General features: G+C 45.5%; 1 protein-coding gene across 8 annotated transcripts; it reads right to left on the reverse strand.

Moving 5' to 3' along the window:
* Positions 1–5,783: 5,783 nt before the first annotated feature.
* Positions 5,784–34,228, reverse strand: IRX5 (iroquois homeobox 5). 8 transcript variants are annotated; one of them, XM_033156849.1, is made up of 4 exons: positions 33,465–34,224; positions 31,216–31,621; positions 30,118–30,891; positions 5,784–6,330 (listed from the first exon to the last, which is right to left on the reverse strand). In XM_033156849.1, exons 1-4 carry the CDS (start codon positions 33,711–33,713, stop codon positions 6,296–6,298), a joined length of 1,464 nt encoding a protein of 487 aa, XP_033012740.1. In that variant the 5' UTR covers positions 33,714–34,224; the 3' UTR covers positions 5,784–6,295. The 8 variants fall into 8 exon arrangements, with proteins under 8 accessions (XP_033012740.1, XP_033012743.1, XP_033012741.1 ...); XM_033156852.1 differs by lacking the exon at positions 5,784–6,330 and adding an exon at positions 13,506–13,814; XM_033156850.1 differs by lacking the exons at positions 5,784–6,330; positions 33,465–34,224 and adding exons at positions 20,593–21,160; positions 32,805–32,921 and having other exon boundaries at positions 31,216–31,655.
* Between the last annotated feature and the right edge of the window lie 37,449 nt (positions 34,229–71,677).

Genomic DNA, 71,677 nt, shown 5'->3' on the forward strand with positions numbered 1-71,677 from the left:
CTGATTGCTAACACCAGTGGGGAGGGGAAGAGGAGAGAGAAAGATGAAAGGGAAGCCTAATCGGAGACTTTCTTTAAGCTCTGTTGATTACTGAGAAGCTTTTGACATGGCTCTGTTGCAGGCAAACAGGAGTGGCGACCCTCTCTGATATTCTCCAGCTCACCCGGGCGACTCCACTGACACGAACAGCTCAGCCCTGAAGAAATAGTGGTGAGTTAGTGCATGTTCCAAGGGAGATAATGGCAAAGTTATTTTGCCTTTGGGCTCAAAGTCTGTATGTGGGGAGTGAGCAGGGGGAGAAAGAGAGTGGGGGAATCCCTTGCAAAATATTGTAGAAGGGTTTTCTTTTAAGTCCCTTTTAGCCCTCAGGAGCAGGCAATGTTCAGCCAGGTCTTGTTTCACCAATATAATATCTCTTTATGAATAGCTGGAGGGTTGCTAGCAAGTGTATTCATTTAGCTGTGGAAGGGATGTTTAATAGCCATCAAAACGGTGAACAACTTGACAACTGTTTGATCAACTGAGATGTCACCCGCAGAGATGAGATGACATATCTTCAGGTGATATGTGTCGGTCATTATTGAATTGACTGTTAGCAGGAGAAGCAAGCTTTTTTTAAAAAGCAGTTGTGTCGGACCAGAGCTTGACATTATGGGGGTCTCATGGCTACTGCTGGAAGCAGAAGACCCACATCTCTTTCTCCCCCTCACTTCCCCAGAGTCACGATGTTGTCACATCCCAAGTTTCCCTTCCTCAGTCAACTTCATTGGCTGCCCTTTGCACGGGCAAAGAGTGTTGCCAAGCAGTGATGTCACTTCATGAATAGCACACATTGCAGGGAACAGGAGAGGAGGAGACAGCGTGGGGCTGCCATTTTGGGTGGCAGAGCTGTGTATCCTTCACAACATCAAGTGTTGCTGCAGCAGCAAGAGCGGCAACAACAAACACGAAATAGGCATGTGTGAAAACCCAAGACTTGTTATACGCATGAGTCTCCTTCAGATGTGTGAGCAGTGATCACCCCCCACATACACATAGGCCTCATCTGCACTATACATTTAAAGAAGTATCATACTACTTTAAGCACTCATGGCTTCCCCCAAAGAATCCCAAGAGCTGTAGTTTGTTCAGAGTGCTAAGAGTTGTTAGGAGACTTCCATTCCCCTTGCAGAGCTACAATTCTCATAATGGTTTAGCAATCACTTCCCATGGAACTCTGAGAATTGTAGCTCTATGAATGGGAATGCGGGTCTCCAAACAGCTCTCACCTCTCTCAACCAACTTCATTTCCCAGGAATCTTTGGGGAAGCTCTGACAGTTTCAAGGGGTGTGATGCTGTCTTAAATGTATAGTGCAGTTGGTGCCAAGTGCAAGTGTAGTTCAATGTTGGTTTTAAAAGGACTGCATCATTCTCAGGGCATGGTCTGAAGGTACAGAATGTGGCAACCTTGCTAGGCAGATAGGGGTCTCATCAGTGCTGGAATGGAGGCTGGGTTATTGGCAGAAAGAAAGAGTCAAGCTGAATTAAATTAAATTCAGTTCTCTACATCACAATATCGATTTGGGGTGGCTATTACAAAGTCTTCATGAAAATTCATCAGCATTCTAGGGCAGAATTCTCACAATATGCACATTTTTGCCAAGCTGTTTTCCCTAAAGTTATGCATTTTGTATGTCATGTATACTCATTTTTATGCACACTTTACCCTACCACAGGCATTTTTGTACACTTTACATTGCTGTAAAACTGCACTCCAAAATTCAGAGTTATCCAAACTTCAAAGAATGCCTGTGTTTCAATTGGTGCAATTAGCCAGGTTTCCCTTTGCATGCAAAATGAATTTCTCCCCAATCCCACTTAACTTGCAGAAGTATGGTGCAGAGGGTTGGACTAGATGATCCTTGGGGTCCCTTCCGATTCTATGATTCTAGGAAGTTACATCATTGACACAGGATTTGACTCCTCCCACTGCAAGCCTGGTTGACGAACAGGGAAGCATCGAAGACTTGAAGGGCATGCAAAAAAGAGTCTTGAACCTATGCCAAGCAATTTGTTCTGGCTTTAATCAAGATGTCGTCTTTTAACTCCAAATGTCATTCTTATTATTATTTTTAATCCCGTATCAAAACTTTGAGCAGCATACTACAGCATGAATAAATGCTACCCGTCATTTAAACTTTCAGCAGTGTTTCAAAGCCTTGCAAATGAGTGATAGCCATTTATATATGTATTCATGCATGTGTATATTCATCAAAGTGATGCAGTTAATAAGCTGGTAAAAGACAAAGTGAATAGCAACAAAGAAACTGGTGGATTATAAGTTTTTAACTTTGTAAAAGCTAATGCAGAACAACTTGATTGTTTATTTTGTAGTCTCTTTTTGCCCAAAGAGAACACTCTTTTCTCTCCATCTCTCTCTTTACTCACTGTCATCAGCATCCTGCCATTTTGGAATCTTAAATTATCCCCCCTCTAAGAAAAGTGTCATAAGTGATGACAAAGAGTATACTCAAATACTCTGTTGAATTGCTCAAGCGTTAAATATTAGAGGATAAGAAATCCATGATGTCACCTAATTTCATATTTCCTGTTTTGGAAATGCAAATCTCAGCAGCTGGTAATTATTAGAGATGGATGGACAACTCTAATCCTGGTCTGTGTCCATTTCTTATTTTGGATGCAAAGGGATCCATTCTGTCCCATTTCAACAGTTAATGTACTGGTGGTTTCTCCAACAAGCCACAGATATACTGTATATTCTGGCGTATAAGACTACTTTTTAATCCAGGAAAAATCTTCTCAAAAGTCGGGGGTCATCTTATACGCCGGGTGGAGAATCTGCCATCGAGTATATCTCAAACTCTGTATTTCAACTGGGAAAGTTGGGGGTCATCTTATACGACCAGTCATCTTATATGCCGGCAAATACGGTAATGAAAAATCGGCACTTAAGAGGTGGCCTGAGGATTTAAAACCTTTCTTCCCTTTTCCTTAACAGGGACTAGCCTCTTGGAGCAGCTTAGAAGCATGGTTGTCCTGCAAACAGAACTGCAAATGTCCCTGGAAATGTCAGGATGTAATGAGATCCTGTCTCTTTCAAGGACATTGTATGAAAAATTGGTTTTTCTTATGGAACCATGGCAGCAGCCATCTTTTCTTAACTTCCATGGGTTTTTCCCCCTGATGATATCATCAGGAGCACTGAAGGGGAGACTTGACTCCGAGCTGAGTTCAGTATAAACCAAGCTATTTTCCAAGATGGTTTGGGGGGGGGCATGGGTGGGAGGTAAATAGCTCAGTTTTCCAAGCCCAGTCATGAGATTGGCTGTGGGAAACTTTATTAATAAGGCAGCCTTCTGCAAGATAGTGTTCTCTAGATGGTTTGGACTATGAACCCCAGCAGCCTGAGCCATCACAGCTGTGCTGACAAGGGCTGATGGGACAAGCTGTGGGGAGGTTGCTGCACAGGGGATAGGTGTTGACAGCAACAAATTTCCATGAAGTGTTGCCCTTCCGATGTGTTCATCAGATGTAGAACTGAGCATAAATGAGATGAGCAAACCTCTTTTTATTGAATGCAAAGAAGAAAAATGAGGCATGCAAGTTCAAATGGAGTGTTGCTGCATCAAATGGCCAGCCACCAACATCGAAAAGGTTAATGGACTGGCAGCAGAACCACCACACATAAGCTGTGTGCGCATTACCAATCGCTCCGACTCCAGACTGCTCCCACCACTGCTGTTTGAAGCCAGCTACACATGAAGTTAGCCATAATTGACATGTATCCTGTAGTTTCTTGAGAAATGCTGCTGCTTGATGTGTTTCCCCTCAAACCAGCTTCCATCCGATTTGAAAATGTAAGCTGTGGTTAAGCTAAGGTGTGTACATTTGAGACGGCCATTGCACATGCGCAGTAGACAGCACGTTTGCAGATTGCGGCTTCATTGAACAAGTTTTTTTTGCTGGGGATTTCAGGCACAGGAGGACAAATGAAGTGAAGACACCCTGTCGTTATGTGTACACAACAAGTGCAAATGCAACTTAAAATATGATGGGGCAAGGAATGACCTCGCTGTGTTTTAAGCCACTAATGTCTCCACACCCATAGATCTACTTTCAGGCAAAAAGCAAAAAAGTTTCTCACACGCATACATGCTGTTCTCTCTGTCCTGGTCCTATGAGCCATTACCCCTCACCTCTGAACGGAGAAAGACTTTACACAGCGTCATAATTTAGCAAATTACTTCCTCAGAGGAAGGTCAAACATTTTACCATTCGATCAATAGGAAGCGACTTACAAATCATGTGTATCGATCATTGCAATCATTCAGAGGAATGTAGGGCAGACAGTAAAATCGCATGCACTTAGTCTTAATTGCCCACATTAAAGCAATTATACCCCAAAACTGTCATTGTCTAATGCTGCGCACACCACACACTTTAATACATCTTGCTAACTTCTTAGCAATGCAGATAGAATCGTAAGTCAGCCCACCAAGGTTGTAGCACTAAATGCCTAAAATATTGCTGGGACTATGCAAATTGGACCGTGACTTCTTTCACAGTCTTTTTTAAAACACTGATCACGGGAAGGGGGGAGGCATGAAAGATCGGGTAGGGACACAGATACATTGGGGACATAGATATACCCTGAAACAAATACCTCATTTGGTAGTTCAGATCAGGGCTAAAATATTGCCACTCCCAACATATTCAGAATAACCATGTAGTCTCGGCTTTTCTTCATTAGCGGAAGCTAATTTTGGTTGGGGAGAGAGGTAAGTAGCTTGTAGTCTAAGTTCTTTTATTTCATCCGTTGCTTCAGTTAGTCTGCAGATCTTATTCAGATTGTATGTAATGTTTGTGGCTGGAAATGGATGTTTGATGCATGTACACATTACAGATGAATATACAGCCTATAAACAATATTTGCCTGTTTGTTCTGAGTATAATACATGTAGACGTGATATGGAACGATGATCTGGTGAAATGGAGGAAATCACCTGGAACCAAATAAAGGGTGGTCTGAAACAGATGTGAAGGACCTTTGGCCCTCCAGATGTTGCTGCACTACAACACCCATCAGCCTCAACAAGCATCACTAATAACCACAGATGATGGGAGTTGTAGTTCAGCAACATCTAGAGGGCCAAAAGTTTTGCCACACTTGATCTAAAACATTCTCTGGTTTTCTATGTGGATAATATTGTTGCAGTCTGGAGTGGTAGGCCCCATGGATTGACAACCTCATAAAAAACAGGGCAAATTCTTAAGGAATATATGTAACTAACTCAAGGATTTGGCCGCTGAATATGGGCTGAAGGAAATGTGTTGGTTAAGGCAGCTCAAAACAAGAGTGATTTATGATTACCACAAATTGATAAGGACTCATATCAATGTGTCTATAAAACACATTACGTTGTTTTAGCCCCAGGATGGGGAGTCTGTGGTCCTCCAGATCTTGCTGGACTATCATCCATCATCCATGAACACTGGCCATGCTGGCTGAGGCTGATGGGAGCTGGAGTCTAACAACATCTGAAGGACCACAGGTTCCTCATCATTGTTTCAGCCAGTACAGGTACTGCAAATTCAAAAAAAGTCCCTTTCAGGTACTGTGGTGTTTATCTTCCTGACTCACCCTTTCTCCTTTAACCACACAAATTTAGCACAACCTCCTTCCATCATTGGCACACCCCTTGTTTACTGATGCAGGAAATTTAATTTTAATAGTACCTGTATGTAATATTCCAAAACCAAAAAGAAAGCACAGACCAACTCAAAAGGTTATATATTTTATTATACTTTTAAAGCATATGGTTTATGGTGAGCGTCTCTGTTCGGCTATATTCTCCTGAATTCACCACCGATTCTTGCCAGAGGTTTCTGGAGGTTTTCTGGTCTTCAGCATAAGGTGGGCAGCTGATTCATCTAGTCAGAGGAGGAGGATGGTGTGTGTGTGTGTGTGTGTGTGTGTGTGTTTTTTCTTGTTTTTGTTTTGCAAGCATCACCTTGGAGTTTATTGTCAGCATTTTTTGCTGTACTGGAATGAAGACCTTTCAAAACTTTCAGACATGCCAACTTGACAGACCAAGCTCTTGCTCCAAGTTTTGCAATGGTTCAATGCCAGGATTAAAATACTTACGACCACAGAAGGGCTGACTTCTTCTTACCCAGATCAGTGTGTGAGAGGAGTGTATGAGAAGAGAGGAGACTGACTCTGTCTCCGATTGGTCACACTACCTTTAAAAAGATGACTTGGGGGTCAGGGATTCCGGCCAACCACTTGCTGGTTCAGTGCTCAGTGCCTTGTGCAGCTGGGTGTCCACCTAAAAAAGGGACATTCTTTGACAAATTAATGAAGCAAAGTTTCCTGGAGATAATGGAAAGGGCATCCCATGACAGTATCACCTGAGGCATTATTACAATGGACCTCAGAAAGATTGGATCTACCAATCATCTCCAGCCATTCTCCCATGTCCTTAGAGACTTCCTCTCCCTGGGGAGTAGGGTTCCAAACCCATTGTTCTCCTTTATGCCAGGGTCAACATCAGGGGTCAATGTTGCCAGGTAGCTGCCAAACCCTAAAGGAGCACCGTGCCCAACCTCACCACCACCACCACCACCCCCGAGTTGCAACTCTTCTTCCTTGCTGTCATTCCTGATTCCTGATTCCTTGACAAGAGAATAAACGATTTCAGGAAAAAGAAGAATGGAGCAGGGATTTCTGCTCACCGTCCCAGGGAAGGCTGGTTCACTAGGGGGAATGGGACAATGGTCCATAGTAATCTCGGTCTGCCCTCATCCAGCCCTCGCCTCTCTTCTTATATACAACCAGTCCACAGGGTGGCACTAGTTGTCAGCTTCCTCCTCCTCAGTCTCTGTGTTGTCCTTGCAGAACTCCACAGAGAGGAGAGCGGGGACAAAATTAGAATTAGTTGGCTCTGCTGGTCTTGACTCTGGCTCCACCTACTGTTGGCCTCCTGCCTTATCCCCTATTAGTTACAACAGACACCAGGCACTACTGCACTGCTCCCTCTACTTCCAGGCAATGGTGTGAATTGGGTAAGTGACTGGGTGCGGTGCGGCATGGCTAAGTGAATAGGTAGCAGATGAAAAGCAAGAGTTGGGGCTGCAACCTAGTGTGGCCTTGTTGGCTGATATGAAATACTCATTGGGAAAGCAGGACTTTAGTCACATACTCCTATCCCTTGGTGCTTTGTTACATCTGCCTTCAGGCCTGTGTCAAAGAGTAAAGGAGGAAGAGGGAGGGAGGGAGGGGCACTGATCCATGCCAGGGGGGTGAACCCAGAGGGGAGGCATGCAGCCAGGGCCTCATCCAAGGGCGCCTTCCCGTCTAGGGCCCAGCCTTCATCAACCCAATATTTAGGGCAGAGGTGCCCAAGATTTTGTGACATCTAAGAAGACCGCTTTGTGAGAATGTCGGTCTTGCCAAAAGAATTCCATTTCTACCTTTGCCTCTTTCATTATAGCAACAATCGAGCGCTTTGGCCAGTTCCTTTATGAAAGTTTAAAATTGGTTTGTCCATTCCTCTCTCTCTCTTTCTCCACCCACCCCCCTTCCCCTCTTGCTTCTCACACCTTATCTGGTTTCTGCATTCTTCGCTTCTTCAGTAGTCAAAGTGATTGAAAACTGAGCAGACCACCCTTCCCCGCAGCCACTTGTCTTCACATTTCTCATTTACCACCCAATCAAACGGGCCTTTTGTGGATTGCCATTCCCTGTCGTTGCCTCTGTTACATGCAAGGTATTCTTCAGGTCAGGCAGGTTAAAAGGGGGGAGAGAGAGACTCCAGGAAAGGAGATCCACTTCGGCCTAGCTCTCTGCAGCCACATCGCTGCTGGAACCAACCGCCCAATAGAGGAAAGATATACTACCCCTATTTGATGAGCAACGGGCCAATAAATTCATTAATCATCATTTTATGCCTCATCAAACACTTCCCAAGTTCCTCCATGGGAGTTATACAAATTAGCGGGTGAAAAGGCAGTAATTTTAGTTTTGCTAGGTAAGTGCTTTCTGATTGCCTTCCTCAACAATGCTCCCCTTGACAAGCTAATAAATCAGGCCTTTTGGAACCTTCCTGCAAACAATGACTTCACATAGTTTTTGCCGCTGGTTTTTGGCTGGAAAGAGCCAAAGAGGATGATCTGAAGACCAGAGACGTTGGGCTTTATTGCCAAGCAAAAGCTTTATTTGTGAAGAAAGGGGGTAAAAATGAAAAGGGAGGCTGAGGGTCAAGGAGAGATGAGAGAATTCATTTTTTTATTGAGTGTCACTGATGGAAGAGAGAGAGATTTCAAGTGGTAATGATGACACTGGACCATATATAATAAGGACCAGTTCCAGGAACAGAAACACTACCTTATTCCAGGTCAGGCTACCATTGGTCCATCCAGCTTAGTAAAGAACAGTAGCTCTCCAGAGTCTCACATCTTTTTCTGAGTCTAGGCAAGCACCATACATTTAAAGCACGTTCCCCCCCCCCCAAAAAAAAAAAATCATGGGAACTGAAGTTTACCCCTCAGAGAGCTACAATTATCAGCACACTTAACAAACTACAGTTCCCATGATTCTTTAGTGGGTGATATGCTTTAAACGTGTTTCAAATGTGTTGTGTGTACACAAACTGAGACAGAGATCTTTCTTACTGCCTCCTATCTGATTCTCCTAACTGGAGACTGCAGGTTATAAAAGGCTTGGACCTGCTACATGTAAACCCTGTGTGGATGTATCTTAGCATGTAGTCTGTGACCAGGTTCATTTGCAGTGTGCACGGCACACTTCAGTTTTATCCTATGTGCTTGCAGGGCAACTCCAGTGCACTCCTGCTGCTGATATCTGAAGCTGCCAACACTAACCACAATCCATAGGTACCCTGCAGTTTATTGGGAAAGCTTACTTTTGGGTGTGCATCCCCTCAATGCAGTTACCATTCAGTTTGAAAATGCAAGTTGAGGTGTGCATGTCCGAGACATCCATTGAGCATGTGCACATGAGAGCTGCATTGAAGAGGAGTTTGGAGGGAATGTTGCAGGGGTGGGAGAACAGCCATGTAAAAATGTGACTTGAAAACAGGGTGCGGGGGGGGGGGGGGGGGAGAGAGAGAGAAAGAGAGAGAGAGAGAGAGAGAGAGAGAGAGAGAGAGAGAGAGAGAGAGACCTCACAACATTTCAAGCTGCCAAAGTGTACGTAAGCACAGTTTGTTTCTAGGTTGCATAAGGTTGATCTGTATTAGCCTAGTATTAAATTGCCCCAAAGCAGTGTCTTTTAAGAACGTTCATTGCAATTAATTTTACATGCCGCATAATGACTGTTGGGAGGGATGGGTCACATGTAAGCAGAAATACAGGAGGACGAGCTTTTCCTATGTCCTCTTTAAAAAGATGCTCTGTCTGTGAAAAAAAGCATCTTGTCTCCACCAGCTGGTCAATGCCAGGAATCCATAGGCCAGTGCTCTGTCCCAGGATGGCGCTGTTGCTGTTCTGCCCTTCCACTCTGGCTCTTTGCTAGGCCTACGCACTTAGGCTTATGCCACTTCCCTGCCTCCCCACCCCCCACCCCCACTTGAAATCACTAGAAACTACTCATCAGTGATCTGTGCTTTCTGAATTGCAGCCTTCATCTCATTTCAGGGGCTCAGCAGCAAAGGAGGAAGGGATGGCAATGCAACCAATCTCTCCTTGCCGCAGCACTTTGAAATATACACACTGTTAGCCGGGTGGACAGGTGAGGGGCAGTTACATAAATCTAGAGGCTGCTATTGTCAGAAGTAACGGATTGCCAGGGAAAGTCGTAATAGAGACTGTATTTAATCTGTGACCAATTGATTGCTCCAGTGTTTCAGGTATTTGTAGTGTAGGTTTAGATTTGTTGGGTGGTTTTACAGAAAGCCTCTGGGGTGTGCTGTCTTATCTTTTTTTCCCTAAATTGCTGCCTTTGACAGTATCATCCCTTTTTGGGGGGTGGGGGGGAATAGAAGAAACTTGGCCGTAAATCACTGTACTAATCAGCTGTCACCAGCCAACATGCATACATTGGCATTCAGCCGGCAAAATTTGTTTTGGAGAGGCCTTTAGCAACAGAAACCATGTTTGTATCAATAACCATCTGTTAGCTTTTCCTGCATAAGTATGTACAACACAGAAAGGAACAAGGCAAAAAGACGGAAAGGGAGAGAACTGGGAAGGGGGGGAGAAGAGAGAGAGTATTAATTACCTTTTTAGCGGGGTGGAAACCTCTAAAAAGGTATACATTATTAAGTGCCCAGAGCTTGAATTCTCTACGAAATAAAGCTGCAGTGTACTCATTTCCTAGACAGTCCCACCGGCTGATGTCAAAGGGGATTTATGAGAAAATGTATTTTGGTAGGGAGCTAGCCAATGCATGCTTCAAGAGCTTCTGCGATTTCTCTCCCCCACCCCACTCTCAAAGAAGATTAACCCAAGAATTTGGATAGGAACACGGAAGCGTCGGATGGAACGCTCGGCGGAACGTCCAAGTGGAACGTTCGGGGAGAGAAAGTAAAATCGCTCCACGTGCAGGTTTACTGGGAAGAAAGGACCGCTGTGCTCAACCAGACGGACTCCCTTACTCTGTTTAGGATGGCAGCCTTAGAAATGGGGTTCCCCGGTTCTCTATCTCTGAAATCCGCTTGTTCTAATAAACAAGGACGAGAGAGAGAGAGAGATTAAAATAGGCTAGGGGACTGCTTTCTCTGCAGCAGTCTAGACCCTCGCGAGGTGTAACTTAAGTACGCTGCGCCTCCTCTTCTCTCAGTTAATTTTCCTTCCTCGCATGACTGCGTGCTTCTGGAAATAACTTGGCAAACGGGGAGCCGTTTATCTCTTTTATCACGGGACCTGATCCAATTAAATAAGTGCACATTTAAATTTGTATCCATCAAGACAAGAGCGAGGAGGGGGAGAGGCGGCGGCGGCGCTAGGGTCTTTGTGCAAACAAATGTCCCTTGCCAAGAAAAGAGAAGAAAATAGCCCCATAATTTCTAATAACCCTGCTTGGTTCTGCTTCTCTCTTACTCGGTGGATCCACCAAGGAAGTCAGGGCGGTTGGGGGACAAAAGAGCTACCCAAAAAAGTTTTTGGTTTGCAAAAAAATATATACAAAGGGGTGTGTTTTCTTTTGCGGGGAGTGGGGGAGAGATGTTATGGGGCACGAAATATCAAAACTCTTTGCAGGCGAATAAATCAACAGCCAAGAATGCCTTCCTTAGCAGCCCACGTCTGAGTCCCGGATCCCAGCTTCTGAATACAAGTTGGAACACGAAACTAATTATAACAGTTGAGTAAATGGGTGGCTGGAATGGGGAGGCGTTTCTGTTACAAGTACCACTTTTATTAGAGGAGGGCTGCACTTTAGCATCGGGGTTAGTCACAGTTCAAGAACAGCTTTGCAAACAGCAGCAGAAAAAATATATGCATCGTTCTTTTGGGGTGTTTGTGGAGAGCACTGCTCGGCTCCCCCTTCCTTAACTTGAGTTTAATAATTCTTCACATCCCTTGCTCAGAAGCATTGCGGTCCCATAGACTGTAAAAAGAGGTTTCGACCATAGTCCCAGAACCAGAAAGTCACCACATTCCATAATGTGGGTGAGCACACAGGAACAACAACTGTGGGCCTTTATTCAACCCACATTGAGTAAAGTTAGGGTTTGAGTATATTGAGTGGCATGTGGGGGGGGGAGGTTGGGGGGGAGGCGTTAGAACCATGCGTGAAACGATCTACAGGGTGTATTTCTCCCGTGGATTCAGGCTGGATCTCAGCAGTAAAGAAGAAGAGCGCAGCAGCGCGATCCTATTCTTAAATACTGTAATAGTTGGCGTGATAAACCCGCAAAGCTAGGGCGGCCAGGCACTTCAGACTCGGCTTCAAGTTCCATGGAGTTGCATGCGTGCGCGCGCGCACACGCACACATGTACATGCACCACGCACCAAGGTACTGAGCATTATATCCAACAAAATTATATTCAGCGCATACCCATTGAAAATAACGGTCACGACCAACTTAGGTCCATTCATTTCAGTGAGCATAGCTTATGTACAATTCACCCTGCTTAATACTAGCGAGGGGTGGGGTGGGGATCCTACGTTTTATTGGCAATGATAATGAAGCAATACTAATTTAAATAAGGCCTGCAGAAAATCATACAGGGCTTTCGACGTTTCCTTGGGAGTTAATAAAAAAGATATTTTTAATGAAACAACAATAATAAATTAAATAATTAACTATCTGCCTGCCCTTTCATGACACTCAATATCAGCTGCCGAAGGCAGATGCCTCACTCTGCCTAATATTAGAGCTGGAACTGAAATATTGTAGTTTTAATATAAATAAATAAAAGTGTTTTTTTTAATTATTATTATTATAAGAAAAAGGAAAAGCTGAAATAAGCAACAGGTGTACAATCAGGAAGCCACCATATTCTTCCACCCATTTCCGCTTCCTCAGTATTTATGGAGGGCTGCCAGGAGCGCCGAGACTGATACTTAACCTCCTCAAAATGCACTTGCTTTGAAGCGAGGTCGACTGATGTCGTCGGAGCTGGTGCCTGGGTGTATGTAAGAAGCCTGCGGTTTCTAGTTTGGGTGGGGCTTGTCTTCACAGAAACCGAGAGGGCAAATATATTATGAAATCCTCACTTTTGTGATTTTATTTTAGGGATGCGTATGGTACGACGCCCTTCACTATGAAACAAGTTCCTGGGGTGGCTTACGATAGAGTGTTTTAATCATATGGAATACTGCATGTTTTCTGTTGATATGGCGTGCTTGAGTGGCACCCGGGAGCCTGTCCTATTGAGCTAGGTGAGACCTACTTCCGAATAAACATGCGTTGGGAGGTGTGATGTCACTGTGAGGGGGGTGCTTTCACAATCCGTCCTATATAAACCAGGGGAAATGGCAGTACTTGGATTTTTAACAGGGGCTTTTAAATCAGGGCAAATCAGACAGAGGCGTCTGGTTGTCTAAACAATTTATGCTGGGGGAGAGGACTTTTCACCAATCCTCAATTCCTGGGCGTGGCCAGGATTTATGTTGTGGGGGGCAGGCTTCATGTTAGGGGGAAAGGCTTTCTGTTAGGGGGGCAGATCCTCAGTTGGTTAAGCATTTTTATTGATTTACCTGGTATTGGGGTGGGGACAGCGGCCCCCTGCCCCCCTCCCTTGGCTACGCGCATGCGTCCATGATAATTGTGTTGCAGTGATGCAATGTTGGACATGTTAGACATAGAATGAGTTAATTCGTCGAATTAAATTGTTTTTAAAAGCCACAATAATAGAGGATCTTTAAAGTATTTAATCAAAGTGTACAGCCCTCCTTATTGCCATAATGTAGACTTTGCATTGAAAGTAAACCTCTCAGAAATTGAAGTAAATTGGGGGTCCTCTGCTTAGGTATAGCTCTTGACTACTTAGACACACACACACACAAAAAAAAATTTAAACCCCCCGCCACACATTGTTTGTCTGATCTTGAATTAGTTAGCTCGTCTAATTTGCCAGTTCTGTGCCTAGGCAAGGGAATGCATTCAGGGAAAAGAAATAAATAGCAAAAAAAAAAAAAGACCATTGAGAAAGTGGGCTCTCCGCCGTTTCACTTCATGATGTCTTGTTCTGCGCTCTCCTCTTTTCAATCAGCTTTAGCAGGCGGAGTGGGTGTGCATTTCTGTGGTATCTCTGCAGGGCCTGGGGTCGGGGTGTTCAGTGTCCCTGGTTGCAGAGAAGCATGGGGGGAGGATCTGCCTTCAAGGCGCGCGTTCCTGTTGCTTCTCTACATGAACAACAAAGAGACAATCTTGGGGCGCTCGAAAGCACAAGGATGAATCAAATGCTGCTTGTTATTTTAAACGAGTCTTAAAGGAAACCTTGTTAATTGTAAATACTTTTAAATCACGGAGTTGGGGTGGAGGGAGAACCTTGTCGCCTCTTTCAGAACCCTGTGTTAGACTGTTAAATGCAAAACTTATTAATAGACGGTGTTTGGCTGGAAGTGAAGATGTGTGTCTCCCCCCCCCCCGCCCCTCAAACCTATCTGCGCCCCCCCCCCCAGTTGCCCAACAGCTGCAGGAATCATATGCCGATTCTTCCGTCCCAAGAGTTTGCCCTGAGGGGCATGTGGGTTTATTGGTTTATTTAAAAGCTTAGCTACTGGAGTTATTTAAGGAAAGGCTATAATTGACCACCTATTTTACTCCGCTCGCTATCTGTAGGTTGTCAAAGGAGAGGAGGGGGCATTTTTTATGACGTGCCCTTGGACACGTGGGTAAGTTTGTCTTAGGAGTGCAACCCTATGATCTGAACTAGTGGGGGGGGGACCCTAGCCTTATTTACTCAGACGTACGCCCCAGTGTGTTTAACGGGACTAAATTCCAGGAAAGTTTGCACAGGATCTCAGCCTTAGGTTTGTTCTCCACTCTAAGGCTGCAATCAAGAGGGTCTTATCTAATAGGGAAACGTGGCCTCTGGTTTCCAGAGGAATGACTTCGGCTCACTTCCCAATGAACCAAACTTGCATTTCTCAAACTGCCCTCGCTGCACTTTTCACGACAGCTGCTTATAGACTGTAAGCTCCGTGCGGACAGAGACCTGCTGCTTATTTGTCGCGAAGCATCCCGTGCACTGATATGTTACCAGGGAGAGGAGTTGCTCAACAGAAGGAGAAGGAGCCCTAATTTGGCATCCTCGTGGCTATCGCCTTTCTAGGGATCCTTTCTTCTCTTTTAGCTATCAGTATATTGCCAGAGAGACATAAGGCTTATAATGGAAAACAGAAGTGCCATCTAGGCAAGTTTATAATTTTCTCGGTCTCGCCTCTCCTTTACAGTGATTGGCCTTCCTTGCAGGGTTGTCGCAAGGGCTGCGGAGAACACCTATGCTGAATGTTTTGAAGCACCCCATAGCTACAATCCTATGTATACATAACACACATCTACTTGGGAGGGAGGCCCATAGAATACAGCGGCATTTACTCCCGAGACATATACAGGATTCACTTGCAAGTCGCTATAAATAGAGAGAGAGAGCTAAAGGAAAGTTCTCCCAAGTCTTGTCCTACGCTGATTGCAGAAGGAAGGCATTTAAATCAGCATACGCTGAATTAATCAATGGGATTTAAGAACTGCTTTACAAACTTTGGCTGGATCGTGTCCTAATTATTATTTTTCTCATCAAAATAAACGCTTAGGCTCAGTAAATCGCTACAACTGCTTTGTGGATACAGCTCTCTTTCAGCTATGTCCACCAACCCACAGCGCCTGCTAGAGCAAGCATATAAAACTCAAAGATATCGTATAGATCCGTAGCAAAAGAAATCTCCCAAATCCACGGTTGGCCAAAACCTTATTAAGACCAACAAAAGTGTCACAAAATTGTGGCAAGCTTCCGCGTTCTCCAAATATCTTCGCTAGGCAAGATGTTACACAAAATGTCTCAAAAGAGTAGGCCTAACCTCCTGCAGATGGCGGAAACTTGCGACTTCTTTTGTGTCCATTCCTTAGCTTAGGTCTAAAGAAAGTTGTTCCACAACTCAAGGTTTTGAACTCTTTTGATGTAGGTTCCCGCAAAGGAGTGCGTTTAAGATTGCAGCCTTAAGAGCTCAGTGGCAATTCTTGGTAATCTACGACCCCTATAGATGGTTGTTTTACAAATGACAACCCAGCTCATTCCCGGCCAGCTCCCTTTCTTTCTCTCTGAGTAAGGCCGCGGCTGTCTCTTAAGAGCAACTACGCACTAAAAGTCCGTTTCTTTCCCATCAGAAAGACTGGCCTCCTTGTCAGGGACCCGATCCAGTTCAATCTCATTCATTTTCCGGAGGGGCGTGGGGAGAGGCTTAAGTACACACACACACAGGGAGAGGGAGAGAGACAGACAGACAGACAGACGCGGGGGGACATGTTAAAATAAATCACATTAACTCGATATAATTTTCCATATATATGTCTCTGTGTGAAAATGTATGTGTGGTTAACATACGAAGTCTCCCTACATTGCTACAAGCTCTTTCTTTCTTTCTTTCTTTCTTTCTTTCTTTCTTTCTTTCTTTCTTTCTTTCTTTCTTTCTTTCCAACCCAATCGTTCTTTGGTTTTCATCACCAATCTCCCCCTCCCCGCATCTTGTAGAGCAGGCATAGGCAACCTTCGGCTCTCCAGATGTTTTGGCCTACAACTCCCATGATCCCTAGCTAACAGGACCAGTGGTCAGGGATGATGGGAATTGTAGTCCAAAACATCTGGAGAGCCGAAGGTTGCTGACCCCTGTTGTAGAGGTAAGGAGGCTGCAGGAATGCGAGTCTACAATCAGCCATCTGTCAGTTACAAGTGGCCTTTTTCTCTCTTTTTTTGGTCGTGGGGAAAGGGCCGAACGCTAGGATACGCTTTCGTGGCGCTGGGGGGGGGCGGTGGGGAGGGGAGAGAGAGAGAATGGATGAGGGGAAAGCAGCAGCCTGCCCGCAGACTTTCTCTTTTTCCTGCGGGTCTGTCTCCGAACAACTCCACTCCAAAGGAAACAGCTGGGCTGCATTGCTCGCACCCAAAATTAATTAAGAGCTCCGTTCGTGGGGATTTGATGATTCAATAAAAACCCAGACTCTCATATTCTCCTCTGTGGCTGCAATGATCCACTTCTCTCTCTTTCTCTCTCTCTCTCTCTCTCTCTCTTTTTTTTTTACTGGGGGGAGATATATGTCCCTAGATAGGACGGACCGGCCTCTTCCCCTCCCCACGAGCGAAGAGGGGAGGGTGTTTCCAGATTGTCGCTAATGCTCACACTAATTCAAAATTGCCACTTGTTTGCAAGGTTCGGGGAGGGAGGGACGCTCCCTCTCCCTTTTCAAAATGATCGTGATGAGGAGCTAGAAAGTGGCGGTGGGGGGATTGCCAGTGCTGTCAAGAATTAACGTATTGGTCGTTTGGAAAAGCAGCTGGTTTGGGGGGGAGGTTGGGGGGGCGGAGGGGTCTGTGTGTGAGACGGTCTAGCGCCTTGCCAAGTCCAGATGGCCTAATACTCTAAGCAGGTCACTTTAAAGAAAGGAGCGGGGAGGAGGGGGAGAGAAGTGGTTGGTTAGGGGAGGTCATGGCTATCGCTTTACACGTCGTGAGCCGAATTCGATTCGGCTCTAGGGACCCCAGGTTTTGACGGGCGAGAGTGAGGCTGCGCGGGGGGGATGGGGGAGTTTCTCTCGCGGTTAGTTAATTCGAAGCAAAAGAATGTCTGGCTGCAGCCTGTGCAACAAAAACCACAATTAACAACAACGCCCACTTGTTTTGTTAATTTCTTTAAAAGCAAACAAAACTTTGCTCCCTCCCCAGCGATTTCAGTTTGCAGCCCCCGTCTCAAGCGAGAAGAGGACTTTCCCGAGTTTTTGAAGCGTCTCACAGCCTAGAAGGCTCCGGGTGGAATAGAAACTCTACCTCGTTAACGCAAGGGGAACTTATTTGGGGGGCAGGGGACTCACTTCAGTTGCCCAGTGTCTTCCGAGGATGGAAAGCTGCGCCCCAGATTAATTTCTCCTCTCCCCACCCCCAGGAGCGTTTGACTTCAGTGCAAATAAAGACAGTGTCAGAACCCCTTTCAGTGAATCTGAACCTACCTCAGCTCAGACTAGAAGCAAGAGTATTTAACGCGCCTTCACGCTACAGATGTCTTAACGCGGGTTAAACTCGCTGATTGCAAGGGTAATCCAAATTAGTTAACCACGAAATGAGCCTAAATGGTTCCCGCACTAATAAGGACCAGGGCATTTTATTCCGGATATGTTCACCTGGAATGACCACCACTAACAAGAGAGGCATTAGGACAGTCCTTCAACCCAGAGTCATGCAATGTGGAAATGGATCCTTTTGCCAAACACGTGGATTTGAAGAAGGAAAACGCCTTTTAAAATAGGTGCGGTTCATTTGTCCAGCTGAAATCGCCTGAGCCATATTTCATATGCATGGACTCAAGTCTTTGGGTTGCCTGTTAAAGGGGGGGCGTTTCTGGGTGGCTGTCTTCATGGGTGTAGCCAAGAGGGGCAGCAGGGAGAGACAGCTGCCCCCCAAATCAATAAAAATACATAGCAAACTGAGGTTCTGCCCCCCCCCAAAAAATCCTGGCTACGCCCATGGCTGTCTTACCACAAGTTCTTAAAATCATCTCCCTCTTTTGACGCAACTGGATATTTAATATCTCTTTCAATCATCTAGATTCTAGAAGACGTTTTGTATTAGTATGTCACATCCACACCATACACTCAAAGAATAATTACATAGCCTACAACTTTAAGAGACGTGCTGCCCCCACAAAGAAATCTTGGGAACTGTGGTCTGTTAAGAGTCGCCTATCTACTCTCTAAGAAACTACAATGTTCCCGGGATTCTCTGGGAAGTGGTGAGTGGGGGGATCTGGTTTGAGTCCAAATACCTGGGTTTTGGATTAGCCGAGTTGTCTGTGGATCGGGTTCAAAGCGGACGCTTTTAACTTCAGCACCTTCCAGTCAATGAGCCCAGGCCGGTTCAGCGGTTGAAACAGATTTCGGCGTCCTCTCAATTCCAAGCAGCTAATGCTCTCCTTAATTCTCTCTGCCTCAGGCCTATCTGCCTGCCTGCCTGCCTGCCTGCCTGCCTATCTATCTATCTATCTATCTATCTATCTATCTATCTATCTATCTATCTATCTATCTATCTATCGGTTCCTCCTTTAGGATCTCTCAGACCAAGTAATGGATCTGAAAACTGATCGAACTGGAGTCGAGGTTGGACTGGCACCCTTCCTTGGGAGCAAGCCCATTGAACTCAGACGGATTTGCTTCTGAATAAACCTGCATGAGATTACCTGGCACATTCCCCACCTCTCCGCTTCTCTCAGATTTTTGCTGGCTCCCACTGAAAGGGTTGTTCAAGCCTATACCCACTTACCTGGTAGCAGTAGTGAACTCCAAAGTGTTAGTTTACAATCCTTAGGTTAGTTCTGAGTAAACACACATCGGATCGGGGCTACAAAAAGGGTTCCAGGCTGGCTGGATCGTGCTCTTTTATATTGTTGATTCCTGGGCGGGGTGTGTGTGACTTTATTCGAGTTCGCTGATTTCTTGTGATTAAGATTATTTATTTATTTATTTATTTATTTATTTATTTATTTATTTATTTATTTATTTATTTATTTAAAAAGAACAAAAACCGTCCTCCTTTTTGAAGGCTGGAAGAGTGAAGTTTTCCCCGTAAACTTGATTAGTTTAATTTATTATATGAGTATTATATAGCCTAGTATATGCGGTATTCCACCTCCCCGCTCCTTCCTTTTCCCCCAGGAGAGGACCGGGTCGGAGGAGTGTTTGAGCATAAGATGTGCCAAAGAGGGCAAGAGTTAATTGGTGGCAATTAGCTACCAAAAAAAGCTACCAGCAGCACAGGACCAGAACTAGCAGGACGGACGTCTGTCTGCGACTGCGCGAGAAGCGAGTGCGCATTGGTTTCTTTAAATTGGGAGAAATCAATAAACGCCATTAGAACCAGACAGTTGAAATAATTTCCCTGCCCAATGGGCATCCTGGCTTTCTATAAAATCCATGCAGTGCTGCGTTGCGTTTTATTCCTGCCTTCCTGCTCCCCGCGCCGCAAACCAGCGTTTCTAGTCCTCATGACCGCAAGAGACCAAAGTTTTCTACTTTGCTAAATGTAGACCACCGTTGCAGGATGAAGAAGATACACGAATCTATATTTGTGGGAGCCCTTCTCCACTCCTGCATACACTACCCAATCCTTGACGCGGTTTCTACTACCTAGTTACACCGCTGCTCAGTTGGGGCCTATAGGCCTACTTTATTTGCTAGGCATCTGCCACTCTCAAAAGATGTTCACCTCGCAAAGAACTTTGCTGTCTTTATTGTGCTTGTCCTCACAACAGCCCTGTGAGGTAGGCCACTCATGAAGATTATGAATATAAGAGCACAACACATTGGCCAAGGCCACAGGATGTCGCTCCCAGAGAGCTAAGTCCACATACTGTCACTCCTCTTGCCTGTTTTGGAAGAAACAGGCAAGACCAAGGTCACTACAGCCCAATTTAGGTGTAAAGATTCCCCTTTGCTTTTGCGCTTAAGCCTTGCAGTTTATTAGCGAGAAATCTCTTGGGGTTTTTTGCTTTGGAGATGCCCAGTTTCCCCCCCCTACCGCATGGGTTTCACGAGTTCAACAGCCGTCTTCCTCCGAAACCAGGCAGTTCGGATTAGTCTACCGGTAATCGAACTTCAGGGGAGCTAAACCGAAGTAAATATCCACTAACTCCTGTATGGTGCCTGGCTACTTGCTGGATTAAAATCTGTGTCAGTCCGTGGGAGGGAATCAGAAAGTCTCCTAAACTTCACTCAGAAGAAATCCCATTGCAATCCGTGTGATTTAACTGCAAATGAAACCGATTTGAGTTTAGTAACCCAAGCCCCCTAGAATATCTCCCTCCATCCTCCCCCCTCCCCCAACTCAGTGTTTGTGGATATCTTTGGCATTGGGGAAACAGCTGTTTTGGGAGCTGATTGCACAAAAGCTAATATATACTTTCTTTCTTTTTTTGGAGCAGGGATTTCTCTCCTCTTTCCCCCTTTCTTGCAAGAGCATGACAAACTCTTCTTGTTTTCCCCTCAACCCTGAAAGCAGCGTGTGAATAAAACAATTTGGAGTCTACGGAACCATCTTTTATTCATACTGCCTTTAAACAAGAGTAGAAAATATATTCCCACCGGCCCTCAGGCCACTGGAGCCAGAGAGCGGATGATCTTCGAAGCCAGCAGCATCCTTTCTCCTTATTGGGAAAGTGTGCCTAGAAACTGGCGTGAAATCTGTTTCAATCCGAATCCGAATGACCCTTCGTTTTCACCATAGCGTTTCAAGGACTGCACGCAAAGGAAAACTAGATCCCAGATTCGTCACCACACACACTCCACAGTAAAGCGAAGTAGAATTCGAATCAATGTACAGTAGTCACAATAAAACATCGGGGGAAGCCTCCGGAATGACAGTAATACGCCATCACTAAAAGCGGGGAACGCTCTCTGGTGATGATTTTAAATTCGGGTTCAGCTCTGGAACCGGGTGTGCGTGGGAACTCGGATGTTAACCTTTCGGAACTCAAGCCGGAGTCAGCATCTGAGTGGAGAAGATTTAAGGGGTAAAGGGGGACCCTTCTCCCCTGACACGTGTGTGCATGTGTGTATGCCCAAGCTCTCTTTCCCCTTCCCCAAATCTCTTTTATAATACCACTTAAGTCAGAACATCCAATTCCCCATATTCGCAGACCATTCGAAGCAAATCAATGGGTTTAGGCAAGGTTTGAAAGCGTAAGGGTTTGGAGGAGAGAGCTCTCACTCTGTCACCGCAGATCTGTGGAGATGGTTCCTGTGGGTGTTTACTCGTAAAAAAAAGTATTACTGAGAGCAATTGGACTTGTGCCTAACCAGGGTGTGGCGAAGTGGACAAAGAAAGTTTGGGATGTGGAAGGGGACTTAGGTACGGGTCAATTCTCGGCTCATACCTGTGAAGCTCACTTGACCCTACTTCGAGTCTCCTTCTCTAACCTACCTTGCAGGGCTGTAGTGAAGATAAAATGAGGAGTGGGAGGGAGAAGGACTTTGCGGGATTTTTTTAATTAATTATTATTATTAAATAATAAATACTGCCTAGAATTGCATCTTTACGCAATTCTATCCTGTCCAGGTTTTCCTACCGCTTTAATGGAGGTTTCTTCCTGAATAAGTGTACACAGGATCGCAGCCTTTAAAAATTAGTAACAATCGCTTTACTTATTATATATATACATATATATATTATAATAATAAGTATTTGAGGGCCCTAAAAAATCGGTTTGTACTGCCCAATCCTATCTACATTTTACTTGGAAATATATCCCACTGAGTCCAATGGGGTTTACTCCAAGGTAAAGTACACAAAGGACTGAAGGTCTGGACTGCAATCCCGGCCACACTTCGCTAGGCATGGGTCCATTTGAACTTGGTGGGACATACTTCTGAGCAGACACGCATAGGATTGCATTGTTAAGGGCGTTTTGCAAAGCGCAAACTGAATCTGACATCAAGAGGAGTTTAAAAATCCCTTTGGATTAGTTTTCCTTGTTACGGATCTGTTCGTTGCAGGTAGTTTAAATGATCATAAACTCCGAGGAAATGTCAGACAATAGAGCCCTATTCTTGGTGGGGAAGTTTCTTCCTCCCTTTAAAATATGGGGCGCGGCGGGTGGGGGGAGAGGACCCTTTCCTATTCTTACCTTTTCATCACCAATTAAGCCTTCACTCCCTTTGAAACCGGAGGGTTAGGTTAGTCTTTAGAGAGTAAATTTGTTCTTCTTGGGCAGCACCTCTTTAAATGAGCCCCTCAGGAGTCCCAGCGAGGGTCACCTAAACCAGAGCAGTTTCGTTTACACGGTAGTTTGCTCCTCTGCCTTCTGCGCGTTTCCTTGAAACAGTTGTTTTCTTTTTTTTCTTTTTAACAGTTTGGAAACCGCTTCCGAATATGTTCTTAGGGCCAACCCGCCTCCCGCTTCCCCCATTCAGGAAGGAAGCACTCGTTAATCTGCGGTTCACGTCCATGCAAACATACACGGGGTCAGACACACGTAGAAATATGTCGGTTAAACTGGTTTGCTGGGGGTATGACCCTCTAGATATTGTTAGACTACAGTTCCGGTCATCCCTGACTTTTGGACCTGTTGGCTGAGGCTGATGGGAATTGGAGGGGGGGATATGAGGAAGGGGCACAAGGGTCCACCACCCCTTGTTCCAAGCTCATATTTGTGAAAGTTTATGCAGACATTGAAATCAGGTCCTGGTGGGAACTTTCCTTTCAGTACTGACTCGGTCCTGGGAGGCATGATGTTTCTGAGCATGTGCAAAAGGTTCTTTCCTTCTGCAGCGGGGGAAAGCCCTCATCTGGGATGGAGGGTGGGTTTGGAAAAAGGCTTTCGATGGTGAGTTTCATCCCTCTCTCTTTGGAAATGATCAACCCCTGTTTTGAAGGCCTAGGTCAAATAGCAGCCAGGAGCCTTTTTACCGGAATCCCAAACGAGTAGAGGTGAATAGGAAATTGTTTTTTGCAACACTGGTGATCTCTCTCTTTCTCTCTCTGGGACTTTCCTCCACACGCACACTTTGCCTATTAAGTTTACAGCTCGGGGTTCGCTACAATCCTAAACACGCAGATTAAGGAATAAGCCCTATGGAAGAGAATGTGATTTACTCCCGTGTAAACATTTAGAGGATTGCACTCCCAAACCCACGTTTCTCCCCCGCAACTATTACTTGAAGCTGCCACCCTCCCAACAGAAGTGTGAGACTCATTGAACAAAACTTATATCCAAGTAAACATGCATAGGCTCCAGCTGAACGCACTAGTGGATCTTTGTTACTCCAAAGGAAGTGATTTCAGTATTTCAGCCGCCCTAAGAGATGTTCACATTTCGAAACGATTGTTTCCCCACGTTGTTTTTTCCAGTTGAGACTGAGATCCTTTGGGCGCTTACTCGGGAGAAAACCCCACTTAACGCGGTGGGGCGACGCCGACCTGCTAGAGAATCCACCTGCGCCTGTTTAGCTCTTTTCAGTGACTGACCTTCTCGGACCTTCGCGCTAGACAAAACGCCTGCACTCAGTTTACAGGTCCCTGGAAGCCCTGCGCTCCAAGCAGGAAACCCGACTTGTAAACGGAGTGCCTTTGACTTCGATTTATTGTATATGCAACCCACTTGCTAGGAAGCGCTTTCAAACTCAGGCAAAAGTGGAGTGTGAACTTTCTGGGACTTGTACCTCAAGACGACTTCCCGGCTCCCATCACTTTGATATGCAGGTAAAGCTGCGCCCCTGAAAGGGAAAGGAGGGGTGAATAATCGGCTTTTAATCGGCATGCGTCTGAAACCCAAACGAGCCGATCATTAGTTAATTACCACCGAGTTTGTAACAGCCTCTGATGACTGCTCTCTGAAGTGCTGTTTACTCCAACCGTAACCTAAGAGGGCTTTTCTTTTTCTGTTTTTAGGAGGTTAAGGCCGCGGGAGCTGGGTTGCCTTGCCTTCTCCCCACCCACTGAAAGTGAGATCTAAAAGTTATGCGTGTGCAGCGTTGAGGAATGAAGCAATATTTGGAGAGGGATTAGAGACAGAAGGATTCTGGGTTTGAAATTACTGCTTCATTTATGTTTTCATTTAAAAAAAAATAATCAGAGAAACGACTTTTCCCCAGACCATTCCGGGGCGCTGGTTTGCAGGCGTTTGTGTGTGTGGACAGAGGGGAAGGTTAACCTCACCTCGTTGCGGTTTGATGTGCGCGTCGCGGTTTTCGATTTGCAGAACAGAGATCTGGCTGCTGCACGAGGCCAATCAGTCCTCGCAGCCCCTATCTAAACCTCGATCTCCAAACGAGCGTCAACTCGGAGCCTTTCAAACGCCATCCAGAGCATGTGTGTTTGCAGAGGAAGAATCCTCGCACTCTTAAGCGGACATCAGGATTGTGATCCTACGCGAAGGGACTCCGAAAGCAATGAGGGCTCCCCCCCCGGAACTCGTTTGCATGCTTACTTAATCCGAAGTAGGTTCACTTGAAAGCCCCATGGTCCTCAGCAGGATTCCCTTCGGATGGGGAATGTAGCTTAACGCCACACCGAGGGCTTCAGAAACGGGAAGTCAGTCTACTTTGTGGCATTGACGCATTTGGGCGCCACCAGCCTGTTGCCCTATCTAAATTCGCGGATTTCGACGCCATTTGTCTCCCTGGCCATTCCCCTCCACACACACTTCCAATACCACCCCGCTTTCAAAATACTGGATCCCGAGTCCTAGCCATTAATTCGGATTTTCCCCCTCCCCATTTGTTTTCAAGTCCAGCTGTTTTCTCCCTTTGTGTGAATGAGGATGATAGCTGCCCGGCTGCCCCCCCCCCTCCAAAAAAGAAACACACAACCCAGGATGGATTCACACTCGCTGCAGGTTTAATAAATTAGTCAGAGATCCACACGTTACACCTTTACACGAGTTTTCTCTCTCTCCCCCACCGAACGTTCGAAACGTCTCAGAAAGCTGGAACCCTGGACTGAAACTGACAAGCCTTGTTCTCCCACCACCCCACATCCATAAACTTCACGGGGGTTAAGTTGGCTAGCGCACACCTACCCATTATGAACCGCCTTATGTTTTGTTTCTAACGCCATGCAGAGACCACTTGTTATATTTACACGACGAAAAGCGGTTCCTTTCACTAACGCGAGTGGATCGAAACTGGTTTGACTCCAGCTACTTTGCATGTTGCGATTCCGAAGTAAATTTAACTGAAATCAATGGGAATGATTTTCCTTTCGATATCTAATACGCCTGATTACTCCTAAAACGAAGAAAATTCCACTGGAACGCATAGGTCTTCTTTTCAAGTATTGGTGTGTGTTGGGGGGGTCTATTTAGCACCACGGCATATCAGCCTCCTACCAGATTCACGTGGTGTCCCATTTTGGATGCTCAGAAAATCCCCCCCCCCCAAAAAAAATAAACAGCATACATAAACACTACTTGGTATGAAATGGCTGTTTTGTATGTAACTTCCTCCGGAAAATCCAGTTGGTGGGAAATATCTTCAACGGTTGCACCCAGCCAAGTTTTACTTAGAGGAGACACGTTCACATTAATGGAATTAAGTTTCTGGTGTCCATGAATTTCAGTGCGTCTACTCTGAGTAGAACAAACATTGGACACAGCTCTAAGCTCCAATTTTATTTTATTTTTAGATCTTTAGCTATAAAAACAAAAACCACCGCGTCTAAAATAAAAATGTAGATTTGTTTCGGATGTCATTGTAAACTGTAATTAACATAATATTATTTTTGCTGCTATTAAAACAACAACAACCCGAAGACACGTTTTGCTAAGGGTATAGGAGACAAATGGATGTTAGTTACACCTGTATTTAAAATTTCACCTGGAGAGGAGAGTACACTTAATTTTTATTGGATTTATTATTTATTCATAATCCTAGTTCAGCCTTAACTAGAATCAAGAAGGACAGCAGGCCGGTTAGTTGTATCTTAAAGCAAATTGATTAATTCCCTTAGGAATTTTATACATCAAAAGAAAACCTTACGGAGACTGCTGACGCGCCTATTCAATATGACCATTATTATATAGAAGGAACCAAGGTTGGCAATATTTATGTTTAAGTTACTAACCTTAGATACTAAGTTTGTGTGGTGTTTCTCTCCCCCCCCCCCAACTCAAAGACTGAAAGAATCGTGGTTATTAACATTATAAATAACATCAGCAACAGTCTCGTGACTGTCATATACCTGCGTGCTGAAAATGGTCGTAATTTTTTTATTTTAAAAACCATGCCAAGTATAACACGACCTTTATTTTCTTTTAAAATGTCGGGAAGCTAAACATTATATTTATATTTAAAAGGCGCCTTTCAGAATTGAAAGATCGGATGGCCATTTCTAACGGGCCAACAGTTTTCCTAGAACTCAACTGAGGTCAACGAATCATTCGCAACTTTTCTTTTCCCTTAAATGATGGAAGTAAGTTCAACAGGTTGATTTGTGGAGAGTTCCCGCCTCCCAGCCACCACTCCCCCCCCCATCACAGTTCAGATGAACGATTTGACCTGGGTATTGAATCAGTGCTTTTTTTGAAATCATTATTTACAGTATTCTTATGGCCCTAATATGTGATTGTTTACACGTTTAAACAGCTTTGACTTCTTCATTTAGATTTATCGGCCAGACTAGAAGAGTATTTCTTGGGGGAAATCAAATCACACCTCGGTCGCTGTGAGGGTGTACGGAAAAAAGATTACCCCCACCCGCAAATCGTTTAACTGTATGTAGCTAAACAAATTAGCAGCTTATTAATTATGCGGGTCCAGTCAAAGTTCCGAAAAGCTCGCAAAAGATTTATACCAATATAGGGAGACAATTTTTCCTATTTTCCGAGGCAGTGACGAAAGTCACAGATAAGTGGCTAGGAACTGACATCCGTCGAAAATCCAAAGTAATTGGGGGGGGGGATATTTTCTCTCTCTCTTTTTGCAGGGAGGTATTTAATAATTTTTAAATGCTGGAAGTGGACTCCGAGTTGAAAGATTAAGCAAACGAATACAAGTTGTCGCCTTTCTAAAATCCACGAAAATCCATTGCCATCCCGTTCAAATCAATGACGCTTATTCCCGAGAAAATCTTTTTAAGCTCTCTCCCTGTGTCAAGCCGGCAAGAACCAACTTAATTTCCTTTCGATAACGTGGGTTCAAGGCTGGGATGCCAATCAATTTCCAAGCGGGGATGAAAAATAGAAAAAGAAAGCTATCTTATTTTACTTCTGAGTTGTGGGTTTTGTTTTTAATTCTTTTTATATTTTAAGGGGAGAGTTTTCCTAAATATTCAATGCCCCTTTCCCATTAATGGAAGAGATCTTGTGGGGGGGGGAGCAAATACTTTTAATTTTCCTTTCTCCTCTATTTAAAAGCCCATGACCCTGAGAACCTGGAAGTAAATCTGAGTCCCCCAAAGAACCGACAGTATGTGTAGGAGTGACACCCTCACATCAAATCACGACCCTAGGGGGTTAAGTTTCCTGAGCTCAAAATGATTTAGCAAATCGGAAATCCATCTTTCTTTGGAACCTTCCTTTCACCCCCACTCAAGTTTCCCGTGGATGTGCTAGATATTTTTTTAAGAGCTTCTTGTCGCTCCCTCTTTAAACTCGCCCAAGTTTCAAAAGATGAGCGCTATGTTTGAAATTCGGTACAAGTGTGACACCTACCTGTGAATTTGGGAAGCAATCCAAAGGCGACCCTCCTCAACCTTCCATTTGTATGTGCTAATCTCCGTACAGGCAGCACGCACACCCCGCCAAACTATCAAGTGCTTTTGCAGAATGGAGCCGCCAATAGGGGGAATAATATTAATGATAAACTTGAGGCTAGCAATGCAGGGAGATATTTCGTCTCTCTCTCTCTCTCTCTCTCTCTCTCTCTCTGTGTGTGTGTGTATTATACATACACAACTGAAATGTCTGTCCCCCCCCACAGAGAGAGAGAGATGCACACAGTATATGCAGCATACAAACAGAGCTATTTATCCATCTGTTTCCCCTGTGTATTCTCTTTTAATATGTATTCCCCCTATCCCTCTCCGTAAAAACTCTGCAGACCTTTGAAATAGTAATAAGGGATAAATCTGGCATAAAATCGAACTCATTAGCAAAGTTCACGAGCTGACTGCTTTGCATAAAGCCCGACACTGATTAAAAGTAATTAGGTTAAGAGACGGTCCGCTGTTGCCATCCTGCGCTTTTGAGTGCACTTCCACAGGAAATCTCCATCCTCTCCTCCTGTATCCATCCATCCATCCACCCCGCTCGACAAGCAGCAAGCTACAAGCGATAGACGTTCAGAGTCGCCCGTTAGCATTCACGGGACTGGGTCCGGGGGGGGGGCGGAGGGGAAGGGGAAACCGGGGGGAGCCTTAAGACAGCAAGCTGACATATTCGGCTGCATTTTTTAAGGGGGTGGGGGTTGCTGTTTTTGCTGAATCAGTTCAAGGGTCCCAAGCTAGCTCAGGGAGAGTCCAAGGTCTCTCTTGCAGAGATCTTTCCCAGCTTTTCTGCCCGAAACCCTTAAAAAAAGGGGGGGGGGGAGATGCAAAGAGACCGAACCCTGGGACCTTCTTCGCGCTTAACGAGGCAGAATTAGAAGGCCACTCATCCTACGCGGGGATCAAACCCACAGATTTTCAGACTGAATTAATTCCCCTGACAGGCCCTCATTAGATCCGGAACGTCACCGGCGCCTCCTTTCACAAGTCAATCACCTGTACATATTTCACTGCATCCTCCCTCCCCCGCTCACCCCTGTATAGGCTACTTTCGCCTTTCTTCCCGGTCCCACCTGTCACCAAATCCATCAGTTGGAACTTATGCCAAATGTAGAGGCTTTCCCCAAATCGCCTGCGTTCAGGAAACATCCGTCCCTCACTTGGAAAAGTTACTTTCAGTTAAATTCTTAGAGTGCAGATTTCCGCTCCTCCCCCCCCCTTCCCCCTTTTAAGAGTGGTGGTGGAAGGAATGTACTCTAGATATGTCTTTTGTTAGGGGTCTCCGCACCAACCCACATTTCCTTCTGTCGGCTTCACTTTCCCAGCAAAATGAATAAATAAAATGATTTGTATTTTTAAAAAACAACTCTGTGCTTTGATTAAATACCGACATTTGACAAAGGGGCACCTGCATTTTTATACTTAATCCCGTGGGTTGACTGGCTTATCCCGCTTCCCCTAATTAAAAAAAAAAAGTTCTTCGCATCGAGTAATAATATAATACTACTAATCGTAATTCAATAGGCATAAAAATTTAATTTAAACTTGTATATATATATATAGATAGATTTTAAAACTATGAAACAATTTGGGAAAAGACACAGAAATGTATATATATATATTTATATATATATATATTTATATTTTATATTACCAAAAAAACCAACATTGATGGCTGTACAGGCGGTTGGATTTCATAATTTACTTCAAAGATAGTGTTACCGATTTAAATACAAAAAAGCTACATTAAATATACAGAATAACATTTCATACAAATTGTTTCTGCCTTCCCCCGCCCTCCCCATGTGGGTATTTCCCCCCTCTCCCCTCACTTCCTGCACTTTTTACCTTAAGACATTATTATTATTATTATTATTATTATTATTATTATTATTATTATTTCTCCTCTCAAGAGCTGCTTACTTTCTGCTTTCTCAAATAAATTATACCACTGATTTTGGAAACTGGAGTGGTCTGGGTTTCTCTCTCCCCTTCGTTTTCTTGCTTTCCTCCTTCCTCACTTAGTTCTCTATTTTCTTTTCTTTTTTTAAAAAAAACCTCTGTCAAAATCAAGTCTGAATTGGTTGTTAATAAATTAAAACCAACAACAATAAAGAAGCAGAAAGAAATAGATAACAAAAAATTTAAAAAGTAAAAGAAAAATCAAGGGAGAGGGGATAGTCCGGCTGTGGATGGCGAAGAGGGTTTAATCTGGGTAGAAACTCAAGATTAAATATGCGACATACCTTTCTTCAGTTCGTAAGCCGAGTCTTTACTAAGATCAAACTGGGACTGGCTTCTGAGGATTTTAGTTTCTTTAGCCAAGGCTTCCGCTCTGTTCAAAATAGTCTGGTTTAATCCGTTAAAATGGGGGCTGGGGTTCCCCGCCGTCGCCGCGTTGCCGGAGAGGTGTCCGAAAGAGCTGTAGTTCGTGTAACCCGGGTAAAAGGGGCTGGTGGTGTAATAGAGGGGCCGCGAGAGGACCGAGGCCCCATTGGGGAAAGGGCAATGCGTGGAGGAAGGCGACCGCGCCGTCGGGGATTGCGCCGAGCCGGCTCCGGCTAAACTCGGAGCCTGCGGGGCCGCGTCGCCGCTGCCCTCCTTCGATTTGTCCGCTGAGGTGGCGATCTCCGCCAAAGACCACAGTTTAGGCTTGGAAAGGGCCCCGGCTCCGGCTGCCGCTGCCTGCGGAGCCGCCTGGGGCGAGTGGATCACCGACGTCCCGTTGCTGGAAGGCAGGAGGGGGTGCAGGTCCGTCGATGGGGGTCTGTACTGGGCGGGCAGCGGGTGGGCCGGCTGCGGGTCCTCTCCTCCGGCCGGGTGCAGCTGCTGGTGCGCTTGGAGAAGGAGGCGGCCCGCTGCAGCAGCCGCCGCCGCCGCCGGCAGACAATGGGCCAAAGGCGGCGAGGCCCCGGGGCCTCCTTTAGACAACGCCTCGTCAGGGGCTTCTTTACAATCCGAGTCGCTCAACGCGCCGTCGGCTTCTTTGCCTGCCGCTGCTCCTTTCGGGTCTCCAGCACCTGAGGACAAGGGCAGAGGGAGGGCGACACACAGTCCTTGAGGCCTCTCTGGAGCCCGATCCTCGGCCTTCCCACCCACCCCGTCGAGTCCCAGGAAGGGGGGGGGGGACATTCTCAAAGTGCGCCTTATAAACTACTCTGGAACCAAGATTTTCTGGGGACGAATCCAGACAGTGCCTATTTTCCCCTCATGGCCGTTTCAGCCCCATTAAGTCTAGCCATCCCCCGCTCCTCCCTCGCCCCTGACAGACCCCCTTGCCAAAAAGCGTACAACCCAGTTCACCTCCCCAAATCCGTCTCCTCTCATCTCCATCGGCCGCTTACCTATCTCGATCGCCTCCAGATCGCTCTTCTCCTCGAGCTTCTGTGGCTCCTCCTCGTCGTTCTTCTCCAAGTCGATGTTCTCCTCTTCCTCCTCGTCTTCGCTCCGGTTCCGGGGAGTCCAGGTCATTTTATTCTCCTTTTTGAGGCGCCGCCGGGCGTTGGCGAACCAGGTAGAGACCTGCGTGAGGGTCATCTTGGTGATGATGGCCAGCATGATCTTCTCGCCTTTGGTGGGGTAAGGGTTTTTCCGGTGCTCGTTCAGCCAGGCCTTGAGGGTGGCCGTGGCGTCCCGGGTGGCGTTTTTCCGGTAGGCCGGGTCGCCGTAGGGGTAGGACCCCAAGGGAGCCGCGTAAGGGTGGTACCCCAAAGAGCCGGCCATGCCGGGAGTGTGGTCGTAGGGCGAGCCCTGGAGGAAGGAGAAGGAGAGGCAGAAGCGTCGCCTGAGGTGAGAAGGAGACCTCCTAAAAATCATCCTCGAAATCCATATCTCTGAGAAATCAAACCATCTCTCTCCCGTTTGAAAGGGTCCTCTCCACAATACGTGGTTGTACCCCCATCTCCATAACAGACTCGGCCTAAAAGCTGGAGTGTCACCATACCTGGGGGTGGGGGTCAAAGAAAAGTATTTCCTAAGCTAAACACGAGTTGCCCACCAGCGTCTGAACGCGACCAGAAAGTGTATCTCACCCACCCACTTCCATCTCTGCCAAATTACCAAGCTATAAACAGTAACAAATTACACCTCAGCCTCCTCCCCTTCTAATTGAACGCAACCTTTTACACAAACCCACACACACACACACACCCCTTTCACTTGGAAGCATGACAGTGTCTAGACAGATAGCAAGCTCTGCCTCCATGACCCACCCCCCACTCCCGTGGGGGAATTTTCCCAACAATAAGCCTTAAACCGAAATATTGGGATTCAACTCTATTCCAGTCCCAGTGTTTCCAAGAGGCCTAACTCGCATTCTTTTTTTAAGAAACTGAGTTACTTAGATTTGAAATGTAACTAGAAGAAGAGGAAGCCCTTTAGTTTTGGCTTTGTTTAGTTTCAGGAGGGAATAACCACTTTATTCTCTTTCTCTTTGTAGATTACTGAGCTACTGAAAGCGTTTCTTTTACAGAACTTCTGGACAGATGTTTCCAGCTGTATTCCATACTGCCTGAGATTATTGTGGAAGGGGTAGGTACATTAAAAAAAAAGATACTGAAACTTCAAAAAAAATATTTTTGTACCTACTCTAATCATCATCTTCATCATCATCAGACTGTCAGTCGGCTTCCTGAGATGGAATTATAGCTCTGCAATATTTGGGGAGCCCGATTAAGACGGCAGGGAAATGGCAAGAGGCAGAAGGGCCCCCCCCTTATTCAGCTTTTCTATCGGGCATCTAAACTGCCGGATTTGACTTGAATTAAAACATCTGAAAATCTTATTGGAGAGTGTATATGTATGTAGGCTATACCTTCACTGAGAATCTAACTCTCATACGCTTTTGTAAATTAAAATGAAAAGGCACAAACTGAAAGCCTCACTCTTCTTAGTCCCTTCAAGATCAAAGCTGCGTCCCTAACCACACACTGACCCGGAGTCACTTTGCGGGGTTGACTTCCGAGCAAACACGCTTAGGATCGCCTTGCTCTGCTGCTGCATGGCGATCTGGCGTGCTTTTACGCGCGCGTAAAACAGCCGCCGAGGATCGTGGCGCTGCCCGGCAAAAGTGGAGCTTACTACGGAGTAAAACCAGATCGCGCTGCAGCTCCCGTTGAACTCTGTATGCGTGGGGGGGGGGCAGAGGCTGTTGATAGTCCAGAGTTAAACCAGCGAGGAGAAAGACGCTGGCCGGCTGCACGCTTTCTTGCAAGAGAAATGTCCCATTGATCTCCGCGCAGGAATCCTTCGTCCTGCAACCGATTTCTTTTTAAGAAAATGCGGTAGGCTAACCATCCGCTGAGGAGCTGCGGCCATGGAAGGTGCCAAAATCTACGGGCAGCTTTTATTTCCTGCACCCCTCCCTCTGCACTTCATCCTTCCCCACTTTATCTGCCGCTTTCGTCTATGGTTACAGCCTCCAAACCCTCCAAGCTCCAGCCCCCTGGGTTATCTCCACAACTCCCCAATAACACCCGCCCAGCCAAGTGTTCGTCCCCGAGCTCTGGTTCCATCCCTCTCTCGGTCTCCTCCTTTCCCCAGAAGCGGCCGGCATGTAGGGGGAGGAAGAGGGCGACCCGAGCGCTTCCCTTACCACGTAAGAGGAGAAAGCGGCCGCGGCAGCGGCCGCCGGATCAGCGCCGTACTGGAGGTGTGAGTTGTAACCCGGCGAGGGCGCGCTGAAGGCAGTGGAGCCAGCGTAAGGAGAGAAAGCAGAGCCGGACGACGATCTGCCCAGCTCATCCGTCCTGGGGCCGGAGATCACGCTGGTGCTGTACGCCGGGCAGGAGTAGAGCGCCAAGGAAGCCGACGGCTGGTACAAATAACCCTGAGGATACGACATGGCCAGAGGCAGGCATATACCCGCCAGGCAGCGAGCGCACAGCCACCACCGCCGTCGCCAGGAACTGCGTCCGTCCTCCCTCCCTGCCTCCCTCTCTCTCGGGTGCCCTGTGCGTTTCTCTCTACGGCAAGCGTCGTCGAGGTCTGCCTCCGAGGGTGCTTCTGCAAGCCGGAGCTAGCGGGCTCTTCGCGCGCGCCCTCCTTCGCCGCCTCTCCAGTGCAGCCGAGCTGAGCTTGGACGCACTCCGGCGAATGGCTCCCTTCTTCTTTTCTCCCCTCCTCTTCCTCCTCCCCCTCTTCTCCTACTCCTTCGCCTTATCTCTCTGCCTCCCTCCTTTGGACGGAGAAGGGCGCTTTCTCTCTCTCTCTCTCTCTCTTTCACCCACCCCACTTTCCTTTGCGCGCTCCGCCAAAAGGTCCGGCCAAGACGCGAAGTTGGAAATCGAGGATTCTGACGCCTGCGACGCAGCGCAGCCGAAGCTCCACCTTCCGCGGGTGTTGGCAGAGCAAAAAGGGGGGGAAAGTGGGGGGGGGAGAGAGAAAAGAAAAGGGGGAGGGAAACGAGAGAGCGAGCGCGAGGCGGAGGAGGAGGAGGTTGGCTCCTGCTGGGCTTGCCACAACCAAAGCCAACCAGCCAGAAAACCTCTCTTTTTCCCAGCCCTTCTCCCTCTCCCTCTCAAGCTCAACTGCGCCGGCCTCTGGTTGGCAATCAACAGCCAAGCTGTTTAGCGAAGATCACCTCCAACTTTCTTCATTTGCTAAATACACCATCAGCGCAATTTCTCTTTTGATTTATAGCTAGGAGCTTTTGCGCTCTCTCTCTCTTCTCTCTCCCTCTCTCTCTCTCTCTCTCTCTCTCCCTCGGCTGGAATGCAAAAGGCACTCAGTTGATGAAATAGATTTCATAACAAGATTTAGTAGCCATTAAAACACACACACACGAGGGAAATAAAATCAAGAATCGATGCTTCCCGAGTAAACATTTGAAAAAAGAGCAGTTAATGTGAGGGTTTTGTTTTTGTTTCTTAAACTATCTGCAGAGAAGAGATGCAAAAAGATAACTTCTGTTCCACACAGTTGCTTCGCGATCGTGCTTCTCTTGTTGTTGTTGTTGTTGTTGTTGTTGTTGTTGTTGTTGTTGTTGTTGTTGTTGTAGCACATATTACTACTGGATGTTGGTGAGCCACACGGCCCTTTACTCACGAGGAATCCAGCTGTGAATTTCCTCTCCTCCCACCGCTCACTCAGCACCACCCCCCTCCCCTTTCGACAGCAGCAACTGCGGGTTAAACGGATTGGGCCAGCCGCTTGACACTTAGCGAGGGGGCTTAGCGAGTCCTCCGCAGCCTGCTTAAAGCAGTGCGCTGGGGCTTGAAACGCTTTGGGGATGGCTGGGGGTTGGGAAGCCTGCGTGGGTGCCGCGCGGATCGCACCGTTCGGCCTGCTTGGCTCAGGGCGGCGCCAAACGCCTGGAGGCGCGCGTACTGGCAGGCCAGCTCACGCGCTTTGGGGATCGCGGCGACGTACACAAGCGAGCCATATTTTGCCAATTAGTTTTGCATTTTGGCAGCCCGAAGTCGAATTTGGGAGCAGGCTTTTGGATTGAACTGGGGACGGGAGGTGGGATGAAAACTCAACTAAATACTTATTTTCGAGTGGGGTGGCGGAAGGACATGTCCTAGTATTTTCTCCCAACCTACCTCGCCCGGTTGCTGTGAGGAATACCGCACTCTCTCTGTGTGTCCCAACTGGTTTACTGTGGATAAGTATCACGGATTCATTCCGCTCGACATTAATAAGAGAAGTATAGGCAGCGAACGCACAGCCGCGAGCTCGTGCGTAAAGGTCGGTGAAGGCCAATGGAACAACGCAAAGGGGCCCAAACCAAGGGGATCGACGTCGCAACGCTCCATCCCCTCCCAGGTCATCTTAGCGGGCTGTTATTTGGTGGAATTGTAGCATACCTGTTGTTACATGTGGAACCAAATGACACAGGGCAAACGCCCCCTCAGATGCTGGGGAGATGTTTGTAAATGTGTATGTTTATTTAATACGCACAAAGAATCCAAGGTGGGCGTTTTAAAACTGTTGTGATAATAGGAGCAATTTCTTACCTCCCGCCATCAGCCTCCTTGGGATGGAGAAAAATGCGGGGGGCGGGCGGGTTGATAAGGAGAAAAGTGGGGTGGGGTGTGATGGGAGAGACCTGCCTGCTGAAAGAGGTTAGTGCAGAATATCTAAAAGAATAAGCCAGGTATCTTTACTGCACGCCCCATTTAGAACTCATAAAAGGATAGAAGAGAAAGCAGATTAAAACCATATGGGCCAGGGGGAAATCCACAGCGATCGTAGGATGTAATCGCCTTTGATTCCAGCAGATATATAGCCTAGCAGGAAGATACCTTCGCTTGTAGAAAAATACCCTCTCTCCACCTCTTTTTTGGCGGGTGGGGAGGCGGAGATGGAGCTTCGCTTGTGTGAGGTGCCTCCGCATCACCTTGTGGATGTTTTCTGTCTTCCAAATGCACTCTGTATCCATCTCGACGCCGGCTGATGAGCTTTGGAAGTTTCCTCTCGGGATCCACAGTCACACACACACACACACACACACAGCGCCAGCCACAATACAAACACATTAGCATGCCTGCATCTATCCATACAGCACAGAATCTCAGCCCCCCTCTTGGTGAAATTCCTGCCCGGCTTGCTGATTTTTTTTTTTAAGGGTGCACAGGGGGTGTAGGTCTGGAAAGGGCTTTCTTTCCTACAGCTCTGGTCTGGTGCCCATTGCGTGTGTCCTCCTTTCCGCGGAGATCGTTCTTGCCAGATTGCGGCCGCTCTTTCCGCCACTTACCTAGATGAAATACACAAGCAGAGTGTCAGTTTCAAAGCCCCGGCAGCAGCCGCCTCCAGAGGAGCGATGATCGCCCTCCGTTTTTTGGTCTTGAAAACTCCGAAGCGGGGAGAACTTTGGTAAAAGCGGCGGAGAAGCGTAAGGCTGAATTCGACGCCTGTTGTAGTTTGCTTGCTTCTTTTACACACTGGAGACGCGGAAAATGGCAAAACCCAGAGAGGGGATAGATTGGAGCTGATCGGGGAGGCGGCTTAGCTGAGAAAAGCAAATTTCTCCAGAATGGCTCTTAACAGTGGGTACCCATCTGTCAACTAATCGGGTCTTTCCTTCTGAAACTGAAGGATCTCGGAATGTTCTAAATTTCTGGCCCCCAGATTCACTTACTCGCGCGAGCAAGTTCCATTGAAGTCTTTTCCATTGTGCCTTTTCGGGAGGGTTTTTAGAAAAGAAAGAAAGAAAGAAAGAAAGAAAGAAAGAAAGAAAGAAAGAAAGAAAGAAAGAAAGAAAGAAGTGTAAGTTAATAAACTTTCTGATTATGTAAACTCACACGGGGAAAGAGTTGCTCTGCAGTCCACAGACCAGTGAATTTTTATTTTATTTTAACTGCAATGTAATTATGGAGAGGAAAGAGGGGGGGGGCGACTCCCAGGCTGCAAGCCCATGCGCTTGGGACCTAAGACCCACGGAGCAAAATGGGGCTTGCCTTCAGGCAAACGTGCGTATGTTTGAGGTGCTGCTCCCCAGGAATAATCTCCGGCTGCGCGCGCACGTTGCAAGCAAGGCCCTAAGCGTGTCTTACTCAGGAGTAAGTCCTATTGAATTCAATAGGGTCTCTCCAGGATTACCACGCTGCGCTTTTCTTTTATCTCTTCGTCTACTCCCCCCTCTCCTCGCCTCATTTCCACCCCCACCCCTCCACTGCCTGCATAATGGTCAAATTATGCCCATGAGGGGACAACCTGCAACCCAGTTGAACCGAATGTCTTCCAACCATTGACTTCTGGCACCGAGTTATCTGCACATGTTGTTTTGCCGTGGAAGACAAAGCAACGCCAAAACTTCAGGGGGCGGGAAGATTCCCCCACCCCCTATCCATTCTGTTGAAATCTCTCAGAAAGAGGTGGTGGACTTCTTTCTCTCAGTGCCTTGGCTTGTAGTTGTTAACTCTTCGGGACAAAGGGAGGGGGACGAGGGAGGAGGCGGGGAGCGGGGGAAGATCCTGTCATGCAAATCCGGATTCAGAGCAAGCAAATCTCCTGGGTCTCTCTCCCCCCCCCCCCTGCATATTTATCGATTTCTCTCTCTGATCGCTGCTGCTAATTCTTTTTATGCGTTTGAAGGGTGAATTCTTGACTGGAGGAAACGCCTGCTTTAAATAACAATAAGAGCAATCATATAATAAAAGAGCGCCGCGTCTTTTGGTGTGTGTTTATATGTTGTATGATTAATTAGACGGTCTTCAATATAAATTCGTGCTAAAAAATTCTTTCCTTTATTTTCTTATAATTGGAAATAGGATTCTACGGGACACACGAAAATCCTCCAGAGAAGGTTGGGACTCGTTCATTTTATATTTATAGCCACGATATAGCACAGCTAGTTTACTCGGGAGCAAGCTACGTTAAATTCAATGGAAACCGTGTAAGCTCATATAGGGCGGCAATTCAAGCCTACGGAAGTAAATTTCCTGCTGCTAAGCTCGCTCACACGTCCCATGGGAACAAATCCTATTGGACACGGTGGGACATACACCTGAGTAAACAGGTGTATAGGTTATGTTTTGCATTTTTACTTTATTCCTCGCGTGACTCACCTGAAGCCCTTCCAGGAAATGGAAGATGGGGGTCTAGATTCTGTGCTTCAGCCACCGAATCGCACAGGGTTCTTGTGTACCTTTAAAAACTGCACTATGCTGGTGGCGTTTTGTATGTGTGTTTTTTTTAAAAAGTACCCCCCCCATACACACACAGACTATAAAGCATTTCATTGGAGCAGGGGCAGTATGCTTTATTTGCAATAGGTCCCAGGTTCGGTTCCCGACATCTCTAAGCAGGGCTGGGAGAAAATCTTTGCTTGGAATTCTCAAGAGTCGCTGCCAGTCAGTGTCGACAGTTCTAGGTTGGATGGACCAATATTCCTGGTATAAGGCAGCTTTTCGTGGGTTTTGTATGTTTTCAGTTTTCCTCTCAGAATACATAACTGTCAATTCGGAGTTTTATTTATTTTTCAGCAAAACCACCTACAAACTTTCGATCATTCCCACGGCTTGAGATATTAGCTGATAAAGTGGGGTTGGGAGGCTCTACCCAAAAGAATTGTGTTAAGCAATTGGCCGAAAGAAGGAAGATTTCTACTGCCCTCATATCTCTCTCTCTCTATTTTTGCTGCCTCCTACTCCAATGAGAATTGGGTGCAACCTTCAATTCGGTTTTATGCACAGTGTAAATCTCAGACACGTAGTCTACACAAATACAAGCCCCATTGAGCTCAACGGGGCACCTCTGACCCTCCAGATGTAGCTGGACTCCAACACCCATCAGCCCCACTCCAGTATGGCCAATGATCAGGGAAGATGGGAGTTGTAGTCTAGCAGTACCTGGGTGGGCAAATCATTCCGTCCCTGGATTGTATAGCCTTAGTGCTGTCCTCCGCCTCCGGATGTGGGTCTTGATAAGCGCCGCAGCAGAGGCGAAACCGATTTTTAAACTGGGTTATTGTACCGTGACACCCCCCCCCTTTAACCTCCGGGGGGTGTAGTAAGAAGCAGCGAGACTGAAATCTCAGGAAATGAAGAAGGAAATGGTGAAGAAGAGAGGAGCTGGCGGCGGGCAAATGAAGAGAAACAGCAAGCTGGCTGGGGGTGGGGACCCCCGCCAAAGCAGCGTTCATTTTCCGCCAAGAGCACAGGACACAGGTAACGTTTGGGACTACATTACCCAAGCGCCTTTCTTCCAGCAAGGCCCGCCTATCTCTTTTTCTCTCTCTGCCTATTGGTGTTGGCCTTTGGCGTTCTGCCGGACGCGTCATCCCGATTGGCGGAAAGAGCCTGCCACTCGGCGTTGCTACAGAGACGCGAGGCAAACCTGGGCGAAGGCACTATGGCCCCAGTGGACAGCTGCAGCCTCGCGCCCTGCTCGGGTTCTTTCCTGGCGCTTGCAAAGGAGGGATCCGGAGTGGAAAGGTGAGCAAGGGGCTGGGCGGGTGGACTGGAAGGCAGGCAGGCAGGCAGACAGGCAGACAACCTCTAGGGGGAGGAGCAGAGCTGTGCATCCCCCCTTTACAATGCTGTGGCTCGGGATACCCCCCTCCCCCATCGCTGATTAAGGTTTGGGGTAGGATAACCCTACCTGCCTAAGCTCTTGTTCCTTGCTAAATTCCTCCTGGTTTTGCAGCACGCTGCAGGATGGGCTTAGCTTGCTTTTGATGTAACGAATGCAAAACCATTCATTCATTTTCATTTTTTGCATGGGGGCGGCGGCACTTAAAGAACGCAACAGTGGTGCTCAACGTTTTAAATAAAACAGATCATTATTAACCCAGTGTGTTCAAAGCGAGGTCGTCATATTTTCTCTTCTAAGATTCCCGGATCAGGTATTTGAGATATTCGTTCAGTCAGTCTTTCTCTCTGTCTCTCTGCCCCGGCCGGCTTCCCTGCTGATCTCTCCTTTCCCTCCCCAGCAGAATAAGAGCTCAGCAAATTTGTTCATTGAGGTGGGTGGGGGAGAAGCAGAGCAACCCTCCTGCACATAACAGAAGTATCTTAATACGGATTAATTACCATCCAGGCACCTGAGCATATTTCGTGGTGGGTTTTCCTTTTGTGGCTGGTGGTTTCTGAAAGTTCTTAGTGATTGATTAATATGGAATAGAAGTGCTTTCTCAAGTACAGTAAGGGGGTATGTTTTGTAGGCTGGTGAGCAAAGAGTCTCATTTGGAGTAGTTGTGAGTAGAGAACTCATGATGTGCCTGTGTGTTTCTTAACACTTCTTCTGCAGGGGTTAATTTTGTATATATCCTGGTGTGTGTGTGTGTCCTTATGGAGATGCTCCCCCAAAGTACCTGAAGAGGTGGGGCAGCTCCCACTGATCAGTTCCCCAGGCAGTAACTTACCATTCTCCATTTCCACAGTCACTGTGGAGATGGAGTGGGGTGGGAGAACAAAACCAAAACCAAACCAAACAAACAAAATTGAAAAGCAGTTTATTGAACCATGATACTAAAATGATCAATGAAAGCAAGACAAATAAGGTTGTCTGCAGGCTGAGTTGTGTAAGGTTCTGTTTACATGTTTACATATTTTCCAGATGGCTACAATTTTACTTCTTCAAGGTTTTGGTTGGTCCTCATCAAGTGTATTCTCTGTGAGGTTTTGCAACTTGAGGCTTACCTGCAAAAAAGTCCCATGAATTGAGAAGGGGATTTCTTCTCAAGTATGTGTGTATTGGATTGCAGCCTTCACCTGCAATCCTACACACTATATACTTGAGAGTAAATGCTGTGAAATCAATGGAACTTTCTTCTACTTTAGCATGGTTAAGATCTGGATGCACATCTGCAGTCTGCTTCCTCAATATTAGTCATTTTAAAGTGAATTGAATTGCTACAACCCCAGAACGTGGTTCCCAGCTTTTCTCGGTTCAGAGTAATCCCAGCACACAAATTGTGAATGACAGTTGCAAGTACTGTAATATTGCTGTATTCTCCTTAGTGTTGCAAATTAATATGCAACTATCAATGCACAGACATTGTGTTAAAATAACAGTGATGCAGAACTGTTGCATTCCTGTTGTTAGCGATATAAATGTAAATTCTTGGTATCTGAAAACTGCAAAACGTTAAAATAAACCCAATGCTTCTCTAATTCCCAGAGTAGGAGTTTGATTTCCTTGGCTAAATATGTATGATCATGTGTGGCTTATTGAGGTTTTTAGTTCTGTGCAGTCTTTCATATAGCTCAGGACTTTATGAAAATGGCTATTTAATTTCTGGTCAAAATAAACAGATCGCCTAGAACCTCCCAGGCAACTTGCTAAGGAGATATTATTTCTCTGTGTGAGTTTGAATATTTTCTAAGGAGATTTTCCTTTTTACATTTCATTTGTCCTACAGAATCAAGAATCAGATTCTACATTTTTAAAAAGAGTGCGTGGTGTTTTGCCTTTTGGAAACATACTGGCTTTCTGTAAACTGAATTCCTTGGCATTCTTACATGCTGAATCCACACAGGTGTGCACTTTGATCAGTTTTCAGCGTGCCTGTGGCACATATATTTGTCCCCCAAGTTAATTTTTAGTGCTTCGGAAGACTGTCATAATCTCCCAACAATTGCACTCAGCATCTTGCAAAGTTTTGAAGGTATTTAATGTTCTTATGATCTCTCTCTCTCTCTCTCTCTCTCTCTCTCTGTAGTCAAATGAGTAACCCAATTTGTTTCTCGCTCAATTGCAGCAGAGCTGTTTTAAGAAGCTTTCCACTCCAGTCAGTGACTCAGAGGAAGAAGGTAAGGTGGCTTCTGTGTAATAATAACCTTTTCTTGGTGATTGACATTCTGCCAAAAATGATAAAGCTATTATTATTATTATTATTATTAATGTACAAGCTTAGGACTTGGTTTGGTGAATGAAATGCCGACATGGAACGTGGTGCTCCATTGCAGATGTAAATGCCTTTCATAAGCATTCCTCTTGCTTAGCCACTGCAGTTTTAAGGGGACTGTAGATAATTTTTTGAGGTATTGAAACATTTAGCCGTGGCTTCCTCTGCCGTGGTTGTCACCTCTGCTTTGTGTCAATTGCAGATTCATTTCGTAAGGATGTCTCTATTTTCTGCTTTATCTGCACATTGATAGATCCTGCATGACCAGGCTGAGGGAGGCTTTCCTAGGAGATGAGTGTGTTTGGAAACAGACACACACACACACACACACACACACACACGAAGGAGCTGAAATCTAATCTGCTTTTTAGGGGGCCTGTTGGACTCCTTTTGATTAAAGGAAAATATGAGCTCGATCTGGAGATTTCTCCCCACTGCCCTGCATTCTGCTGTGTGTCGCTTTAGCAAATAGTTTCGCAAACGCAGAAGGAACCGTAACATCTTGCCTGATAAGTTTGACTTCCCTTTGCATGGATCAGTTTGGAACGGCTTTATTTGGAATTCATGCATCTCTTCGCACGGGGGCATCTCATGCCTGCCAAACATTTCCAATGCAGCAGTAGTTGCATCTTTGCAAGCAGGGGCAGAACATTATCAAGTGCCTAAAAATGGGAGAGGATGACCCAGCTCCATTGTGAGGAGAGTAGAATTGTGCTGAGATTTCCACCTACCCACAACACACTTCAGCTTGAGCACACATACCCCCCACCCCCACCCCACTGTCCATACATGTGCGTGGCTCTTCATTTCCCCCCTTTCCATATTATCACAACAACCCTGTAAAGTATGTTAGGGTGAGGTCACTAAGGGAGCTTCATGGGTGAGCTGAGACTTGATCTCTGGTCTCTCCCAGGTCCTAGTTCAATATGCTGACCGCAACACCATTCTGGCTCTTTCTGAATACCTCCACCACTCCAAATTGGAGGTGGGGGGGCAGAATAAGAGGGTTCATATGAGCCCTCTGGCAACCCCTGCACTTTCAGTTAGACTGGGCAATCTCTTAAGGATGTGATATTTTCCCTCTCCTCTGCATATGGTTGACTCGGGAACCTAGTGATTGGAAATATTTTTGTTTTCCATCCTGAAAGAGTTCATAGTCCCTGCACAGGTGCACACTTCTATATCTGTATGCTTCACATTACTAATAAAAATATTAGCGTGTGCAAATGTCTGTGGAGTGACTTAGTATAACTCTCTCTAATTACAGATTTAATATCTCCATCAAAAAACAACAAAGAGTTTGGTGGCACCTTAAAGGCCGACAGACTTATTACAGCCGAAGCGTTTGCATTTCTTAGCCTTTTAGGTGCCATAAGACTCTTTGCAAGTTTTGCTGTGACAGACTTACACGGCTAACCCCTCTTGAACTTAAGCTTCCCATTTTACCCATGGGGAAACCAAGGTGAAGAGGGAGTAATTTTCTTTCTTTTTCTTCTCCTTCCAAAGGCCACCCAGGGAGTTAATGGCTCTTATGAAGTTGAACCCACGTCTTCTGGACCAGGACCAACCCCTCCAGTTATCTCCTTCTGCCATCTATTTGTGTTAGCCATTTTGGCGTGCTGCTTTTAATTTCGCAGATGTGAATAAGAGGAGTTTCCCCTTCCTTTATTTTTTGAAGGCACACACACACACACACGTATGTACTGTATATGTGTGTGTATAAAAATACACATACACATACATACATTTCAGCCTTTAAAATAGAATATCACAGATAGGTATGGAGACCTACAAATGCTGAAGTTGCATTGTGGGAAGTGGTGGTCTGTTCGCCCTGCGAAAACCCAGGCCTTTCCCCCCCTGGGGTGCCAAGCGTGTGTCTAGATAGGGTGGCTGCATGCGGAGGCTTGTTTGATTGGAATGCTCCCCAGGCTGAAAATATTCCTTACACATAGAGTATTAGATGTTGGGGAAAGTCTATGCTAGGGCTCTTCTTCCATTATATTAACCTTGCAGTCCTGTACTCGTCTCTTGGAAGTAACTGCCATTGAATTAAATGGGACTTACTCCTGAATGTATATGGCAGGTATGGCAAAACCTTTTGGCCTTCTGGATGTTGCTGAACTACAAAACCCATAAGCCCCAGGAAGCTTCGTCAATGGTCATGGATGATGGGAGTTGTAGTTCATCAACATCTGGAGGGCTAAAGGTTCCCCACATGCAATAATAGGGATGGGTGAATCTGTCAGTTTTGTTTTTTCTTAATTCCTCAATCTTCTTCCACTCTCCACAGTTCCACATCTGTTGCAAAACATTTTTTCAAGAGTCCTCATGAAAATTTGTTAGCATCCTACTGAGAATGTCACCCGTTATATGCCTTTTGATATGCAGTGTTCCCTAAAATGCACATTTTTGCAAAGCAATTTCCCCTAACTTTATTCCTTTTTTTGGTATGTTATTTTCACAATTATATTCATTTCATGGACACTTTTACCTTGTGCATTGCAAAATTAGAAGTGTGGATTTCACAGGATCGCCATGTTTCTGTTCACTATTTGTTTCAAAAATGCAAACCTAGGTAGTTTGCTCTTGAAGTATGAATTGAATCCAATTTCTCCCCCATCTCTAAGTGCTGTTAACCCTAATATTTTTGTACAGAAAAACTTTTTTATTTTATTTATTCATTTTGGTGTCCATGTACTGCTTCCTCGCAGTGATTTCAAAGTAGATTAAAAAAAGAAATAGAAAACCAGGTCAGGTGAGCATAAACAACGTACAGCAATGCAGATAAAGGAACAGTTAATAATCAGAGAGTATGAAGTATTTAAAATTAATTTTAAGAGGCTGTGGTCTTTGCCTGGCATTGGATAAAGGACTATGAAGTTGGCAATGGGGTGTTCTAGAATTCCTGGGCAGGATGCTCTGCAACTGGGCCATAACTATCCAAAAAGTTGCCTCCCTTGTTGATGTTGCCTGTGTTGAAAGTGCTACTTGTGGAAGAACATCGTCCAAAGACCTTAGCGTTTGAGTGTACATGTAAATGCATGCTCCACTTTTTAACCCAAAGATGCCTCAGGTGGCGAACCATAAGGTATACCGGTAATAGCAATCTCATTATAAGAAAATTAAAGAACAGTCAAAAACAGCCAATTGGAAAATAGTTTTGAGACAGACAGTGCCTATTGCAATATTAAGGAAATCAGCCAGCCAGACAAAACTAACAAACGCCTCCTGGAATATACAAGGCTTTAATCAGTAGCAAGGAACAAAGCCATTTGAGAGAGTTCCAGACAGATTTCCTTGGGTGTAACTGGTGAGAAGGCTTTCTCTTTTGCTCCATCAGCTGTATTTCTGAGGAAGGTGGGATCCTCAAAAGAGCTGCTTCAGCTGATCTGTAAGGACAAGCAGGCTCTTCTGGGAATTCCAAACTGTTTAGGATAGCCTTCCCCAATCTCATGCTGTCCAGATGCTCTTGGACTCCAGCTCCCATCCACCACAGCCAGCAGGTCAGGGAAGATGTGAATCAGAGCTGAAGATATCTGGAGGGCAGCAGGTTATCAGCACCACCTTGAAATGAGCCTGGAAACAAAATGGCGGCCAGGATGACCAAACAACAAAGTAGCTACATATTCCATTGAACTGATACTCAGGGTAGGTATGAGCAAATCTCGATTAGTTTCAGTTTCAGTCAGTTTCTCATTTGTCCTACATCAGTTTGTGGCTATTAATTTAAAACGTCCTCATGAAAATTTACCAGCCTTTTTGGTGCAAATTTATTCCAATAGACACATTTATTTTTGTGATTTCACCCCCTAATATCCATATCTTTGTAAAGCAGTTTCTCCTAACATAATGCAATTTTGCATGTTGTTTTGACTCACACGTATATACATTTAATGCATATTTTACCTCAATATATGCATTTTTGTATTGCATATATTGCAAGATTCAGAGGTGCCTGTGTTTTAGTTTGAGTATTGTAGTAATTAGCAAAGGTACCAGTCTCAGCTTCTTGGGGTCAACATGTGTTCAGAGGTACCCAGTTCTGTAACTCTCAGACTGAATCTGCCTGGCTGAGTCATCATTTTGTACCTAGTTGGCATAGGTTAAGCCACTGTAAAGTACACCAGATTCAAACTCCATTCAGGAATGGAACCACTGCTGGCTGAGCTGGCCTAAGCCTGGCAAAGGAATGAGTGGCTCAGGATGTAGTGGATCTCTCACTCAGACACTGGATTGCAGGCTCAGGTGGTATTAAGTTCCCAACCATGGCTCAGCTGAAGATACACCGACATCAGGGCCGTCTTAAGGAGATCGGCCGCTGTGGTGCGGCGATCCCTGCGGCGCCCCACCTCTCTGCCGCCTCCCTCCTGTGCTTGCCGCCCCTCAGGAGGGGGGGATGGGTGAGCGGGGGATGAGGGCCATGGCGCTGGAGCGGCGTGGGGCTCTGCGCGCCCTTCCAGTGCTCCCGGGACTGGAGGTGAGGGCAGCCAGCTCGCAGCCCGCCCAGGACCAGCATGGGCGGCAGCGGCTGCACCGCTGGCGCATGAGCGCCCAGCCGACAGCCCACCCGTGGGGGCGGGTGCGGGTTGGGGAGGGGGCGGCCGGTATGCTAGTGGGTTTGCGGGGGCGCCCGGCGCCCTGGCGCAGCGCGCCACTAGCCTCCATGGATGAGACGGCCCTGACCGACATAACTTGCTCATCAAGGCTCAACTGAGCCAAAGCTAGCTGAGCCGAGGCCAGAGTAAAAGAGGTGTTCTGGAAGTATAGTGCCAGCGAGACCCAGGGTGGGTGGGTGGGCTTAAACTAGATCCTTAACTTAGTCATGTGACCTGGCATAGGCCACTATTTTAAAGGCAGCGTCCCTGCTGCTGAATAAAGGTTGGAGCTGGTGTAACAGTACGCCAGCTGAACTTAAACCAGTTTGCTTTACGCCAGTTTCTTGTGCATAGGACAGTTCCCCTGAAATAGCATTTGAGTTATACCACCCTGTTTCAAAACAAGTGGGAGCTGTAACGAAAGGCTACAGTGTGGAGTCTAGCCACACTGTTTAGTTTCCCATTTTCTATGTTTGAAAGGAGTGGGAGGGCTATAGCTCAGTGGAAGAGAGTCTCCTTTGCATGCAGAACATCCCAAGTTCAGTTCCTGGCATTTCCTGAAACTTGGAGAGCTGCTGCCAGTCAGTGCAGACAATAGTGAGTTGGATGGAACGAAGGCCTGACTCAGTATATAGGCAACTTTCTATGTTCCCATCTTTCCGCAAACACACAGTCAGCATTCTATGGGCAATGAGCATGCTTAGCCCTCATTGGGTTCTCCACCCCCCTCCCCACATTTTTTTTTCTTTTTGCAAACTTCTCTGAAGCCTGCCTCTTTCTTGTGCATGAGCAGTGCTGTTTTGCTACGTGAGCGACGGCACTCATTGCCCAAATGTTGGAACTAGAGGGAAGGATATCATCCTTTTCTGTGTGCGCGTGTTTTTTTTAACCCCCTAACGAAATCAGTAAAATCCCAAAACAAACTGAATTACAGTACAGGGTATCCTGACAAAATGGATTGTTTTTGCCTCTTTGGGTTTTGATGGGACTTGTAGTCCAACAACATCTGGAGGGTACCATATTGGCTATTTACCTCAAGTATTTGCCTGTTTATATTTTTCTGTCTCCTATTCCCACTTCTGTCTGAATTTCCCCCAACTTCTTTTTGGCAGTCCTTATGTGAATTCTATACAACTTATTTTGAAGTCACATTATTATTATTATTATTATTATTATTATTATTTTTACAAAGAAAGAACGAGAACAATGTTAAGACATTTACTTAGAAGCAGGTTGGACAAGAGAAGAGAGATGGTTTTCCCTTGCTTGGAAAGCAGCACATTTTTTTCATTTTTTTTTTAACTGGGTGAAAAGCAAAAACTGGCTGTCCTGCTTTGAATTAAATCAATATGCCGGTTGCTGAGTGATTGGTGTATCAGGCATGCTACCCTGAGAAGCAGGTGTAACAGCTCAGAACACTTTTTCGTCCTCTGCAGCCTTCTCTCCGCTTGGGAGTGTTTTCGTTGGCCTTTGATAAGTGCTTAAGCTTTGTCCTGGAGGTTGGAACAATTCCACCAGTTTGTTCCGACAGGCAGAAAGTCCTTGCCCAAGACTGCCTCCCTTCGTTCCAATTGACGCCCTTGTTTGCTAAGGGCTGTCTCCAGTACTTGTTACCCTCCGAGTAGACCCACTGAAATGGGAGATGTAGGCCTGTAAATTCTGATTGGCCTACTCTGCAAAAACTTAGTTGGCTGCAACCCAAAAGCTCAGTTTCTGAGAAGCTTAAAATTGCTAGCGTTTCATGGGAAATGCCCATTGGTGTCTCCTTTACCTTTGCAACCCTGCGTGAATTTTGCACACAGATAGTGCCTTCTTTCCCCTCTAGACTAGGAGAATTTTAAAAAAACTGAACTGAGAAGAGTGAAGGATTACTGAAAGTGTTTATGTCAGCATGTGTGTGAGTGTGAAGGGGGTAAATGCAACAATAGGGAGCTTCCTTTTCAGCTGCTGTTCTGTTAGCATTATTTTATGGGATGTAATTCTTTTATAATTGTTCTACTGATGATTTGCTAATGATGTTATTTATTAATTATATTCATTTATATCCCACCTTTTCACCTGACTGGGACTCGAGGCAGCTCGTGCAAATTAAGACAACACAGGTTAAAAGCTAAAGACACAGAAAAAAACCATTAAAAAAGAATTAAACTCAGAATTTAAACAAAAAACAAAAAAACCCAAATCTACTAAAATACAGATGATGAAAACAAGAAAAACAGACATCATTATTAAAGCTATTTCCTTTAAAAAGCAGTTAGCTCCCAAAGGCCTGTCAGAATAAAAAGTTCTTCACCTGCTGGCAGCAGGAGAACAAGGTGGGCGTCAGTCTAGCTTCTCTAAGAACGGAGCTCCAAACTCTGAGAGCAGCCATTTGTGCCGTAACTGTCATATTCTGTTGCTGTTGTTGTTTGTAAGCCGCTTTGGGATTCCCTTGGATACTGAGTGCCATAGAAATGCAATCCATCGAATCCAAAGTTCTTGTTGGTTACCTTGTCTTCTCCATGCAAGGTAAGATCAGTCATGATAAGAGGCACACCCTGATTCATTGAAAAATACTCTTATCCTGCCAATCTCTGGGGCCCAGCTGTCCCTGATATCATTATTATTATGAAACAGGATTTTTTAAAATAATAAAAAATTATATTAATAATAATCTCATGTGTCTTGCTCTTCCTGCAAGAACCTCAGGGTGGTGTGTGTGTGTGTGATTCTGTTTTGACAAACTTGTAAGGTAGGTTATGTGGAGAAGCAGGGACTGTCCCAAGATTGCGTCATGGCTGAGTGGGGATTTGAACCCAGTTCTCCCTACTCTTGACATTCCAACCACTATCACACTTAGGTGCTGTTCTTTTCATGATGGAAAAAAAGAGATAGTTATTTGTTCTCAAGTATTTTTATCCCAGGTCTCTTTTGATCCACTCCGTAACGCTGTGCCCCACTTTACTCACGTTTTCATCAGCTTGACCTACCTCAGATGGTTCTGAGGATAAACGTGGTAGTTGTGGGGGGACCACTACCCTTTCAGGAAAGGTCAGGTATAGATGCAGTAAATAATAACCCCACAATGAATTTATTTCTCATTGTTCTCACAGTTTTAGGAATGACTGCCCTGTGCCACGTGCAGATTTTGTGCCGCTTTCATATTGGATTACCTTGCATGAACCCTCTCTAGCAGAAGCGGAGAACCTTTGACCCTCCAGATGTTGCTGAACTACAGATCCCTTCATCCCTGAGCAGTGGCCATGTGTGCTGGGCCTGATGGGAGTTGGAGTTCAACAGCATCTGGAGGACCATAGCTTCCCTGCCCTTGGCTCTAGGATGCCTTTGATTAATAGCCTGGTATGTTTTGTGAGCAAAAATAAAATAAAATAAAAAATAAATCCTCTCCAAACCTATGATTAGCCACTGAGCTAACAGGTGTGGCAGGGGGAAAGAGGGCAGTCTAGCTTGTTCATGACAGGCTTGGGAGCATGAGAGAGGGTTTTGAAGATTTCCTGCACATATCCCCCCCCCCGATTTGGTCCCCCCCCCCCGATTTGGTTTGTTGAAGGGGAATAAAGTGGCTTTGGTTATATCCCACACCTGTGTTTTGCCTCTTTATTTTGGGTCTCCTGGTGCAAAGGTGCAAATCAGGCGAAATTTGTGTTAAAATGTGAGAGAGTTTTCAAGAGGGCTTTAAAAATAATAAATAAATAAAAAGTTGTCGAATGTGGCAAACTGAATTTAAGATTAGAAACAGGACAATCGGAAAGGTAGTGAGATTGACAGATTCACCCATCCCTACCTTTTGCCCTTTCCACCATTTTGTAAAATGTCTGCTTGGGTTCACTCATTTGGCCTATAAATGTAGCTTTCTTTTCTTTCCTCCTTCTGTTTTGCAGGTGTGGTTTGCAAGGCTTTCCTAAGGCACACATGGAAGTTGCTCAGCAAATGAACAGAAGTGGATGGAGGCATGGCACCACCATCATTTATTATTTTTAATTTTAAAGAAAGCTGAATCCTTTGCCACCCCATCTAGGGAATTCCTAGATTGCTATAGTGAAGAGAATGTGAAAGCATCTTGCTTCTGACAGTAGCCCAACCGCCACCATTGGGAAGCCCGCAATCAGGACATGAAGGGAATTGTCCTGTCTGGTTGATGTTGTCTGTAGCATCTAATACTGAGATATACTGCCTCTGAAACTGGAGGTTCCTTTATTTATTTATATATTTTTAACCTGCCCTTCCTCCCAAAGTAGCCCAGAGCGGTAAACACAAAAGTGATTAAATAAAAAGAAAAAAACATATTTTAAAAAAACCCTCAAAAGCATTAAAAAAAATCTAAAATGATCCATGTAGCTATTGATTGATCTATCTCCCATGCCATGGAATAACGCTTAGGACAGCTTTCCTTCTGCAACTTGGTGGTGTCTTTACATTTTGGACTACAACTCCCATCAGCCCTGGCCAACATAAAACAGTGGTACCTCTGGTTAAGTACTTAATTCATTCCGGAGGTCCGTTCTTAACCTGAAACTGTTCTTAACCTGAAGCACCACTTTAGCTAATGGGACCTCCCGCTGCTGCTGCGCTGCCAGAGCACGGTTTCTGTTCTTATCCTGAAACAAAGTTCTTAACCTGGAAGCGTTATTTCTGGGTTAGCGGAGTTTGTAACCTGAAGCGTCTGTAACCTGAAGTGTATGTAGCGTAACCTGAGGTACCATTGTAATTAGGGATGTTGGCTTTTGTTGATTGCTGTATATTGTCTGGTTTGGTATTTGTTTTGTTATGTTTTTAAAACTAATAAAGCATTAATAATAATAATTAGGATGTTGGGAATTGTAGTCCAAATCATCTGGTGGGTGCCAGGTTGGGGAACGGTGGCATAGGAGAAAAGCACTATATGAAGGAAATATTATCAGTTTTTGTCATTAAATAAGCTAGCTTACTGTTCATTTGTTTTGTTTTGCTGTTTCTAGAAATGTCCTATAGGTGACAGAACAGCATTTGGAAGCTCAAGATTAAAATAGCTTCTTTACTGTATCCAGAATAATAATTCATTATTATATCTGATATAATGTAAGTTTCCCCATAGGGATCTGGGTGGGAACTGTGAGAACTAAGGGGGCCAGAAGCCTGATCTCTCCATATGAGGCTTTAATTATGGTTTTGATTCTGTCTTTAATGTATTAGTTATAATGATACCCCACCATTTCCCCGAGGAGCTTAAGGTGGTGTGCATGATTCTCTTCCTCCCCATCTTATCCTCCACAACAACCATGGGAGGTAGGTTAGGCCCAGAGACTGGCCCAATGAATCTTCATGGCTGAGTGGGGAATTGAACCCTGGTCTCTTAGGTCGTACGTAGTCCAGCTCTTTAGCTATTACAGCACCGCACTGGATCTCATTAGAGAAAAATTTAAAAAATGGTTTAGATTTTTCTGCCCAGGTTTGTTTGGGGAACTTCCAAATGAAAGCAGAACAGAGAAGTCGCTGTTTTCCCTATCTGCGTCTACATCTAAAGTGCCGCCTTGATTACACTTTAGAGCACAATCCATCTTCAGAGGTGAATTTATAGAGAATCTTTATGAGGAAGAACAGCCATTGATTTGTTCTGAGCTTGCGGACGAAGCCAAGAGCCGACTCTTCGATTGGCTAAAATTTACTTAACTCTGTTAGCATTTTTAAGACGGGAGGCTTGTTTTACTTCCTTCCTGCACAACTAGGAGCAGTGAGTGATGCTGACGGCAGAGGCAGAAGCGCCTGCTAAGTGTTTAAATGATGACACCATTATGTGAAGTGATTTTTGAAACGAGAAGATTTCGGCCCAGAATTACCCCGGCTCTCTCATCTCCTTTTCAAATCTTTACTTTGCCAGCTACGCGGATGATGATTGATTTGTTTGTGACAGATTGCAGGAAACAGCCATTGATTTTTCAATATTTTTACCTTAAAATTATTTACAGTTGTAACCATGGGGATGTATTTCCATGGGCTGTCGGCTTCTGAAAGACGAGGGATAATATTCCCTGGTCCCTGACAAGACAAATTACCTGTAATGAGTTCAGTAGCTGAAGGGTATGCTTTTATTTTAAAATATGTCAATAACCTCAGTGACTAAACGAATATTGATTCAGCATAATGAAGCCTGAGTAATGTGAAAATGAGCTCTTCAGGGGTAGGCAAAGGGGGAAGGCTACCCCCCTCCCTTTTCTTTCCCTTGCTTACAGCAATGACGCTTTTCATTCTTTATGGCTAGCTGTCGAAAAATATGCAGCGTTATAAACAAGTCACTGGCTGTTAAACAATAGAGGGAATAAACGGAGGCTCTCGACCCCAAAGGCTGGTATGCGCAATGCATTTCTAAGATGGCAAGAACACTCCCGGAAGTCGGTTCTCTGTCTTAACACAATGCTCTGCATATGGAAGTTTCAACCAAAATTGCATTCGCCACACAAAGCCTGAAATGCTAGGGACTCATTAAGATCTGCTCTTCAGGGTGAATATTGGGTCAAAATTTAGTCTGCGTTGTCCAGGGAAGAGAGGGAAGTGTAGAAGTCCAAAAACAGCTTCTCCAAGTTGCCGTTTTCTCCTGCTGCCACCCTGTTTTGTGGTTAAAGTGTTGGACTAGCTAGGACCTGGGAGACCCAAGTTCGAATCCCTACTTGGCCATGAAGCTTGGGCCAGTCACTGCCTCTCAGCCTAACCTACCTCACAGGGTGGTTGTGGGGATTAAAATGCGGAAGGGGGAGAACCATGCACATCACCTTTTGCTCCTTGAAGAAAAAGGCCAGATAGAAATGCATTTTTTTAAAAAACAACAACAACAACAATAAAACAATAAACTAGTCTCAGCAGGTGCTGGCAGGTAGCTGTAGTACTTTCTCCCCACTTCTCCTGCCCTGCCCATCAGAGCCCTGCATTTGCCATGCAGATGTTGCTGGACTCCAGCCCTCCCTCATACTCAGCCAGAATGGCCAAAGGCCAAATGTGATGTACAATCCACCAACATCTGGAGGGCTACGGGTCCTCCATCCCTGCCCTTCAACAACAACAAGCACCCTGTGAGGAAGGTCATTATTGCTATCCCCATTATACAGGTGGAAGCTGGAGGCTGGCACCTGGTGGTTTACCAAGGCAACCTTCCTCAATTTGCAGGTTCAGTCACCTGCATCTTCAGGTCAGGTTGGGCATGTCCTTTGTCTGAATCCCTGTTGGGGCCACTGACAGTCCATGCAGACAATGTCGGTCAAGATGCACTAATGGCCTGATGCAGGCAGCTTCCTCCGTGGATAAAGATAGCTGGAATCAAGTCACATGCATGTCTGCTTTGTATTGCACGCTCAGGTGCTTATTAAACACTGGTCCATAGAAATAATCTGTCAGCTGCTCATTTAAGACGTCTCCCCTTTTTTCATCACCTGTCCAATCCAGTTTTGCTTCCATAACATTGGCATTTTATTTTTCAAAAATCAACCTTTGATGGTTACATTCCCCTTCCTGCCCGGCAGTTATTACAAAGAAAAAGATTCCTTAATAATATAAGCTGCCTCTAGTTTCTTCTCTCTCTCCTTCCTAAGTGAATTCTTTTTTTATTTGTCATGTAGGAATGGCTCCTATGTCAATGGGTTGGTGACAACAGCTGGTGCCACAGACTTGGTACATAATTCAAAAATAGTGGAAGCATTTCCCCCTCTCCTCTGCTTTATTTTCTGTGTGCACACATTTCATTTCCAGTGTGGTTCCGTTTGCCTTCATTTGATCTGATCGTTGCTTTGACCTGTCGTATTTTATCTCGGTGTCCTTTAGAAGGACCATATGCCACTTCCTTTAGTTACCTTGCATGGTGGAAAAGGGGAAGTAAATTATTCCTGAGAAATTGCTGCCAGCCTTCCCTCTTTCAGTGCATGGAGCTCTAAAAGGCTATGAGCACCCATTCACCCGGGTTCAACCCTTGAGCGTGGTTGTGCATAGGTGTTGTGGGACTGCTGGAGATGCACCCAATGGATTAGCATTCTTCCCTCCCAAACTCATCTGCTATAAGCCCAAGTATTCAAGACGGGAAAGTCCCAAGGGAATAAATGGGGATACAGCTTAAGGAAGAACTGTGGTTTATACTGATCTCAGTATTTGAAAGGAGCTCTGTTAGAATAATAACTAAGTAAGTAAGTAAATAAATATAATTTTATTTATACCCCGCCCTCACTGCCAGAACCAGGCTCAGGGCGGCTAACACCAATAAAATTACAATAAAACGTAAAAGAAAGGGGGAAAAAACAGTTAATTAAAATACGGGTTAAAATACAATTTAAAATGGAGCCTCATTTTAGTAGTAGCACATAAATCAAAACCATAAGGGGAGGGAAACAAAAGGGTCAGACTGAGTCCAACCCAAAGGCCAGGCGGAACAGCTCCGTCTTGCAGGCCCTGCAGAAAGATGTCAAATCCCGCAGGGCCCTGGTCTCTTGTGACAGAGCATTCCACCAAGTTGGGGCCAGTACTGAAAAGGCCCTGGCCCTAGTTGAGACCTATCTAACAACCTTGTGGCTCGGGACCTCCAAAGTGTTGTTATTTGTGGACCATAAGGACCTCTGCGGGGCATACCAGGAGAGGCGGTCCCATAGATACGAGGGTTCTAGGCCGCATAGGGCTTTAAGGGTCAAAACCAGCACCTTAAACCTGACCCTGTACTCCACCAGGAGCCAGTGCAGCTGGTAAAGCACTGGATGAATGTGGTCCCGTGGCAAGGAGCCCATAAGGAGCCTTGCCGTGGGATTCTGCACCTGCTGGAGTTTCTGGGTCAGCTTCAAGGGCAGCCCCATGTAGAGCGAGTTACAATTATCAAGCTGGAGGTGACCGTCACATGGATCACTGTGGCCAGATCAGGGTGAGAAAGGTAAGGGACCAACTGCTTGATATGGCGGAGATGGAAAAATGCCACCTTTGCTGTAGCTGCAACCTGCGCCTCCATGGAAAGGGAGGTGTAGAAGGTAACACCCAAACTCTTGACAGAAGGTGCTGGCATTAATTGAACCCCCACAAGAGATGGGAGTTGGGCCCCCCCAACCCCATGTCATCCCGACCCAGCCAGAGGACCTCTGTCTTCGAAGGATTTAACTTCAACCGGCTCACATGCAGCCATCCAGCCACAGCTTCCAAGCATCTGGTCAGTGTGTCTGGGGCTGAGTCAGGGCGGCCATCAATCAACAGATAAAGCTGGGAGTCATCAGCATATTGATGACAACCCAGCCCCAAACTCTGGACAATATGGGCAAGGGGGCACATAAAGATATTGAAAAGCATCGGGGAAAGGATTGCACCCTGCGGGACTCCACACACCAAGGAGTCCCGCAGCAGCAACTCCTTCCTTAGCACCACCCTCTGTCCCCGACCTGAGATAAAGGAGCGCAGCCATAGTCAGACTGTGCCCTGAATCCCCACGTCGGCAAGGCAGTGGTCCAAAAGTTTGTGATTGACCATAATGAAGACTGCTGACAAATCTAAAAGAATCAGCAGTCCCGACCCACCTCGATCCAGCTGTCTATGGAGATAATCTGTTATGGTGACCAAAGCCATCTCGGTCCCATAACCAGGGCGAAAGCTGGACCGAAATGGATCCAGAGCCAATGTTTCATCCAGAAACCTACCAAGCTGTTCGGCCACCGCTCTCTCAGTTACCTTACCCAGGTATGGAAGATTTGAAACCGAGCAGTAATTGGATAAATCTAAAGGATCTGCTTCCTTCAACTCCCCTGGGAAAGTCCCCATGCCAAGGGACAGGTTGATGATCTCACCCAGGGGGGCCCGCACCTCGTCTGGACATGCTCTAATCAGCCAAGATGGGCACGGGTCAAGGGTGCAAGTGGTGGACCTTCCAGCTTGGAGGAATCTGTCTACATCGGCAGGGAGTATCTGATCGAAGTGGTCCAATACTGGACCCGAGGACAGTTGAGGGGCCTCCAATTCAGTTATTGTATCCAAATTGGCAGGGAGGTCACGGCGGAGCAGCAAGACTTTCTCCACAAAAAAGCTCACAAATGCCTCACAGCTATGAGTCAAATTCGTATTTAAATTTGGCTGTTCCTCTAGGGATGTGAGAGACCTAATTATTCTAAAAAGTTGCGCCGGGCGAGAGCTAGCAGATGCAATGGAAGCTGAGAAGTAAAACTTCTTTGCAGCTTTCACTGCCATCTCGTAGGCTTTCATAAGTGTCCTATAAGATGTTCTTGAGGCTCCATCATGAGCACGTTGCCATACTCGCTCTAGCCGTCTGAGGTCCCGCTTCATTTTCTGGAGCTCCTCGGTAAACCAAGGTGCCCGGTTTCGGTGGGGTCACAGAGGGAGTTTAGGTGCAATCTCATTGATAGCCACCAAGAGCTGGATATTCCAGTTCTCGACAAGCTCGTCTAGTGAGCCGCCAGGGGGAGCAGGGTCCTGCAAGGCCTGACGAAATCCACCAGGGTCCATCAGCCTTTGTGGGCGAGCCAAATAGGCTCACCACCCAAGTGGGGTGGGGGCGGGAAGTCAATCCTGGCTTTCAGAGTGTAGTGATCAGACCGTGGCACTTCCACAAGTGAGGACATGATCACATCTATACCTGCACCAAAGATACAATCCAGAGTGTGGCCTGCTTGGTGTGTGGGACCCAAAACAAATTGGGAGAGCCCTAATGTCACTATGGAAGACACCAGGTCTAGAGCCTGTGAGGAGGGGGTGGCATCAGCATGGACGTTGAAGTCCCCCAAAACCAGTAGGTTAGGGAGCTCCAAAGCCTAGCCTGCCACCACATCCAACAGGCCTGACAGGGTGGCTGCTGATGCGCTAGGTGGTTGGTACACCAGCCAGACAGCCAAGCTCTCCTTGGTGTCCCACACTAGGCCAACACATTCAATGCTGGAGATTGACGGTGATGGCACAGCCCTGAAAGAGCAATCCTCCCAGATTAACAATGCTACCCGTCTCCCCCAACCCACAGTGGACACAGAAACCTGGGGGTGTTATCTCATGCAGGGTGACTACTTCGCCTTCACACACCCAGGTCTCTGTCACGCAAGCCAGGTCAACCCCCAGCGAGATAAAAAAGTCTTGCACGGTGGCGGTTTTATTGCCTATAGACCTGGCATTGCACAACACCAGTGACGGAGGCGGGTAATCCCTGCTCACTCTACTCTCGTCCCTCGGGATGGGGCGTAGATTGGAAGGGGTTCGAGCATCACCACATCTCAAAACCCTTCGCCTGTAGTATCTATAACCCACCACCATACCTCCCTCGCCCATCAATGGTGGTGATCCCAAACCCTGTGTTGGCCTCCTCTATAAAGGAATGATATCCCCTCACTAACAAGTCATCCCTGGACCAGGTCTCCTGAGTTGGAAGGGTATAATGTTGAGATATGAAATCAGCAGGACAAACATCCCCGATAGGTGTAGCCCAACCCGCTGCACCTTTTTGCACTGCACCATGGGCACGCGGTGTTTGCAGTTGAAAAACCTGTAAAGTAAGAAGGAGCAGAACAAACTCTTAAAATCCTGATGGATGTGCACGAGGAAGTTATGATATCTGGAGATACCCCCACTTTCTACAGGTGCCTTTCTCTCCTTTGCACTTGATCTCCTTTCTTCTAAAAGCACCAGTCAGATGCTGAGATACCCTGTAAAGGAAATCCAGTGTTTTACGAGAACCTAACAACATCAGTGGCCCATCTAGTACAGCATCTTGGTCTCATAGTGGCCAACCACATCCCTGTGGGAAACTCTCAAGCAGGATTTGAGCACAAGAGCACTCTCCCCTCCTGTGGTTTCCAGCAACTCATATTTAGAAGCATTGCTGCCTCCCGACTGTGGAGGCAGAGCATAGACATCACGACTAGTACCTATCAATAGCCCTCTCCTCCATGAATTTGTCTAATCCTCTTTTAAAACCACCTGGGTGGATGGCCATCTCTGCCTCCTGTGGGAGTGAGGTCCACCGTTTTATTTGCTGCATAAACAATCACTTTTTCTGTCCTAGGTCTTCTAACACTCAGCTTCATAGGCTCTTTCTGAGTTCTGGTGTTATGAGAGAGGGTGAAAACCTTTTCTCTATCCGCTGTCTCCCAGCCATAGGAGCCAACTCCTAGGCGCCAAGGACCCTTCAGCCCCCCCAATTTTTTTTGAGGGGGCTGTTCTGCCAAAGTTGATGAGCATTGCCATTCAAATGGTGTGCGCGCCACTTCTTGTGATCAATTATAATGGGACAGGGTTTACCTACCTGCCCCCCCCCCAAATATTTTATTCAGGTTGGCATCCCTGCATAATTTCATAAACTTCTGTCTGTCATCTCTTCCTCACCTTTTATCTGAACTAAAATGTCCCAAAGTGATATGAGACAGTAAGTGAACCAAGACTCAATCATTCTTAAAAATGTGCACTTCTCTGGAATTTGCAATGCAGTTCTCCAGCCACGTGTTGTGTACAAAAAATTCCTATACTAGGGTAAAGTGTGCATAAAATTGCACATATTGGTGGAAATAAAGTGCAAAAATGCATTATATTTGAGAAAATTGCTTTGCAAAAAAAATGTAAATTGGACAAAATTGTGTACACAAATGTGTGAATTAGGGGAAACTTGCACTAAAATGCTGAAGTTTTTAATGAGGACTTTTTAAAAAACTGAAAATGTGGATAACTGAATATAAGATTTGGGCGGGGTGGGGGGGGGAGAGAAGAGAAACTTAGAGAAGCTTAAATTGACCCACTTGCCCATCCCTAAATATTGTGTGGGGCAGGTAGCAACATGGCTGGGAAGGAAATTTTTGAGAAATTGAAGGACCAGTTTCAGCACAGCAGTAAATCAGTTTTGCCCCATGAAAAATGGTGAAATTCAATGAGTTATCCTTAGCCACTTCTTAATTGGTAGCCATGGGAAGAAGTTAAGTGTTAGCACTTCCTTGCTCCAAATCTGAATCCTGCAATGCCAGGAGTTAATAGTAGATGCAACCTTGGGATTCATGACTGATCATCTCTTTCCATCAACCTAAGATTTGAGCTTTGCCTGAAGTCTAGAGTCTTCAATTGCCACACACGGTCTATTTTTAATCCCCTTCCAGAAAACAACTTTGAAATGGGTTTGCTCCTGCTGCTGCTTAATCTTCCATGTGTGGTTCAATGGATGTACCATGTAGTTATCCCTAATTAAACCTACGTAACACTAGACTTGTGTGTTTCATATATAGCAGAGGAAAGGGCTGCATTAGGTCAGAGACTCAAAATCGTACCTCTGAGTGCACATAATGACCCGGCATTAGCGTTTAGGTTTGCAGTGCTGTTTATTTAGCAACTCAAGATAGAAAACAAAATGTAATCTTGGAGCAGACAGAATCCATTTTATATATATATATAAATACTCCAAATAATAGGTTGGTTTCTCCCAGACTTCCTGACTCTACAATGATTGCTGTATTCTGTGTGAATATTTCTAGATCTCAAACATTTTTGACTTGCTTGCTTTACTAAGTGTCTATTTTTGCTGCGCACACACTGTGTGTGTGTGTGTGTTTTGACAGGACCCACAAAGTACCTTTTTAAAACCAGGAACTATAAATTCAATTTTAGCACTCTTCTAATTCAGGTTTGGAGTGAACAAAGTGTAATGCACTTGCGAATGTTGATGTGGCCGTTCTTTGTTAAGTCTTAAGACGGGTGGGGACCTTTGGGCCTCCAGATGCTGTTGGACTCCTGTTCTCATCAGCCCTTGCCAGCATGTCCAATGGTTAGGGCTGAAGGGAGTTTGCTCATTCATTCATTCATTGTGTTTATATTCAGCTGATCAGCCAGAGTGGCTTGCATGCCAGTAGAAAGGGCACCACCCATGCCCTCAGGTGTGCAATATAAAAAGTACATGACACAAAAGGGAAAAGGGTTGAGGAGGGAAGAGAAAAGCAAAAAAATTCAGACACCACATTATTAAAGTTAGAAAGTTCTAATAATAACCAGCTGTTAAGGAAACAGGTTGCTCACAGTTCAGAAAATAGGCCTTGCCAAGCTCCTGAGAAACAATCTGCCTAACCAACTTTCCTGGAGGTGGCTATAATGTAGCTGGAAACTGTTGACCCTCTTTTGTAGTGAACCCTCCCCACTTCCCCCAGCTTTAAAAATGTCTTTATTTTGATTATGAGGTGGCTGGGTCACCTACCACCTTAATTTCATCAAAGCATCTATGCATATTAAATTTGCACCCACAAATTTGATGCAAATGTTTGTGTCATGACCTGATGATGTATCTAGCATCATCCCTCCCTTTCAGGGTAGGGCAGGAGTGGGGAACCTCAGGCTTGTGGGTGAGTCAAATGTGACTCCCACCCTGGCTCTCTCTATTCAGCCCCCACAAGGAACGCCCCTCACTGAGTGATCTTGCCTGTCTGGAATGTGTCCTTCTTCCTATTGCCATTCATATTAATTATTTTACATTGATACATTTCTTCCAAAGATCTCAAAGCATGATGCATGGTACTCCCCCAGGTCTTTGTTTGATCCCCACAACATTTTTTCTTTAATAAAAAATTTGATACAGCGCCATTTACGTACACAACACATTGCAGTGTAAGCATAAGAAGAAGAAGGCAGTCCTCTGTCCCAATGTGTCTGCAGTTCAAATAACTTTAAAGATAATTCTGCTCTCACTGAACAGAAAAGCTGTATGTTAGGAACCTACAGGAGCAGTGATGCCATAGTGATACAAAACTGAGAAAATACTGATGCACACAATTTCCAAAAGTGCCATGTGCACAGAACTTCAATAATTGGCTTCCATAGACCCAGAGTATGAGAAGAAGTAACCCATGACCTTCACTAGGGCTGGGGGACCTCTGGATGCCACTGAATTCTCAACAGTTTTAAACTGATTTCAATATTGTAACTCACCCTGGGACCATGTGCTAAGGAATGGAACTAACGCTCTTATTGGCAACAATGGCAACACTGTGAAGAAGGCAATACGGAGACACAGTGGTCTGCATCCATGTTCTACTCAAAGTCAACCCATTGTAATGAATGGACCTAAGTTAGTCATGCCCATTCATTTCAATGAGACGACTCTGCACAGAATGAGAAGGGTTTATTCCCACACACCATCCGAATATACCTTGACCTGGGAGAGACCAGGGTTCAAATCCTCACTGAGTGACCAGTCACTGTCTCTCAGCCTAACCTGAGAGGCAGTGACTAGCCTAACAGGCAGAGGCAGCCCATCCCATTTCAACACCCGAGGCAAAATGGGAATGTGCCGCCTCTCCCCCCCCCCACAGCCGCACCCCATCCCCATCATTTCCACTGCTGGTGGAATGCCTCCCCTCTCACCAAACTTGACGAGAGCTGGGGTGTTCCACAAGGCACTGCCATTCATTGGAATGCCTCCCTTGTCAGTGAGAGACGGGGCATTCTGGCAGCGCTGGGGTGGGCAGGGCACCGCCTCTTGTACTTCTGCCACCTGAGGTGAGTTGGCTCTGCTCAGCAAGTAGTTGTAGAGATGAAATGAGGGGGAAGAACTATGTGTGCCACCTGGAGAAAGAGGAGGGATGGAAATGCAATAAATATAATATATAAATAGGCTGCTAATCCTTGCATGTTTTGTTCCCACTTCAGCTAAAATGCAGACTCTCTTGCTGATTCATCCCAAACATTAGCAAGTGCCCTCAGGCGTACTCAGTAAGAAAGATACAGCAAAACTCTGGCCTACACAGTTAATTAAACTCTCTTGCAGTCTTTCTGGGTAGTTGAAAGATTGTCATAGATCCAGAGGCCGGGGTGGATTTTCTCTGGGGCTAGACGTCGGCAGTGGGACATAATGAAAATGTTCAAAAGATGTTTAACGCTTTGCCGATCTTAGGGTGTAAGTACAAGGAAAGACAGTCCTCAAAGTATTGGGGTCCTGAGCCAAACAAAGCTTTATAAGTCAAAATTAGCACTTTGAACTGGGCCAAGAAACAAGACCAGTCTGAAGTCATCTATGAATGGAGACTGCAGGATGGTAATTCCAGCTTTAGTCAAGATTGCCATGCAGGAATGTCCTTAACATTTCAGACAGCCTCTGATCCTCCTATAACAGGGCAGAACCTGGAATGAACGCTTGCTCTCTGAGACCAGTTTTATCCACATTCAGTCTTTTTCAGTTCCGTCTGTCAAAAATGTATTCTGCTCACATCCACAGATTCACGTCCACTGTGTTCTAGCATCAATAAATGCGATGCAATCGTTTAATTACTCACTTTGCCTGGGAACTAATTTAGAAAGCATTGTGTCTTAAAGTTCAGAAACAAAGAGGCCAACAATGAAAACATACACCCAAACACTGGATTTTGGAAGGTTCAGGACAGATAAAAGAAAGCACTTCACACAGTGCAGAGTTAAGTTGTGGGACTTGCTCCCACAAGAAGCAGGAACAGCCACCAACTTGGATGGGTTTAAAAGAGGATTGGACAAATTCACAGAGGATAAGGCTATCAGTGCCTACTAGCCATGATGCCTGTGTTCTACCTCCACCGACAGAGGCAGGATTAACCTGCACCTCCGTGGACAGCTGTGAGTCCAAAATGACCCCAAGGCTGTGCATCTGATCCTTTAGGGGCACAGTTATCCCATTCAGGACCAGGGAGTTCCTCCCCCACCTGTCTGCCTCCTGTCTTGTTGGGATTCAACCCTAGTCTGTTGACCACCATACATCCTCCAACCACCTTCAGACACTCACACAGGGCATTAACTGCCTTCACTGGTTCTGATTTAAATGAGAGGTAGAGCTGGGTATCATCTGCATATTGGTGAGCACCCAGCCCAGCTCCCCTGATGATCTCTCCCAGTGGCTTCATTTATATGTTAAAAAGCATGGGGGAGAAGATGGAGCCCTGAGGCATCCCACAACTGAGCACCCAGGGGTCTTAACACACATCCCCCCAAACTCCTTTCCAGATATGGCCCATGAGAAAGGAGTGGAACCACTGCATAACAGTGCCCCCAGTGCCAGTACTGTGTACCCTTGAGTACCCCCCAGAAAATGTACCTGTGCTCCCAACTCCCAACTCTCCTAGGTGGTCAAGGAGGATAGCATAGTCGGTGGTATCAAAAGCTGCTGACAGTTCCTGCAGAACCAGGAAACAGCTTTCTGGTTTTACTGGATCTCTAGTAAGTTTAAATGCTTTACTCACACAACTTCCAAAGGTCAGATTCATGTGTTATTCCATTCAGCAGTTGGAAGCACACATTTAGAAATACAAAATATAGTAAAATTGGTCTAAGCACATGGTCTGAGCTTGTAGTGATCAAGATCTGGTGTGTCCTATCTCATTGAGATGACACGGTGAAAGAGAATGAACAAAGTAAGAAACTTAACTTCCAGGTGAGGGGGTGTGACGTAGCTAAGTCTAGGAAAACAGATCTATGACCGCAACCCCTTCATGCACTGACTACTGCTATGCAAGCTGCTTATATTTAACTGTAATTTTCCATCAGCATCTAGTTGGCCACTGGACTAGATAGGCCATTAGCCTGATCCAGGAAGCTCTTCTTATGTCCTTATAGATTACTCCTTCTTTGCAAACTGGCCCACACCAGTCACTCATTTGCCACAACATATCGTGTGAATGGACAGGGAAGCAACCAGCATGGGATGCCATTGGTTTGAGCTTGCGTGGATGGTGAATTGATAGAGGACGGTCCACTTCCATTTGCTTCTAAAACCATAATCTGGATGTACCTTATAAATGGCCCCCCTTAGCTCTTTGCCATTAGGTATCTCCGATTAGACTAAGCAGAACATCTAAAGCACAGGTGGCAAATGATTACTTCTGTTGCACTCTGCCACAAAGTCTTTATAGAATGTGGACTTCTAATCTGCAAGATGCCGTCTTTGAGAGCATTTTCGCATGTCACCTTGGGCTGGTGCTTGCTTTGAGCATGCTCCCCCTTTGCCTCTTTTCTCTGCTAATTAGGTTCTCGTAAACATTTGCGGTGTCTGAACGCCACTTGTCGAACCTCTCTGCTTTCCCAGCTATAGCTGAGTGTACAGCGCCTGTAACTATTAGGTGATCATGTTGATTCGACAGCCCTTTTAATTTAATAGAATAACAGGGAGGCAGACTAGCATATCCGTTAATTTTTCAAAACATTTTTATTCCACACAAATTAGCGCAGGTCCTGGAGGGCAAAATGACAAGAGGTTACTGGTAGACTATGTATTTAATTAATTGAAAAAAAAATGCTCAAATTGCTTTTACAGTTGTTATTAAAAAGTAGAATCAGTGTTGCCACTGCTCGACCATAATTAGCACCCCAGGGAATTAAATATTTAGCATTAGTAATGTAACAGCACTAAGGACACAAATTTCTATTTTTGTAATGAAAGCAAAACAGTGTAAGTGTAAATCGGGGAGTTGACAGCTCTGGCATGTGAAACGGTCTGGGATATTTCAATAAGACACCTCATTGGACAGCGAGTCTTTCCACATTATTGTTTGGAAAAGATCTGTGAGTTGAAATCCCAATAGAAGCCCATTACCCTGAGTATTTAGACTTCTAATTGCATGCCGTGAGAACAGTTGGGCAAATGTCGCACCAGGAGCGCTTGAAACGTTTCCCCAAACGAGCCTTTTAAAAAGTTTGTTTCTTTTATTTTCCAAGGAGAAGGGTGTGGGCAAATGGATGAAGCCATGGAAGAAGAAGAGGTCTTGTTTCTTTTAAAAAAAAGTTTAATTGCATTTTAAGCGTAAGGACTTTCGGTGAAACAACATGAACAGTTGGATGGGGGGATGTTAATGAGCTGTAGTTGGTGGATGGTTAGAAAGACCCGAAGGGATTCATTCATGAAATTAATGGGATAAAATGACTTGGTTAAAGCACACTGTGATGGTTGAGCTGGGTTTGAAAGCCCAGTTACAGAGCCGTGTCTCGTTTTCATTCCTAACAGGCCATGTAGAGACTTTAAACAACCATCTGTTACGACTGTTCAGCTTGTCAAAGGGTATTATATTACCCTCTTCCAGTCGATTCAACTTTTGGGAGTAAAGGGAAGAGGGGGAGAGTATCCAATGGAATCCACTTCCATGTCCGATTTTTATTTTTCAACACAAAGTATTTAGATAAGAAGTCATCAAAGCCGTCAGTGCTCTTTTCTGAAATGCCAATGAGGGGAAATGAAAGCTGAAAAGATTTGTAACTAAGAGGAGATGCTCCACTCTAGCTCTGAAAAGAGATTTTCTCTAAATATTGATTGAATAAGTATGTGCATCCAGAAACATACTGGGTTCAAAGGTGCCCTTCTGTTTTTAGAAGGTGTGCTCAAAGGCACTCTTCTCCAGCTTAATACTATTCAGATGTTTTGTGTTATAAATCCACATCATCCCAGACCATGGCTATGCTGACTCGGCCTGATGGGAGTTGTAGTCCACAACATCTGGAAGATACCATGTTGGTGACCACTTCATTAGGCTACCATAGTTTATTGCTGTTTTACATTGATTCCTTTAGGCATCTTTACCCCATAACATCTGCTTGCAGACCTGCCTTGATTATAGCCCACAGTACATCCACACATGGGACGCGGGTGGCGCTGTGGTCTAAACCAAAGCCTAGGGCTTGCCGATCAGAAGGTTGGTGGTTCGAATCCCCGCGACAGGGTGAGCTCCCATTGCTCGGTCCCTGCTCCTGCCAACCTAGCAGTTTGAAAGCACGTCAAATGCAAGTAGAGAAATAGGTACAACTCTGGCGGGAAGGTAAACAGCATTTCTGTGCACTGCTCTGGTTCTCCAGAAGCGGTTTAGTCATGCTGGCCACATGACCTGGAAGCTGTCTGCAGACAAACGCCGGCTCCTCAGCCTATAGAGTGAGATGAGCGCCACAACCCCAGAGTCATCCGCAACTGGACCTAACAGTCAGGGTTACCTTTACCTTTACCTTACATCCACATAATGAAGAAGACTCAAGGTCATAGGTGGCTAACCTCTTGCTCTACAGATGTTGTTGGCTCCCAACTCTGATCAGCATGGCTAAGGGACTGGGATGATGATAGCTGTAGTCCAGCAACATCTGGAGGGCCATAGGTTCACCCTGTTCAAAACCTACAAAACCTCTGGCCACCATGAACTCTGGTGCCATTGGATTCTGGGTCCTACAGAATGTAATGAATCAACATGGCTTCTCATTTGGAAACCAATCTTATTCCAGAGAAGGCATTTAGTTAGCTCAGTGGTAGAGCACATGCTCTGCAAACAGAGGGTCCCAGGTTTTATTGCCAGCATTTCCAAGTGGGTCTGGGAGAGTCACCCGCACTGCCATAATTCCTTGTAAGCCACTGCCAGTCAGTGTAGACAATAATGAGCTAACTCAGGAATGGGGAACCTTCAATCCTTCAGAGGTTGTTGGACTGTATATTCCCACTAGCTCCTGTAACTCTCCATATGTTCTTAGATTCAAACTCACGTCAGGCTCAGCTAGCATGTCTAGTCATCAGGGATGGAATTAGTTGCAGTCCAACAACATCTGGAGGGCCACAGGTTCTTCATCCCTGAGCTAGATAAACCAGTGGTCTGACCACAGGGCAGTTTCTTTTGTTCCATAATCCCTAAGCACTTTGCACTGGAATAGTTTAATTGTTCTACAGTGCTTTCAGTTTGTACTTCTGAAAATTGTGCTGTTTCCTTGGTGCTGCTGGCAGACCTGATAGTGGAGCTGCTGAAATTTATCATGTTGACAATTGATCTAAAAAAGTACTTCTTTGTGTGGACTTGGACAACTTATTTAGATTAGACTCCATTTCAACAAACGTTTCCCCCCCTGAAAGGTTGTTAGTGCTTGCCTCTCATCTGTCACGGATGGGATCAAGTCTTTTGAACCTTGCTTTAATTCCTTTCTCTTTATGGACAGCTGGGTTGTGGAAGAAGGAAAACAGCTTGCCATTGCTCAGTAGCAGAGTATCTGCTTTGCATGCGGATTCGCGGAAGGTCCCTGGTTCAATGCCTGGCATTGCCAGGTAGGGCTGTAAAAGGTCCCTGTCTGAAACCCCGGAGAGCCACTGCCAGTCACTATAGACGGTACTGAGCTATGGTCTGACTCAGTACATATAAGGCAACTCCCTATTTTGCTATTTCCTGCTTTAGAATACGGTCAATAAGCAGTCATCCTAATGAAAGCTTTCTTTTCAAAAATTTAATAAGAATAACAACAACAGCAGCAGCAACAATCATATACACAAATACAATTTTTATGAGATAATAATGCATTAAAAGCATCATATGGTTGTACATTTTCTTGGTGCTTTATTTTTGCCAAACATGGCCCATTTTTTATACATCTGTTTAGCTAATTTATACATGATATAAGAACAGATGAATGGAAATGCTAGGGACTAATATTCCATCTGGGTCAGTATCTGCTGAATTAAAGAAAACCCATTTTAAAATCAATGGCACCAATGGCATCTTACACTATATAAGCTAAATCTGAAATACAAAACAGGACAGGATGACTGTTTGAGATGTGGGGCGAGAAGAGCCAAGTTTATGCATGAATTTTGAGCGTACTCTGTCCTTCAATATTTTTTTTTTCAAAATCCAGTCCATAATACCATAACTGGTAACCTCATGAGCCCAAGTTAGTACTTTTAAGGTTTTTTAACTGATACAATCATAGAAAATGATTCAGAGGTGGTACTTAATTTATTAACAGCTGCAAAAATACTTGTAGAAAAGAATTGGGGGGAAATAGAGGAATGCACCGTTGGACTCAGAAAATAGGGTCTGTTGTACCAATAATAAAATTAACTTCTTTCTATGATGGCTTTCTTTTCTATTGTCCATTAGTAGGCCATTTTCCTAGTGTTAACATCACAAGAACATAACCAGAGAAACCTACAGGTCCATCCAGCCCAGCACCTGCTCCCCACCATGGCTAACCATGGGCATTCAGGAAGCCCACAAGGGCATCAAGATTTCCCTCCCTTAGAAACCCAACAGGCACTTGGAACTAGGGATGGATGGGGAATCTATTCTAAGCAGATTTGTACATGGAATATAGTGCTTCTGACCCAATTGGGCTTTGCCCTCAACAGACAAGCCTCCTGATTCGAGTGCCCACTGCACAGCTTAGCCACTCATACATTGCCATAAGGAAAGAAGAACCATGTGCAAAACTATGCACAAAAATAATACATAATAATATGCATGTTATTTGTATAAGAGGGAAGGTCCATGTGGTACTATATTTCTGCAGCATCATTGTATAAGTGTTCACATGCATTTTTATACAATGATACGGATTGTTGTTATGTGTTGGTTGCTTTAGGGAACCTGAAGTATATAGATGTATAACATGCACGTAATATTATACATATAACAATGGGCACAACAATGCACATACTGTACTTAGCTGCAGTCTCCCTGCTGCAGCAATACTTACCAGGTAGCAGCTCCTCCTTTTAAGGGTCTCAGGCAAGGGCGGTAGGATAAGGCAGGTGGAATAGCAGGTGGAATACCCTCGATTCCCAGCAACTGGCATTCAGAGGGACAATTCCTCTAACAGCCGAGGTAGAACATAACCATTGTGCTCAGTAGCTTTTGGAGCTGATGAGAAGCCATCAGCACGTACCAAAAGTCTGGCACATTAAGCATCTCCAAAAGTAACCAAACATGAGGGGGAATTCAGCGTGTGTGCATTTTTACAGTTCTGGATATTTCTCAACTGCTTAAGCAATTTTAGAGAGTCAGATCAGTGTAGCTTTTAAGTGTTATCGCAGTCGTTTCATTGCATCGTGTCTCTTTCCATTGGAATCATGTAGTAGGCCGGTGTAAGATGTCAAAAGCATTCTCGCACAATGAGTTCATCGCAGCAATGAGACATGACAGGTTGCAAATCAAATACACTGTACCTGCTTTTTAAATATAGTGGAGGCAGCGACAGGAATGAGGTGGCCATAAGGGGTTACAGTGCAGTAGCGGAAGATGTGGCAATGCCGTTTGCATCAAAACAAATAGTACCATAAAATGCATTTATTTGTGTGTTTTAGCAGGGGAGGGTGCAAGCTGGCATTCCTAGCTACACGTTCCCACAGCAAAGCCACCAAATTGTTTTGGAACAAGTGTCAGTTCTGGTTCAGATGTGGCCAAGATTGTTTGACAGCCACCTTACAGGTTTGAACAAGGCCGAGCAAGGTTGGCGAAATGAGCAAGCGGCTCTCCACTTGGCTCGTGACTTTGTTAGTCATTTTTCATCTCCGGGAGCATAAAAGAACAATAAAACCTACAATGCTGTCTTAATCCCAGCTATCATCTCCTAACAAAGCCACCTTCCAGTCAACCATGCTTGAAAAGTCATATGGAACCTTAAACCTCCTGAACTGAAATTCAGAAGCTATCTGGTAAAATAGAGGTGCAGAGTGCGCTCATTTTAAAGTACTGTGATATCACTTTAAACACTCACAGCTTCGCACACCCACCCAACCCTGAGAACTCTAATGTTTAAAGGGTGCAGACAGTTGTTAGAAGACCTCTTTCTCTACAGTTCTACATAGTTTGGTTTTTTGTGTGAAGAGGACTTGTTAAACCACTCTGTGAATTGTAGCTCTGGGAGGGGAATAGGATCTCCTAACAACTCTCAGCACCCTTAATAAACTGCAGCTCCCAGAATTCTTTGGGGGGAAGCTATGACTATTGAAAGTGGTATCATAGTGCTTCAAATGTATGGTGTAAATGTGGCCAAAGTCTATATATCAAATATCTGAAGGAGAGCCCATTTTCAGGTGTTAAGACTGGTAGTTCTGCCACCCTCAGAAATTGGGGAGTGGGGTGGAGGCCCAGAAGAGGGCTTTCTCTTTGGCAACCCCTACATTAGGAAATTTGCTGCCCACAGTGTTGCATTTATTTATTTTTCCTATTTCTAATTTATAATCCACTCTTTCATTAAATATAAAATATAAAAAGGCATCTTACAACACATGGAATGCAATACAACCAATCCATAAATATCTATAAACACAATTAAAAACACCAGTAAAACACCAGTTGTTATTGGCATCTGTCTGTCTTGAGCGACAATGGAGTGCGCATCTGGGAGTGAAGTTAAGCTACTGCATGAGCAGCACTGAAGTGGCATTGGGCATAGCCAGGATTTTTGCTGGGGAGGGGGAGTTGTTGAGCATTTTGGGGGTGATTGCCCAATGTACTTTTCTGGGAGATCATGTATAATGCCCCACCGCCAAGAGAATATTATGGGGAGCAGGATTTTGTTAAGAGGCTTTTGCTTCCTCACCCCACCCTACCCCCTTGCCTACACTCATCTGAAGTGACCTCCCGGGGCACAAGCCTGGGCAGTATGTATGGAGGTCCTGGGCAGCCCAAATGACAAGATTTCTCTCTCGGCCTTGCTGATGTGGTCCAAAGGAAAGCAGAGCTATATGTTTGGCACCAGCTTGGCTACAGGAGTTGCCAGAAGGAGGCTACAAACATCTTAGGGACTCTACTCCAGACTTGTGTAGGGTTTATTCCTTAACCTTTTCTTCTCCTGAAGATGTTCCACAAGGCAGCAGATGTGTATGACCAGAGTTCTCCTTCTCCTAGATGGGCTACATTCCCAGATTGACGAGCCTCATCTGCCCCTCATTTCCCTCTACAGCATGTGCAGAAACTACTTTCTTGACCATTGGCCTATTGGTCTCATCTGCTCAATATGTCAGAGCCTGCCTTCACATGCAGGGGTAGTCCCTAACTCATTGAGGGTTTGAGACTCATTGGCTACCCTCACCTGGTTTAGCTGGCCAATCAAAGCCATTCACGGAGTGTGGCTGCTGTTGCACGCTGACACCTTCTAGGAGCCACAGATGATAGCTGAGTGCAGATTTTACTATTGTATTTTCATACTGTTGTAATCCCCTACAGTGAAGATCAAGTAAGAAATATATCCTATAGTGCTGCATCATCTGAA

The sequence above is a fragment of the Lacerta agilis genome, chromosome 8 (assembly GCF_009819535.1).
Source record: "Lacerta agilis isolate rLacAgi1 chromosome 8, rLacAgi1.pri, whole genome shotgun sequence".
In the NCBI taxonomy this organism is placed as follows: domain Eukaryota; kingdom Metazoa; phylum Chordata; class Lepidosauria; order Squamata; family Lacertidae; genus Lacerta; species Lacerta agilis.

What these genes read in the sequence shown, in the direction of transcription:
- IRX5 (XM_033156845.1), bottom strand. Translation starts at nt 33,713, where the DNA reads ATGTCGTATCCTCAGGGTTATTTGTACCAGCCGTCGGCTTCCTTGGCG. An exon ending in CCGCTTTCTCCTCTTACGTG is followed by an intron (nt 31,622 to 33,464) that starts GTAAGGGAAGCG and finishes TCCTTCCTCCAG; the next exon opens with GGCTCGCCCTACGACCACAC. An exon ending in TCTGGAGGCGATCGAGATAG is followed by an intron (nt 30,892 to 31,215) that starts GTAAGCGGCCGA and finishes CCTTGTCCTCAG; the next exon opens with GTGCTGGAGACCCGAAAGGA.